We start from the raw sequence: 62,776 nt of genomic DNA on the forward strand, positions 1-62,776 counted from the left end.
GCTGTCCGCTCTCTCTGTCCTCAAGGCAAAAAGGCGATTTTATTATTCAGTAAGGGAAAATGAAAACATACTAAATACGTCATCAGAATGGTGTGTTTGTCTAGCCTGCATTGCAGGTGTTGTGGCTCCAGAAACACTCCAGTACAGAAAGAAAACAGAGAGTAAAAGTCAAAAACAGGCCTACTGGTGACCTCTGTACATATTATCTGCTACTGAAGGCAGGAATCAAGCATATTTCTGTAATTCAATATACATGCATATATAGAATCCATTAAATGCATAATAACAAGAACATAGAAAATATAATAGAACCCCTGTAATACATAATGAAAAGATCAAAGAACAAAAGCTTGTCCGCGGTGCGTCTGAAGGAGGACCACAGAAGGTGTAAATACTGCTACGTAGTCCTGAGAAGCTGTGTTCAATCATCAGAAGTTCACAACCATCACAAAGCTGTCTCCTCTGCCGCTAACACAAAGCTACACTGCTGCTAGCATGAGTCTGTTAGCAGCCGGACAGACGGAGAAAGCAGTGACGTCATCGCCCCGCCTCCCCTCTGGAAATGCTTTTTCAAATTGAATATTGCTACAATGTTCGCAGGGTGGATGTTAAGATGAAAATGCAATCCCCTCTCTGCATTTTCGTTTTAATTATGACACAGAATAAGAGTTTTTTAAGTAGGAAATGAAAAAGCATTTTGAAATATTGATTTTTCATTTTGAGTCATTTGATGCAGCTACATTTTGAAAATTAAAAATCATTTCTGTTAATCAATTTTAATTGTCAAATTAGACATTTCTAAATGAATTTTCCTACACATTTACCAGAGAACTTTTTGAAAATGAAATGTCAAATAACATTTTCATTATCATTTTAATTAAGTGACAGAATAAGAGATGTTGAAAAAGAAAATGAAAAAGCATTTTGGTGGATTGATTTTTAATTTTAATATGGGTCCAAAAATGCAACCTCATTTTGAAAATGAAAAAAACATTTCTGGTTTTGACTTTTATTATTTGCTCCAAACAGCAGCAGAATGTCATCACTGACCCTCTGCTTCTAAATGGTCTGATATTGCTGGGCAGCCGGCGTGTTGACGTCCAGCAGGCGTCCTGGCTGATGCATGAGGTCTACGATGAAGTGAGAGCGCCGTGAAGACCTCTGCAAACTTGAATTAAATCTGAACTGAAACAGAAATTCTCAGGACAATTGCAGCAGTTGATGTGTGAGTAGTTCTTTATTTAGCCAGCAGAGGGCGCTCTGCCACAGTGACACTGAAAACGTAAATTATTTCTACTTTAATTTGTAGATTTAAATATTTGTATTTTCTGCACTTTCTATCATATTAATGGAGCTGTAGGAGCAGTAATATTTCATTTTGAAGAGTATTTATCTGTTTAGATTACCTGAGTTCAGCAAAAGGTTGGAGCAGAGTGGCTCAACGTTGGCGGGGTTAACGGGCTCAACGTGGGCGGGGGTAACATTCCACAGCGTTTCAGCATTCCACTATGTTAAGCAATTCTGCAGGCTGCAGCCAGGGGTAGTTGGAAGGTTTAGGAAGCACTTTGTGTTTTCAACTAAACAGCAGATGCGAAGTCAGCACGACAGACAGACAACCTTATGAGAGCAATTAAGAAGATTGATTGTGTTTAGTTCTCCGGTTGGCTCATTAGCAGGCCAAAGTTGTATGTATTTGTATTCTTTTGTGCATTATTTGTGTGAAGGTACGTGCTATAGTTATTCATTACTTATGTTTGCTAGTTCTACGATGTTGATGCAGAATAAAGTCTGAAGAAAAGAAAACCACATTAACAGCAGTGCAGGAACTCTAGTGCCTCTCGTCTGTGTGGAATAATGACCAAGCCGGCACAACAATAATGCAGATGTTTCTGTTTGTAATAACCTCACATAAAAAAATCATCCTAAAAAACATGTTTAAGTGAAAGTAATTTTATAAAAAAAACAGTCGGTTCTCCTGATTATATTGGATTGTTGTGTTTTTCATGAATCATTTAAGAGAAAAAGTGACCAAGCTGAGAATCTTCTTAAATCAAACACGTCAATAACAGTAGAAGGTGAAGGTAAATCTGAATTTCCTGCATCAGGATGAGACTTTGTTGACGGTGCTGTAAAAAGCAAAATCCTCTGAATGTTCAGCTTCTGTTGTTCTGTAAGAAAAAGTAGATAAAGTTTAATTAATTTGCCAGTTTCTAAAGAAAATAAACCTGGTTGTCATGAAAGTTGCTCACTTTTTAGCTTCAGCAGATTTCTTGCTGATTATTCAACAGAGTTGTCCTCTGGTCTCTGTCTGGGTTTGGGATTTCTCCTGATGTTGGAGTACAGACATTCCTCCTGGTTCTTAGAGAAATGGATGCTGCTGTAATGAAGCTCAAGCTGCTCTTCTGCTGCTTCTGTTTCTGCAGATGGACTGTTGATGTCTGGACTCGTGTTGAGCTGCAGGACGAGAAGATCCACAAACTCACACCTTCCCCACCTGGACTTCAACTCTCATCTTCATGAGGCTGTTTGCTGTGAAATCATCTCTTTTACATCAGAATCTCTTCAAACCTCTTGACTGGGAAATAAACATGGTTCAATTACCCTTTTTTTAAAGGATACGTTATTTTAGATATTTCCTGAAGGACTTGCTACTTCATATGATGTTAATGTTTGTTCATCTCTAGCTTCTGCTGCATGCAGACAAATAGAGATGAGTTGCACATCTGTATTTGTGGGCTCTCTGGTGGATGCTGTCTGACTGAAGGACGCCTCACAAAGACAAAGCTAACCTTCCTTACCTGACTTCTGTTGGCAGCTCTTTTCTCCTGCTGCTCTGTGACACGCCTGTTTTTTCTGGTTTGGACAGTCAAAAAAGGACAAAGTCATTAAAAGACGCATGAATGTAAACTTCAGTCCAAACATTTACTAAATAGTTCTTTACCTGATCCAAAGAAAGGCAGGGATAAAGACAAACAACAAAACAGCAAATGTGGTCTTTGCAGTTGCTGCTGATTTCCATGAACCTGGAAAGACAAATGAAAACTCTGAAAACCTGAAGTCACATGAACGGGGTTGTTGACCCCATACAGGTGCAGGATTTGGGGGTTAAAAAATGAGAAATCTGTGACACACCTGAATCTCGCCTACCAGACCCTTACTTACCCCCACAGGGTGTATAAGTGCTCACTATGACCTGTTGCCTGCAGCATGTCTGTAGTAAAAATCTGCATTAACATTTTCTCTATGGGTTGACCAAGCGGTCTATGACCTTGATATATTTGGGCCACCTGTGTGCTCTGTACAGGTCTGAACGTTCTTCCACAGACAGCCTGTATTCACCTGTAAGGACACTTGGAACTAAGGCCTTAGATGGATTAAGGACGTTGTCATTTGCAGAGATTATGTCAGAAGAGACACATTTTTGAAAAGAACCATCAGTTTGTCCAGAAGAATGAACCAACCTGTTTCTGCTTCAATCAGATATAAACTGGAGTTCAGACGTCCTCTTCTGTTCTCTGCTTCACAGTAATTTAAGCCGCTGTGTTCAGCTCTGAAATCACTGATGGTCCAGATTGGTCCAGATGCTTTTGGTGAGTTTTCATCCTTCTTGTACCAGGAGAAGTTAGCTGCTGGGTTAGCATCACAGCTGCAGGTCAGAGTCACTGAACTGCCCTCCATAATCTCAGTCAGACTCATGGATACAGAAACGGACTTTGGAGCATCTGGAAGACAAAAAATGAAGCTCATGAAGGTTCACAGACAATAAACCAGAGGGAAACATCTGTACTGGTGGAGCTTTTGGAGAATCTGAGAACATGAACTGCTAGCCGTTAGCATGAGGCTATTCTACCTGCCGAGGGAGTTCTTGCATTTCATCGTGATTGCTACGTACATCCCCCCCTCTGCTAATAGTGATGATGCATGTGATGTCCTGCACTCTGTGGTGAATAGACTTCTAACCCAGAGTCCTACTGCCCTTCTTCTGATCTCTGGAGACTTCAACCATGCCCCTCCATCATCCACACTACCAACACTCTCCCAATACGTCTCATGTCCCACCAGAGACAACAGAACATTGGACTTACTGTATGCCAACTCCAAGGAGGCATACACTTCAATTGCACTGCCCCCCCCCCCTAGGAAGATCTGACCACAGCCTGGTTCATCTCCTGGCTGTGTACAAACCCTGTGTATGCAGGCAACCAGCTGTCTACCGCACAGTGAGGACATGGACTGATGAGACCGAGGAGGCTCTACAGTGTGGGAGGAACTGTGTGGTCCACATGGGGAGGACATTGACTGTCTAACAGAATGTATAACGGACTATATCAAATTCTGTGTGGAGAACACCGTACCCACCAGGAAAGTATGTTGCTTCTCCAACAGTAAACCATGGATTACTCCTGAGATAAAGGCTCTCCTGAAGGAGGAGAAGAGGGCCTTTAAATCAGGCAACAAATAGGAGCTGAGGGCTGCACAGAAGGAGCTGAGACGCAACATCAGACAGGGAAAGATGAGCTACAAGAGGAAGTTGGAGGAGAAGCTGCAGCAGAACAACGTTGCAACGGATGCTGGACTACCTCTCAAACCGACGGCAGTATGTGAGGTCTCGCCACTGTGAGTCTGACATGATCGTCTGTAACACAGGAGCACCGCAGGGAACAGTTCTGGCTCCGTTCCTGTTCACTGTCTACACCGCAGACTTCATGTCCAGCTCAGCATCTTGTCACCTGCAGAAGTTCCCGGACGATTCTGCCGTTGACTAATCACGGATGATGATGACAGAGAGTATAGAGAGCTGATTCAGAACTTTGTGGACTGGTGCCAGCAGAACTACCTCCAGATTAATGCAGGGAAAACCAAGGAGCTGGTGGTAGACTTTCACAGGCATACTCACTCTATATTAGCACCTGAACATCCAAGGAAGGGACATTGAGAGAGTGGATTCATACAAGTACTTGGGTGTTCACCTCAACAATAAACTGGACTGGTCACACAATACAGAAGCACTGTACAAAAAAGGACAGAGCAGGCTTTATCTGTTGAGGAGACTGAGGTCTTTTGGAGTGCAGGGATCACTCCTAAAGACCTTTTATGACTCTGTGGTGGCATCAGCCATCTTTTATGGAGCGGTCTGCTGGTGCAGCGGCATCTCGGCAGCGGACAGGAAGCAGCTGGAGAAGCTGGTGAAGAAGGCCAGCTCTGTTCTGTGGCTGCCTTTGGACTCAATGCAGGAGGTGGGAGAGAGGAGGATGGTAGCTAAGCTATCATCCATGATGGAGAACGACGGCCACCCCATGTATGAGTCTGTGTCCTCACTGTGCAGCTCCTTCAGGGTCAGACTGAGACATCCTAAGTGTCTGAAGGAGCGACACCGCAGGTCGTTTCTACCTGCTGCCGTTAGACTGTACAACCTTAGCTGCTCCCAGTGACCCACGTTAAGCAACATCATCGGCTCTGTCATATTTCTTTTACCCTGTGCAATAACTGACATAAGGTCATCCTGTGCAATTCTTTTGGAAATGTATGTGTATATTGACTTCATAGTTTTTCTTTTTTCTTTATATTTCGCTCTCTGTTCCTGTACTACTGCTGCAACAAGGAAATTTCCCCATTGTGGGACTAATAAAGGAATATCTTATCCATCCATGTACAAACACACATGCATGTAAAGAGATATACAACTAAAAAGTAACATGTCACTCAAAGATGAGAGTCAAGCAGCTTTAAACACTTTGGGTCTGTCTCTATGTTAACTGCTGCTTGGTGGTCCTCAGTTCTTCAGGCTCCTTCTCCTCCTGCAGCATCTGGTTTACTTGAACCAGTCAAGAAAAACTGCATTCTGATTCTGATTTCTGGAGTGATCAACTTCCCGTCTGCTTCCACAGTTCCTCTGAGCCAGAGCAGAGCAACCCTGGTCCGGTAGTTCCACCAACCTCCTGTTTTAGTAGGTTGATGGAACTATACTTGCAGCTATTTATTTTACTGAACTCTTTTATCATTTGTGTTCAATCTAGACTTGGATTCTCCTGATCCAACTTAAACTCACCACCATTTGCTTTTAAGCGGGTTTACATGAAAACTGATTGATGCCTGAATGCTTCAGATTTTAGATTATTTAAAATAAACATAATAATCAGAATTTATTTTTAATGAGATATTGCAAGTTTTCTGATGAAACTAATCAAAGTTAAATTCAGGATTAATCATTTAACACTGGAGCTTTAGCTCAAGTTTGACATTATTTCAATTATTGTAACTACAACTATTTACACAATTAACATAATTCCAGTTTATTTTGAAGCAGAGAAAATGAACTTTTCAATTCTATGCACCACATGACTAACTTAATGTGTCGAATATTGATATAGTGTCAATTTGAAAATTCAATTTTCTCCATGTCAGATTAATCTGATTCACGTTGATCATGTAAACAGTCTAGAGTTACGTCAAAGAGTGTTTGTTATTTAAGATGTCCACTGCAACATATTTAATGTTAAAGGGTTAACACGGCTATACTTCTTCACAGATTTCCCACCATAAGTACACTTGTTAATCAGTTTTTTTCTATACGTCAGAGAAAGTATCGTGGATAAAGTAGACTAGGTTTGACATGGTCACAGAAATTCTCACAGGTCCTTTTAAGGAAGTCAAAGTCTAGACTTGAATGTTCAGCTGTTTTCAAATTAAATCTTAAAACTTAATTATAAAAATGATGTATTATTTTTATGAATTGTAATTTTGCCATTTTATATAACAACAAGTCGTCATACTATAACACACAAAACATCATTTTCTTTAGATCTGACACCAACCTCCTTGAGATAAAGAAAGTGGGAAAAATTCCATTTTTTCCAAAGTCTTGAATCTCAAATCCTTAAAGTTAAATCCTGAGTCAAGTTTCAAATTCATGAAACTTAAACGTGATTCAAGTCTAAGTCTCAGGTTGAAATTCTCAGGTTTTCTCTCCATGATCACAGAAAACAAACCACAGACTTGAGCTCACTTCACTTTTTTTCTATGACCGGAGTAGCTCACAACCTTTTCTGGGCCACAGACCGGTTTAATGTCAGATGGTATTTTCAATCACTGTCCTTAGAAAAGTGTGCAGGGTGCGACTTATACTCAGGTGCGACTTATAGTTTATTTGATTTTTGTTTAAAGCAAAAATAGGCTGATATATTTGTTGTTTGTTTGGTCGTAATTTTCTCCCAAAAGTGTAACTTATATTTTTTTTTTCTCTATTATGCATCTTTTTGCTGCTGCAACTAAAACTCCAGAGCAACTTATTATCCAAAAATAAAATATATTTTTGTCAGAGAAAAAGCTAAGAAAGGTTTCAGATAACTGTCATCATTTTTGCAGAATTCTTTCAGTCCAATAATATTAATTTAATTTAAAAACTTTAAAGTAACTGTGAATCATGATTTGTTTCTGTGTTTTTAAAGCATAAAGTCTACACTCAATACGTTTGTTTCATAAACAAACTGCTTTTGACAGAGGCGATGACAGAAGACACTGTTGACATTGACTTACAGACTTCAGGTGAGCGGTGACCCTGGTAAGAACAGGAGTAGGAGGCTTCAGGAGAAACAGGTTTTCTGTAATAAGAAGAAGTTTCTCCCTGAACTTCCTGTCCATTCATGAACCACGTGAAGGAAAGGTGATGCAGAGGAAAGCAGCTGCTGTGACAAACCAGTTCCTGTCCAGACCAGATCACCTGCACACCAGGATCTGACAACACAAAGAACATCATGGATAAAATATACTTTGACAACTGTAACTAAAATGTAGAGTAATGACAGGTTTGTGTTCATCTGTACCAACAACAGTGAGAGTTGTTCCAGGGAAATCTCTGCCCCACCATGTTGTTTTACACCGATACTCATCTGCATCACTGTCTGTCAGGTCACTGATGGTCAGACTTGATTGATATTGATCATTTTTTACTTGAAACCGATTTTTAGATGAATCATGTCCTCCAGTGTTCTGGTAGTAGCGCTGCTGACCACGAACACTGAACCAGTAATCTGATGAATGTGAGCTTTCAATTTGGAAAGAACAAGAAATGATCACTGTTGATCCTCTGAAGGCACAGATGCTTCTTTCAGTGTAAGACACTTTGTTGCATGAACTCCCATAAACACCTGGAAAACAAATGGCATTCATTTAATACAACAACCTTTTATTGAAGTAATTTACTGTTTATGAGTTAAATCAGGGGTGTCAAACTCATTTAGGTTCAGAAGCTGAATACTAGCTGATTTTTTCTAAAGGGGTCGGATCAGTAAACATATTTACAATAAATTATTTTCCTTTGTTTCAGTGTAAAAAAAGTAATATTTTGTTAAAAATACATTTACAGTTGATCCGACTGTTCTTTTAGAAAATCTTATACAATCCACCTGAAGAAACATTTTTTGTCATGACCACTTTTCTCAATTTAAAATGCAAGGGTGGGACTTTTCCAAAAAAGGAGCTAAAGCTGCAGCTAAATCAGGGTACCGTCATTCTTATCAAAGTGTCTTCAATAGAAGCAAATAAACACAAAGAAACCAAATATTTTATGATCTTTCATATTCCTAACTACTCAGTGTTTTATCAGGGCCTGTTTGGATGAACACAGAGCTGAGATCCTGGAGATGGAAAATGTTTTTAGATCAGATAAAATTGGGAATTCCCCGCACTGTGTTGAAAAACACTGATATAGTGTACATAGAACTTAGAAATACTAATGCATGTTAAAATAAATAGAACTCATTATCATCTTTAAATGCATGTTTACAATAATTTCCTACAACTGTGAAGAAGTTAACAAGTTTAGTGTACTTTCTTTTCTTTTTTTGACATTTTACTGATGGTTGAACAGTAAAAGTAGTAAAAGTAGTTAAAGAATTGATGAGATCACCCAGGTGGTCGAGCACTGCACAGATCACCTGGTGTGCAGTGCATGTTGGGTAGCTTTTGCTTTAAAGCCACATGTCAATCATCATACAAATATCGCGTAACAGAGAGGAAGCAAAGAGCCTACCTAGGCAAGCGCAGCTGGAAATTTCAACTACCCTGCAACCGACCCAGTTGCAGTGGCGGTTTTACACTAACTTACCCCCTGGGCAAGTAACCCCACCAGCACCAGCATCAGCACCCCCCCCCCCCACACACACACACACATACAAGAAAAGAAATTACTGAACACACTATAGCTAACTTTTGAACCTTTAAAACTGAACATTTTTAACTTACATTTGAATAAAGACAGACAGTAATATGAACCCAGAATAACTCAAGTTAAACCTTAAATAACAAATAATATTTTTTTTCTCCATAAAAATACATTCTGTCAAAATTATACAAATATGAAGATACTGCAGAACAAAACAAACAAAGCCTGGAAATATTCATAATTAGAAATAACACTTTGCTCTTTTAGCGCTGGACTCCTGGCATCATTTTTAGCAATCAGTTCATTTCTTGGTCTGTGACGTCCTGTGTGTGTCTTTGTGAAACTTATCAGGAATTTGATTTAAAAATATGTGAATTGTTATTGTGAATATCATTTTTAGGTCTAATAAAACATTAAAAAACTAAATCATAGAACTCATCAGTGGGATTACTTCAAAAATATTTGGCATTTTTCTAATATTGTGCAACACCAACAGTTACACCAAAAAATCTCAATCCATTCATAAACAAATGATTTATTGTTTATTTATGATCTCATAAAGTGCAGCTGTTTTAGTGAATTATCTGCTGTATGTCAAATACTGACCTCAACTAAACGACAGAAAAGACACATAATAAAATATCTATAATAGTTAGTAAATAATGACATTATTAACATGAGCTGCTGAGTGATCCAACAGCACCTGATGATCCAGGTATTGCGTAATCGAGGTCACTCTCCTCACTAACTGCCCCCCCCCCCTTTTCCTTCAGACACGGTGGCGCTCCTTCTAAAAGACAGGAGGCACAGCGGCGGTCTAGAGTTGATTGTTAGACTGAAAAGACTCCCAATTACCTGTTAGTGTGATCCACCCAGGCATAGGTGAGCGCCCCCCCCTTTTGAATCTTTTGACTTATGTTCCAAAGACTACCGTAAAGAGGGGCGGGGGGCAAGTGTTGTGCAGCAGAGGGAGCTTTGTAACATTCAAAATGAAACCTTCAGATGTAGTGGTGGTCACGTGAACGTTGGGTCTGCTGTGTCGAGCTGGCAGAGCAGGGAATTGTGGGAAATAATTCCCTTTGCCTGGTCTGCTCAAAATTGGCTTCATCACAGGCTATTTTATTGCCTTAGTGTCTTTTCATGTGGCTGTTTTATGTTATTTCACTCTTAGTTACTTCATCCTGTTGTGTTGAAGAGTTTGAAGCCTAGTCAGACTCTTCTATTGCTTCTTCTTAAGCAAACTATCGGCATGCTGTCGCCCTCTGAAAAATGCTGCTCTGGACGATTGCACGTAACAAAAATCACCACTGCAAAAGAAAAAAGTAAAAAAACTACATTTTGGGAAAGAGTTTCCTGACATTTCTATTTGTTCAAATGATGCTGATCAGAAATGACTGGCGCTCAATGAAGGAACTCTGTGTATTTTACAACTCTTTCTTTAAATAGTGAATCGCTTATTAAAGATAAACAGGATTTATATTTATACAAATGGTCGTAGTAACACCACCCAGATAACTACCATTAAAAATTATTTTACTTGAAATATTTCTATGTTTTATTGATAATCATTTTGGTTTAAATGCTAAATATCAGACAGACAGATTTATACAACAAAAGGAACTGATAAGTACAGGCAGAAGAAATCATATGTGGTCATGTGTTTTATTATTGCCTTTAAAAGTAAAGTTATTTTTAATTTTAATTATTTCTATGGGACAGAGCACATTAAATGAGCCCAGCGGCTATTTTTCATCTGCTGTCCTCGGACAGATGTCAAAATAATCTCCCTCCAAAGCTAAAAATATACAATAAAAATTAAATGAGAGGCAATCAATTAAAATACTGATCGATAAAAAATACACAGTAAAGAATTTAAATCAATATAAAATACCTAATATCATAGATCATATAAATCAGGAAGTACCAAATGTTGCAGCTCCTCTTAGGAAATGTAACATTGTTGCCCAAAGGAACAAACCTCTAATTATTATCATGTTAAAAAGTCTAAATTATATCAATGTTTTATCTGGTTTCTAAATCTTTTATCATTATTTACTAAAAATAGACAAATTGGAAGGGAAAGATTCTTTTTTAAGAGTGTCACTGTCTGCAGTGAAAAACCAAGCTGAGTACTTTTGTTGTGATCCAGCCGTTATTATTTCACCATTTTTGTACCACACATAGGAAAAACGGGGAGGAACACATCTGCTGTGACACGTAAGCTCAAACAATGCACATGGATCACTAAGGCAGTCCCTCTTTCTTTGACTCAGCACTTGGAGATCTGGAAAAATACAGAAAATCAGAAACAGTTAATATTAAACCCTAAATTCTGGACAACATGACACACAAACCAAAACTCTGTTCCAAACAGAATTAAGACATGAAAAAAATTAAAATAAAAGATCTTAGACTAAATGGATAACACATGAGTAGAACCCAGATTCCACATTTAACTCTGTTCTCTGACTCCTGTTAACGTTTCTTCATCATCATGAACTCCAGCTTCATCCAGCTTCACTTTGACCACCTCTCCAGGTAGAAGCGGGAGAGGTGAGTTCAAGCATTAGTTCAGCTGAACGAGGTCATGTCTGACAGGTTTCACCAATCACCATGGAAACTGTTCCAACCTGCTGTTCCAGCATTGACTGAGCTGGACTGCCCCTAGTGGCTGTTATTGGTATGGCGTCTCTTCAGATCTAAAGATGGGTCAGGCTGATTCAGAATTTGGTTTGGACTGTTCTCTCTGTAATATTGTTGGACTGAAGGTTATGTCTTCAAAAACTTCATAACACCATGAATCTGGGTCATCACCAGGTTCTTCTGGACCAAGTTCAAGCAAAGCTTCCTTTCTCCATGAAAGAACTTTAGTTTTCATCCAAAGACCAGGAAGATTGTTTAACCACAGAAGTTTCTGGAAGTTTTCTTGGAACAGTTTTCTTAGGGTTAAATGGAGAAGGGTAGATCCTGCTGTGTCTGACCAAGATTTCTCAACTCTTTCTGAATATTTAATGAAGGATTTGATGAGGATGATGATCATTTCCAAATCCACCTTGTAGTTAGAATAAATGAAGAATAAATGTCTAATTATGATTAGTTTGTCAGTGAGTAAAAAAAATGGCCCAAAGAAAATAAAATGTATTTAGAATACAATTACATTTTTGAAACTGAAGGATCTATGTCATTTTTTTTATTACAAACTTTTAAACTAATCAGAAAAACTTATTAGAGAAAGTCACCTTAAAGTTATGAGATCACATATAATTACATTTCTCATGTTCTGTGGTGCATTTCTGGATGAATACAACCAGAAGTTGTTTGGAGGCGCTGACACAGAAAAAAATAAATGTTTACATTGATCAGTGAATCGTAGGCAAGACTGTCCATGCAGGAAACTGGGTTTGGTGGCAGAAAATTATGCATTTAATAAATAAACCTAGACAGGACAAAATCTGTGGAGAAACAAAAAGCAGATGACCTGACAATGTAGAACCAAAACCAGACACTTCTACTCACTGCAGAGAATTTAAAGACAGCTGTGGATGATTAACATGAACCTGGAGTGACTGATAGAGGACAGAATATGATCAAAAACACAACTGAAAAACTGAACTAAACTGCAGAATCCTCCCAGCAACAGATAACATTAAATATTATAAATAATTTCAGCATTCTGAGGATGAAAGTTGTTGGAAATGTGTGTTTAAAATATTATCATCTGGATTCAACTTGATTTATGTTGATTATGTCTGCAGCACATTTAGCCAAAATAAATAACCTTCAGTGTTTTAATGCTTCAATGTCTTCCAAGTCTGTGATAAAGTGAACAAACTCATGTTGACAATAATTAGTTTACATAAAATAAATGACAATTGCATCACTTTAGCCTACACATGTATCATAACGGAGTAGTTATCTTTTAGTTGTTTCCTTAATTTCCGTATTATTTATAGGACAAAAAAAGTGTGTTTGCTGCACTTTCCCAACTTTGAGCCCCCCCCTCTGAAATCTTGTGGACATTCCTGGTCTTGTGAGCCATGAGTGTACCTGCAATAGTCGTGGACAAACCTCAACATAATCTTTTTTTTTCAAAGTTAAGCCATGAAAGACAGGTAACAAAAATCTGCTGCAGCAGGAGGCTGCATGAAATCAATCTGTCTGCAAGTCCATTTGTAGAAACAAGAAATTATATCTAAAGAAAAAAGTAAAAATAATGTTTATGGCAAACTTTTCATGGAGACTGAAAAAACTGTTTACCTGTTACAGTCAGAGAGACTCCTGGTTTACCGGTGAAACTCCCATCAGGTTGGTTTGTCTCAAACCTGAACTTGTACTCAGCAAAGTCATTCAGTCTCAGACCACTGATCCTCAGTGAGCAGCTCTGTTCAGAACAGCGATATGTGACTCTGCCTGCATAGTCAGGATCTTCTCTCAGGTCCAGTGGGTTTTTGTCCTTCAGTTTAGCATACCAGAATTCTCTCTGAACAACAGTTTTCTTGTAACTTATCCAGGGTGGGTATGTGTAGGTGCAGGATATTTCCACTGTGGATCCTTCAAAGGCACAGATGTGTTTGGAGGCGTATTCCACTCCCCATGTTTGACTGTGAATCCCTGAAAAACATTAGAAACCAGAATCACTTTGAAGCAGAAAAAACATTTAAAACATTTTAATTTAACTGCAGTGGATGCAGCAAATGTTCTGACTGATTTATTGCTGATATACATTCCAGTCAAATGTATGGAAACACTGCAGGGACTGTCTTTTTATTTGTCCTTGTAATTAATGTTTAATGGTGTGATATGTATCAGTAATGTTTTTATCTTGTTTTTTTATTATTATTATAATTAATTTAATTAATTTTTATTAACCATTGTTAATTTTTCGTATACTGCTTCTTAACGTCTGTATTCTGTGTTTTCCTTTATTATTTATGGGACTATGATCATGAAATAAATTATAGCGAGCAATGAGCACTGAGCAATCTGGGGGGGGGGTCACAGTAAGAAGGCCCCTAGTTCAGAACACCCATGGGGGACCTTTCTGTGTGGAGTTTGCATGTTCTCCCCGTGCATGCGTGGGTTTTCTCCAGGTACCTCAGCTTCCTCCCACCGTCCAAAAACATGCTTTGTAGGTTAATTGGTTATTCTGAAGCAGGACTGGCCAACCTAAACCTACTCTAAGTTATCTGTAGGTGTGACTGTGAGTGTGCATGGGTGTGTGATTGTGGTCCTGCAACAGACTGGAGACCTGTCCAGGGTGGCCCTGCCTTCACCCACAAGTGGCAGAGATAGGCTCCAGCAGCCTCGTGACCCCGAAAGGGACAAAACGGATTAGAAGATAAAAATAAAAAAAGAATATCTAAACCAACAGAATCATTGTCATCTGTTATTCTTTTAGTGTTTAAGTATAAAGTATTATTTTTTCAATACACCAAAACTTGTAAAACAAACACCAAAATCTTAGCAGAAGTTTCCAGAAATGCTACAGCGTTGAGCGTTGTCATGGTTACAGCTCTGACCTTCTGTCACGCTTTGAGATGAATAAAGAGAGAGGGGAGAGATGGTAAAAATGGAACAACTGTGGGTCAGAAAAAGTGAAGTAACTGCAGTTATTCAGTTGTTCATCATCAGTTTGTTACAGAGAATCCAGACAGAAAACTACAAACTAATGTGATGAACTGCTGAAGACCAACAAGATCCCAGTCTGATCAGAGCTTTTAGAGAAACACTTCTGCTCTGAAAAACTCCTCTTTTCTCTCTGACTTTAAAGGTTTTTATGTTTCCTTAATACATTTATTAACTTTGAGTCTTTTACATATAATATACTACATATAATTGTTTATTTCAGCTTACTGTAATAACAGAATGAAACGAAACAAGTATTTTTTTCTTCCATCTAATTTTAATCAACTCTCAATTTATTTGCTTACAAAATCACTTTTTTTTTTTTTAAAAATCAACTTTTTAATTTATTTTATTCAGAAGTTACTGAAATCTTTCACTAATAGACAGAAATAAAGATCCTTCTGTTTCTGTAGATTGTTGCAGATTTTTGTTTTGCAGAGTGAACTCACAAACTTCAGGACTACGGTGCATCCCATAATATCTCAGAGTACAAGAGATCCTGTCTGTGGAAGAAGTCCAGTTTCTGAACGTAAATGTCTGACTGGTTTTAGACGGAATTGTTGATCTGGTTTCTTCTCTGCTTATGAAAACTGTTTATTGAAGCATTTTAGTCTCAAGCTCATCACTCAGAGTCAGAATGTGAGTTCTGAGGAGAAAATCACCAACTTTAGGATGAATGAACATTTGGTTATAATGGAAAGAATTGATAGTTTTGTATTTTCTGTTCAACTTTAAATGAATTCTAAATCGGTTCAGTTTCTGCATAAAGCTTCAGCTCACAACCACATTTGACTCAAGGTTGTACACAAAAGACAGTTACAGTTTTAACAATCCAATTATTCCAACATAATACAAAGTGTATTTTGGTAAAATCCTTAAGTAACAGATTAAAATGAAGCATTTAGTGAGTGTAGTGAGAAAATAGAAGATGACAGTGTAGAGAAAAACACCCAAACCTGCAGCACCCATCCATCCATCCATCCATCATCCATCCATCCATCCATCATCCATCCATCCATCCATCCATCCATCCCTCCCTCCCTCCATCCATCCATCCATCCCTCCATCCATCCATCCGTCCATCCATCCATCCATCCATCCATCCATCCATCCATCCATCCATCCATCCATCCATATCTGCTTCCAGGTTTCTTTAGGTCTCAGCAGCATTAAGGTTGTTAGATTTTTACCTGCAAACCAGCAAAGAACAACAACAAATCCTCTCAGTGCTGCAGTCAGACTCATGGCGTCTCCTCTCTCTGGGTTCCTTTCTTCACAGAGTTCATGAGCTGCAGAAAGAGTTTCAGAGAAAGAGTGCTGCTTTCCATCCTGTAAATGGAGAGGAGGAGTTTGCAGAAGTTACTCTTCCTCTTTCCACCATTAGCATGAACGGAAACAGAGGTGTAAATAAAGAAAACGAGGTGAAAGAACAAAATGATCTTGAATTCTCTTAAGAAGAAAAAGGAACCAACAGACTGTTGGATGTTGAAACTCATTTTAGACTAAAGATCAAGTTTGCACAGAATTTCCTTTTATTCATCAACTCTGCAGAGGAAGAGGAGTCAGAATGATCTGAAGAGAATCTTCATTTACTGCAGAAAACAGTAAACACCCAAGCATAACATTTGAGAACAAGACAGTGATGCATTCTGGGAAATATTTGAAACTGACAACTCACAATTAATGTGTGACGTACAGATATATGAGACTGTCAGCAAAATAAAAACAAAATAAAAAGAATTACAATACAAACTTCAAAAAGTAATGAAAGTTTTCTGCACCATAAAATGTTAAATTATTATAAACTTTATTTACTTTGCTTTACGAATATTTTAACAAATGTAACTGCTCAATTTAATCTGGCTTTAACATGACTTTTGTGATTGTTTAATTCTTTAACTCATTATTTATTGATCAATTCATCTAATTTCCGGACTAAATATTTCTATTACTTATGTTTTAATATAATACCCTTTTTATTGTTACTATATTCATGATATTTAAAGTTATGTTTTAATCATTTCATTTATTTTATTGTTATATCTTATTTTATTTTATTATCAGTATTGTTATCCTATTATTTTCTTTTATTTTATTTGAGGGCGGCAGTGGCTCAGGCGGTTGCGCGGGTTGTCCAATGATCGAACGGTCGGCGGTTCGATCCCCGCTCCCCCCAGCCAACTGACGTGGTGTCCTTGGGCAAGACACTTCACCCTCCTTGCCTCCAGTGTGGCTCCATTGGTGTGTGAATGCGTATGAATGTCCCGGTGATGGTCAGAGGGGCCGTAGGCGCGAACTGGCAGCCACGCCTCAGTCAGTCTGCCCCAGGGCAGCTGTGGCTACAAACGTAGCTCACCGTCACCAAGCATGAATGAGGAGTGAATGAATAATGGACACACTGTAAGCGCTTTGAGCGTCTGGAAAAGCACAGATAAATCTAATCCATTATTAAAAAAAATCTAATCCATTATTATTATTCATATTCTGATGTTGTTTCTCCAGTGTTTCCTCTTGGATCCATCGTTCTGGGGCACTACCAGCTCCGCCTGCAGGGGGTGCTGTTGCATTAGGCTGCCTGGGGTCCCTCTCTGTGGTCTAACAGCCTAGAGGGGCCCTGAGCTGCTCTGTGGCAATGACCGTCTGCTGTAAAGTGTAGCGTCGTGTGCCGCTCAGGTTCTGACGTCACTGAAGTCTGAGGTGAACAGACTCACAGTAGTCCAGCCTGACATGAAGGTAAAGTTCTGGCTTTGAGGTGAGAGCTAAAGCTCACATCTCAGTCAATTATGACTCCAAGATTTCTAACTTGATCTTTGGTTGATTTTAATGGACTCAAAGAAGACATTTAGTTCCTCATAAGACAGAAACATTATTTATGTTCAGCTTCAGCTATATGTGGATGAAGTCACTTCTGTAAAACAGGAACTGCATCTGTCATTCTGAAAGTTATTCAGTAAACCACATATTCTGTATATAGTTATAAAGAAAGCATGAAAAAATAGACCTTCAGGTTAATACAAGTTTTTTTAAACAAGTATTTTCAGAGTAAAGCAGGAGTTTGCAGCATTTCTAAATTTCTATGTTGCATTTAGTTCATTCTTGATCAAAAGTTCTGGATTTTGCATTTGAATGCTCTGAGTGAGGAAGCTTATCAGTCAGCTGGTCTGTTTCTCTGTCAGGTCACTTTAAATGAAGCTGTACATCTGCAGGTCTACATTCTGGACCGCTTCCATTCATGACTTAAGGAGGAGATCAAAGATGTGAATGTCATCTGGAAGCAGAAAGTGTGATCATCAGCAGCTGGGATGGGCTGCTGTGGAGTCTCACCTCTGAGAGAGAAAACCTCTGCATGCTTTATGAGAAACTCTCTTCTCAGACGCAGTTTTTCTGTTTCTCTCTTCAGAAAAACTTAAACTGAATCTGAGCTGAACCAGAAATTCTCAGGACAATAATGACACATTTTTCTGTTTTTAATGACCTAATACTGGTAATGATTCACTGTGGCGTCCCTGAAGGGATATGTCAATAGGAGAACAACAGAAGGAAGGGATGCTACAGGAAAAATATTTATGAATTAAAGAAACGACTTATAGTCATTAAAAAAAGTTAGCCTAAACTAAAGAATGTGGTAAACTGTTAAGATGGAGGTACGTTTGGTCTGCCGCTTTTAAAGGAACACATTGGGGACAGACCGCTGACCTCATTTCCTTCCTTAAAACAGGAACTGAAGGTTGGAAACTTAAGACTATTTGTAATAAAGAAAGACGTTCATGAAATAAGTCCATAATCTTTGGTGGTTTGGCTGATGACACCTTCTGTGTGTCGGTTTGCTCATGGGTGAAGGGAGTGTGTAACATAAGGTGACACCCTCACACACCTAAATGATTTCTAATGATTAACACAACTGGAGAAACCAAAGAACGACAGGCAGCTTCACAAAGTTTGTGTAATGAGAGCTGAACAGACGCAGCATCTGGACTCCAGTTTGGCCTCTGAGGCTCCAACATGGATGAGTTTGTGGTTGAAGTCCTGTTTCTGTGTTTAAATGCATAGAATGCAGTCGTGTGTTGAGAGATGCAGCACGCCACATACCTGAGAGGCTGTGAGTGACAGGTGTGTCTGTGGGAACCAATGAACAGAGAGGAAGCAGACTGTTGATGGAACATCAGGTTACAGTTGAAGTCCCATTGGCCGTCACAGACCTAGGGGTGAAATCTGTTCCTCAGATTCTGACCCCCAAGAGCAGTGAGCTGCAGATCCACTAGGGTTAGACCCCCCCAATCAAACCCCTTAATGCTGAGTGTCGAGCAGGGAGGGACTAGGTCCTATTTTTAGAATCTTTAGTATCTCTCTGCCAGGGATTTGAACTCACAACCTTCCAGATTCAGGGCAGACACTGAGCTAATGTCCATTAACCACAGAGCAGCTTCAGAGGAGATTTTAAAGCTGAGAAAGGATGGAGAGCAGCAGATGACTGCATGTATCTCCAGTGTTTCTCATCATCTCCACATCTGCTGCAAACAAACATCCAGCAGTTCTTTCCTGCTTTTCAGCAGCTTTGTCTTCATGGAAAACTTTAAGAGGAACAATGTTGAGATAAAAACAAAGACATTCTCAGATAAAGTGTGTTACTATTTAGCAGTGAGAAACTTCCTCAAGAAAAAAATGTCTTTGGTAAATATGGAATAATTCTCTGCTGATCAAGTCTGCATCCCAGAGTCAAAGTATTGGTGCTCCAGCGCCACCTGCTGATCGCATAGAAAGAAATAAAGACATGACTGAAAATAAATCACTGGAACATTTACTGCTGTTCTGGCTCGAGCAAATATGACATGGAGGTTTTTTTTTCCCTATGATATAAAATAAATATAAAAAGACAGAAATTCCAAAAATATAGCCCCCCCCTTTCCTTCCATCCCCCTTTCTGTCCGTTGTTTGATTACTGCTTTTGTATTTATGACCCACTTTATTAAAACAAGTTTTAAAGTCCGCTTTTAGCAATTTTAGGTTGTGACTTATATCATAGCAAACAACAGAACCAAATGTCAGAGTGAAACGATCAGGTAGTGACTGTCCTGGGGGGTCCTGATCCATGGGTGGGTGGGGCCCGCCATGACACACATCAATGTCAGTCCTATTGGCTGCTAAATCTACGTTTTTGGCTTCACATGCACGTCTAGCATGAGGTCAGGGGTTTTACTTTCCATGTTTAACCCACCTGAGACAATACACTCCTCGAGTTGTGTGAGACTGAGCATAAATACACAAAAGTTATTACACAATATCTGTGGAACTTAGATGTGATACATTATATATCAACCCTTTGTTTTCCTCTTATGCTATCTTCCACCGTTTTTCGGCACTTAACTCCTACAATTTTTCACCTATTTTAACCATTCAACCATTAAAATGTTCAGCTCTTTCATCTCATTCCAGCTATAACATTTTGTCCTTCAAATCCTTGAACTTTTCCAGATATTCCCGGATTTTCCAATATTTTTGCTCCATTGGCCACACCTTTGCTTCTTTAAACAATTGTAACTTTAACATTCTTTTGGGTAGAGACACCGTTCAAACATTGAAATGTTCACAAGGTTTTGGACTTCAACATAAGGCTCAAAATTATTATGGGATGGCAACACCACCTACAGTTTGAAGGCCATTTTGTGCCAAAATGTGAGGCAATTTTAAACTTCTTCAAACTTTCACCTATTTTAACCCTTCTACTATTTCAATGTTCAACTCTTTCAGCTATGAATTTCGGTCCTTCAGATCCTTGAACCTTTCAAGATATTCCAAGATTTTCCAGGATTTATGCTCCATTTAAATACAAGGATAATCCTTGAAAACCTTTGTTTCTTTTAACCATTGTAACTTCATCATGCTTTCAGCTAGAAACACCGTTCAAACATTTAAATGTTCACAAGGCTTTGGACTTCAACATAGGTTTTGAACTTATTATGGGATGGCAACACTACCTACGGTTTGAAGGACATTTTGTGCCAAAATGTGAGGCAATTTTTAAACTTCTTCAAACTTTCACCTATTTTAACCCTTCTACTATTTCAATGTTCAACTCTTTCAGCTTATTCCTTTCAGCTATGAATTTTGTCCTTCATATCCTTGAAATTTTCAAGATATTCCAGGATTTTCCAAGATTTTTGCTTAATTGAAAAACATTGAGAATCCTTGAAAACCTTTGTTTCTTTCAACCATTATAACTTCAACATGCCTTTAGCTAGAGACACCATTCAAATGTTAAAATAATCACAAGGCTTTGGACTATAAAATAGGTTTAGAAATCATTATGGGATGTCGACACAACCTACTGTTTGGTGGCCATTTTTTGACCAAATCTGAAGCAAATATTGCAATAAACTTCATCCATGTCTGGAACTGAACATATTGACATTCACTGGATCTGGACATATAAGGAGTGTGGGCGTGGTCAGCAAACAAACTTCGTTGCTAAGGACGTCCAAATGTTTACTTTTTCCGATTTGTCTGAAACTGACGTCGTTTTGTTCGTCATCCCATGCCGACCCAAACATAAAATGGTTGCTATGGAGATCAAATTAATAGAAAAGCCGCCATTTTGAAAAAAGTGGATTTTCTATCAACTTAGAACATGCAGCTTTTACCAATATGATACTCTCAAACAATGTGTTTTTTTGAGTCAGTTGATGATGCTGATTCCAACGCTAGCACTTTTAGCCATTTTAGATATTCCAGGATTTTCCAGGACAGTTCATCCATTTTTTCAACAATTTCAGCTTTCGTGCTCAACTCCTTCTACAACGTTTGACCTATTTTAGACATTTTACTTTTACAATGTTCAGCTTTTTCCTCTTATTTCTGCTTTCATTCAGCAATACAGCATTCAACCCTGCATTTTCTTCTGGAAATGCAGCTTCTTCTAGTTTATATTGTGATATAATTTTACATATAACAATAAACCATTGATCAATAAATGACAGGTAAAGTTAAACTTTATTTCCAAGAGACTGTAGAATATAACTTATGTTACATTCAGCAGCTTTGCTCAGTCTGCCCTTTTCTCCTGTAGCTAAATATAAAAGGGAGCATTTTCCTAAAGAAAATTCTTAAGACACGATTGCACATATCCTAAAGGAGATTAATTGCATTTACTTACGTACATTCAAACACACAGACCGGTGGAAATTGGCCCTTGGCCGCTTCTAATGCACGCAGAAACAATCCACATTGCTCCATATTTGCCCGCACGTATTTTAAGCGCATCCAAGGATAAAAGTCGGCCACACATACTTTCTCCGGGTCTGTGAGGGCAGATTAAATTTATTAACTCCCTAATACATGCATATGGAAACTTGTAAAAGGCATAAGAAGACAGCAATCACGGTATAAATTCCCTAATTCAATTCAATATATTTTTTTATATATCAGAATCAGAAATACTTTATTGATCCCACACGTGGAAAATTTGTTTGTCACCATAGCAACTGACAGCAGAGGGAAAAAAAGACTTAGAATTAAATAGAAAAAAGCAAGAACAAGAAAATGTAGCATAAATGCAAACATCAAGGTAATATAATTTAAAAAGCTATTTACAGAACAGTGCAGGTAAAAAGATGTGCAAAAGAAATGTGCAAAATAGAAAACAACTAAATAAATAGATAATAAAAATGTGCAAAGGTTATCTTTTGCATTGTGTGTTATTGTACAGGGTTATTGCATTGGGTATGAATGACTTTTGGTACCGGGCAGTTTTGGAGCGGAGCTGTCTGAGCCTCCTAGAGAAGGAGCTCTGCTGTTTGTCCAGAACGGGGTGTAGAGGATGCTCTGGGTTGTCCATGATTGAAAGGAGGCTGTTCAGTGACCTCCTCTCCATCACTGTTTCTAATGTGTCCTGTTTGCACCAATGACAGAACCCGCCTTCCTGATCAGGTTGTTCAGTCTGTTGGTGTCACTGACCACAATGCTGCTTCCCCAGCAGACCACGGAGGAGAACAAGGTGCTGGCTACCACAGACTGGTAGAAGATCTCCAGCATCTTGCTGCACACATTGAAGGAGCTCAGCTTCCTTAGGAAGTAGAGTCTGCTGCAGGCCTTCACACAGCAGAACTGTGGCTCCTCCAGCTCAGTCTGCTGTCGATAGTCACACCCAGGTATTTATAATCCTCCACCACTTCCACATCCCTGCCCAGGATGCAGAGGGGTTGTAAGACTGTCCTTTTCCTCCGGAAGTCGATCACCATCTCCCTGGTCTTGTCCACATTGAGCAGCAGGTGATTCTCTCCAGCCCACTCCACAAATCCGTCCACCAGCCTCCTGTACTCCTCCTCCCGTCCACCGTTTATACACCCCACAACCACAGAGTCATCAGAGAATTTCTGTAGGTGACATGACTCTGAGTTGTGCTGAAAATCTGAGGACTATAAGGTGAACAGAAATGGAGAGAGCACAGTGCCCTGTGGGGCTCCCACACCACTCAGCAAATATATACTCATATAGTGCAAATTCGAACTACAGACGTCTCAATTGACTTTGTACCGGTATTTGTAAGATAAACATACCATCAAAATCATGATCATGAATACATAGAATGCATTAGGATGATACTAAACTTTAACAAAACAGACTAACCTAACCTAAACTTTCATTCCTGCCCTTAGACCCCTCCCCCCCCTTCACAGTAAGTGACTATCTGTGGCTGTCCGCTCTCTCTGTCCTCAAGGCAAAAAGGCGATTTTATTATTCAGTAAGGGAAAATGAAAACATACTAAATACGTCATCAGAATGGTGTGTTTGTCTAGCCTGCATTGCAGGTGTTGTGGCTCCAGAAACACTCCAGTACAGAAAGAAAACAGAGACTAAAAGTCAAAAACAGGCCTACTGGTGACCTCTGTACATATTATCTGCTACTGAAGGCAGGAATCAAGCATATTTCTGTAATTCAATATACATGCATATATAGAATCCATTAAATGCATAATAACAAGAACATAGAAAATATAATAGAACCCCTGTAATACATAATGAAAAGATCAAAGAACAAAAGCTTGTCCGCGGTGCGTCTGAAGGAGGACCACAGAAGGTGTAAATACTGCTACGTAGTCCTGAGAAGCTGTGTTCAATCATCAGAAGTTCACAACCATCACAAAGCTGTCTCCTCTGCCGCTAACACAAAGCTACACTGCTGCTAGCATGAGTCTGTTAGCAGCCGGACAGACGGAGAAAGCAGTGACGTCATCGCCCCGCCTCCCCTCTGGAAATGCTTTTTCAAATTGAATATTGCTACAATGTTCGCAGGGTGGATGTTAAGATGAAAATGCAATCCCCTCTCTGCATTTTCGTTTTAATTATGACACAGAATAAGAGTTTTTTAAGTAGGAAATGAAAAAGCATTTTGAAATATTGATTTTTCATTTTGAGTCATTTGATGCAGCTACATTTTGAAAATTAAAAATCATTTCTGTTAATCCATTTTAATTGTCAAATTAGACATTTCTAAATGAATTTTCCTACACATTTACCAGAGAACTTTTTGAAAATGAAATGTCAAATAACATTTTCATTATCATTTTAATTAAGTGACAGAATAAGAGATGTTGAAAAAGAAAATGAAAAAGCATTTTGGTGGATTGATTTTTAATTTTAATATGGGTCCAAAAATGCAACCTCATTTTGAAAATGAAAAAAACATTTCTGGTTTTGACTTTTATTATTTGCTCCAAACAGCAGCAGAATGTCATCACTGACCCTCTGCTTCTAAATGGTCTGATATTGCTGGGCAGCCGGTGTGTTGACGTCCAGCAGGCGTCCTGGCTGATGCATGAGGTCTACGATGAAGTGAGAGCGCCGTGAAGACCTCTGCAAACTTGAATTAAATCTGAACTGAAACAGAAATTCTCAGGACAATTGCAGCAGTTGATATGTGAGTAGTTCTTTATTTAGCCAGCAGAGGGCGCTCTTCCACAGTGACACTGAAAACGTAAATTATTTCTACTTTAATTTGTAGATTTAAATATTTGTATTTTCTGCACTTTCTATCATATTAATGGAGCTGTAGGAGCAGTAATATTTCATTTTGAAGAGTATTTATCTGTTTAGATTACCTGAGTTCAGCAAAAGGTTGGAGCAGTGTGGCTCAACGTGGGCGGGGTTAACGGGCTCAACGTGGGCGGGGTTAACATTCCACAGCGTTTCAGCATTCCACTATGTTAAGCAATTCTGCAGGCTGCAGCCAGGGGTAGTTGGAAGGTTTAGGAAGCACTTTGTGTTTTCAACTAAACAGCAGATGCGAAGTCAGCACGACAGACAGACAACCTTATGAGAGCAATTAAGAAGATTGATTGTGTTTAGTTCTCCGGTTGGCTCATTAGCAGGCCAAAGTTGTATGTATTTGTATTCTTTTGTGCATTATTTGTGTGAAGGTACGTGCTATAGTTATTCATTACTTATGTTTGCTAGTTCTACGATGTTGATGCAGAATAAAGTCTGAAGAAAAGAAAACCACATTAACAGCAGTGCAGGAACTCTAGTGCCTCTCGTCTGTGTGGAATAATGACCAAGCCGGCACAACAATAATGCAGATGTTTCTGTTTGTAATAACCTCACAGAAAAAAATCATCCTAAAAAACATATTTAAGTGAAAGTAATTTTATAAAAAAAACAGTCGGTTCTCCTGATTATATTGGATTGTTGTGTTTTTCATGAATCATTTAAGAGAAAAAGTGACCAAGCTGAGAATCTTCTTAAAGCAAACGCGTCAATAACAGCAGAAGGTGAAGGTAAATCTGAATTTCTTGCATCAGGATGAGACTTTGTTGACGGTGCTGTAAAAAGCAAAATCCTCTGAATGTTCAGCTTCTGTTGTTCTGTAAGAAAAAGTAGATAAAGTTTAATTAATTTGCCAGTTTCTAAAGAAAATAAACCTGGTTGTCATGAAAGTTGCTCACTTTTTAGCTTCAGCAGATTTCTTGCTGATTATTCAACAGAGTTGTCCTCTGGTCTCTGTCTGGGTTTGGGATTTCTCCTGATGTTGGAGTACAGACATTCCTCCTGGTTCTCAGAGAGGTGGGTGCTGCTGTAATGAAGCTCAAGCTGCTCTTCTGCTGCTTCTGTTTCTGCAGATGGACTGTTGATGTCTGGACTCGTGTTGAGCTGCAGGACGAGAAGATCCACAAACTCACACCTTCCCCACCTGGACTTCAACTCTCATCTTTATTAGGCTGTTTGCTGTGAAATCATCTCTTTTACATCAGAATCTCTTCAAAACTCTTTGACTGGGAAATAAACATGGTTCAATGACTCTTTTTTTAAAGGATACATTATTTTAGATATTTCCTTAAGGACCTGCTACTTCATATGATGTTAATGTTTGTTCATCTCTAGCTTCTGCTGCATGCAGACAGATAGAGATGAGTTGCACATCTGTATTTGTGGGCTCTCTGGTGGATGCTGTCTGACTGAAGGACGCCTCACAAAGACAAAGCTAACCTTTCTTACCTGAGTTCTGTTGGCAGGTCTCTTCTCCTGCTGCTCTGTGACACGCCTGTTTTTTCTGGTTTGGACAGTCAAAAAAGGACAAAGTCATTAAAAGACGCATGAATGTAAACTTCAGTCCAAACAGGTACTAAATAGTTCTTTACCTGATCCAAAGAAAGGCAGGGATAAAGACAAACAACAAAACAGCAAATGTGGTCTTTGCAGTTGCTGCTGATTTCCATGAACCTGGAAAGACAAAATTAAACTCTGAAAACCTAAAGTCACATGAACGGGATTGTTGACCCCATACAGGTGCAGGATTTGGGGGTTTGAAAAAAATGAAAGATCTCTGTGACACACCTGCATCTCACCTACCAGCCCCTTACTTACCCCCACAGGCCTTAGATGGATTAAGGGATGTTGTGATTTGCAGAGATTATGTCAGCAGACACAGACTAATTTACTTTCTTTAAATTTTTATAGAACCATCAGTTTGTCCAGAAGAATGAACCAACCTGTTTCTGTTTCAATCAGCTGTAAACTGGAGTTAAGACTTCCTCTTCTGTTCTCTGCTTCACAGTAATAAAAGCCACTGTGTTCAGCTCTGAAATCACTGATGGTCCAGTTTGTTCCAGATGCTTTTGGTGAGTCTTCATCCTTCTTGTACCAGGAGAAGTTAGCTGCTGGGTTAGCGTCACTGCTGCAGGTCAGAGTCACTGAACTGCCCTTCAAGATTTTACCAAAGACACTCACTGAGGGAATCCTGGGAGGATCTGAGATTTGTGAAGAAACAAAAACATGAACTTCTAGATACTTTCAGTCAAAGAAAACCTAAATCTCTAAACCAGAGTCTAAACATACACTGAACATCCAGCAGCAGAGGAGTCGAGCTGCTTTGTCCATGTTTGTTCTCAGACTTGCAGCTGTAATTTCCTGAGTGTTCAGACCTGATGGAGGAGAAATGAACTTTGTCTTCTGAAAGCAGAGGTCTGTTGTCTTTGAACCAGGTGTATTTAGCTGCTGGGTTAGCATCACTGCTGCAGGTCAGAGTCACTGAACTGCCCTCCAGGACCTCAGCAGAGGGACTCACAGACACAGAGGAGGTTTCTGGAGGATCTGGACATAAAAATTCAAGTTATTTAGTGAAGGTCAAACATCAGAAAGATCAGAAGATTTATTCTGGTTCCTTTGTTGGACTCACATTCCACATTTATGAAGACGTAGTCAGATGCTGCTTCTCCAAGTTCATTCTCAGCTACACAGTGGAATTTTCCGGAGTCAGAACGCTGGACGGACCTGAGGATCAGACGTGGATCCTCAAGGAGCAGAGGTTGGTTGTTTTTGTACCATCTGAATTTATCTGCTGGGTTAGCATCACAGCTGCAGGTCAGAGTCACTGAACTGCCCTCCATAATCTCAGTCAGACTCATGGATACAGAAACGGACTTAGGAGCATCTGGAAGACAAAAAATGAAGCTCATGAAGGTTCACAGACAATAAACCAGAGGGAAACATCTGTACTGGTGGAGCTTTTGGAGCATCTGAGAACATCCATCCTTGTACAAACACACATGCACGTAAAGAGATATACAACTAAAAGGTAACATGTCACTCAAAGATGAGAGTCAAGCAGCTTTAAACACTTTGTTATAGACTCTGTCTCTATGTTAACTGCTGCTTGGTGGTCCTCAGTTCTTCAGGCTCCTTCTCCTCCTGCAGCATCTGGTTTACTTGAATCATTCAAGAAAAACTGCATTCTGATTCTGATTTCTGGAGTGATCAACTTCCCGTCTGCTTCCACAGTTCCTCTGAGCCAGAGCAGAGCAACCCTGGTCCTGTGATTTAACCAACCTCCTGTTTTAGTCGGTTGATGGAACTATTCTTGCAGCTATTTATTTCACTGAACTCTTTGTTCATTTGTTGTCAATCTAGACTTGGATTCTCCTGATCCAACTTAAACTCACCACCATTTGCTTTTAAGCGGGTTTACATGAAAACTGATTGATGTCTGAATGCTTCAGATTTTAGATTATTTAAAAATAAACATAATAATCAGAATTTATTTTTAATGAGATATTGCAAGTTTTCTGATGAAACTAATCAAAGTTAAATTCAGGATTAATCATTTAACACTGGAGCTTTAGCTCAAGTTTGACATTATTTCAATTATTGTAACTCTAAAACTTTTTACACAATTAACATAATTCCAGTTTTGAAGCAGAGAAAATGAGCTTTTCCTTTCTATGCACCACATGACTAACTTAAGGTGTTGTATACTGATATAGTGTCAATTTGAAAATTCAATTTTCTCCATGTCAGATTAATCTGATTCACGTTGATCATGTAAACAGTCTAGAGTTACGTCAAAGAGTGTTTGTTATTTAAGATGTCCACTGCGACATCTTTGATGTTAAAGGGTTAACATGGCTATACTTCTTCACAGATTTCCCACCATAAGTACACTTGTTAATCAGTTTTTATCTATACGTCAGAGAAAGTATCGTGGATAAAGTAGACTAGGTGTGACATGGTCACAGAAATTCTCACAGGTCCTTTTAAGGAAGTCAAAGTCTAGACTTGAATGTTCAGCTGTTTTCAAATTAAGTCTTAAAACTTAATTATAAAAATGATGTATTATTTTTACGAATTGTAATTTTGCCATTTTATATAACAACTAGTAGGCATTCATCATTCATTCATCATGAATAAAAAAAATGAAGGATGAATGAACAAGTCGTCATACTATAACACACAAAACATTTTTTTTTGTTCTGACACCAACCTCCTTGAGATAAAGAAAGTGGGAAAAATTCCATTTTTTCCAAAGTCTCGAATCTCAAATCCTTAAAGTTAAATCCTGAGTCAAGTTTCAAATTCATGAAACTTAAACGTGATTCAAGTCTAAGTCTCAGGTTGAAATTCTCGTCTCTCCATGATCACTGAACAAACCACAGACTTGAGCTCACTTCACTCTTTCTGTATGACCAGAGTAGCTCACAACCTTTTCTGGGCCACAGACCGGTTTAATGTCAGATGGTATTTTCAATCAATGTCCTTAGAAAAGTGTGCAGGGTGCGACTTATACTCAGGTGCGACTTATAGTATATTTGATGTTTTGTTTAAAGCAAAAATAGGCTGATATATTTGTTGTCAGTTTGGTCATAATATTCTCCCAAAAGTGTAACTTATATGTATTTTCTTCTCTATTATGCATCTTTTTGCTGCTGCAACTAAAACTCCAGAGCAACTTATTATCCAAAAATACAATATATTTTTATCGGAGAAAAAGCTAAGAAAGGTTTCAGATAACTGTCATCATTTTTGCAGAATTCAGTCAATCCAATAGTATTAATTTAATTTAAAAACTTAAAAGGGACTTTGCATCATGATTTGTTTCTGTGTTTTTTAAGCATAAAGTCTACATTCAATAAGTTTGTTTCATAAACAAACTGTTTTTGACAGAGGCGATGACAGAAGACACTGTTGACATGAACTTACAGACTTCAGGTAAGCGGTGACCCTGGTAAGAACAGGAGTAGGAGGCTTCAGGAGAAACGGGTTTTCTGTAATAATCAGAAGTTTCTCCCTGCGGTTCTACACTAACTTACTCCCTGTGCAAGTAACCCCACCAGCGCCCTCCTATACATTTTAACAACATCCTTTGAGTTCCTTTTCTTTTATTTGGCCATATTACACAAAAGATCCATGAATCTTCTAGACTCGTATTACAGGGGGGTCAAACTCAGTTGCACAGGGGGCCTAAAAGCAAAACACGCTTTAGGTTTTGGACCGAACAAGAAAAAAATTTACTGAACACACTATAGCCAACTTTTAAACCTTTAAAACTGAACATTTTTAACTTACATTTGAATAAAGACACACAGTAATATGAACCCAGAATAACTCAAGTTAAACCTTAAATAACAAATAATATTTTTTTTCTCCATAAAAATACATTCTGTCAAAATTATACAAATATGAAGATGCTGCAGAACAAAACAAACAAAGCCTGGAAATATTCATAATTAGAAATAACACTTTGCTCTTTTAGCGCTGGACTCCTGGCATCATTTTTAGCAATCAGTTCATTTCTTGGTCTGTGACGTCATGTGTGTGTCTTTGTGAAACGTATCAGGAATTTGATTTAAAAATATGTGAATTGTTATTGTGAATATCATTTTTAGGTCCAATAAAACATTAAAAAACTAAATCATAGAACTAATCAGTGGGATTACTTCAAAAATATTTGGCATTTTTCTAATATTGTGCAACACCAACAGTAACACCAAAAAATCTCAATCCATTCATAAACAAATGATTTATTCTTTATTTATGATCTCATAAAGTGCAGCTGTTTTAGTGAATTATCTGCTGTATGTCAAATACTGACCTCAACTAAACGACAGAAAAGACACATAATAAAATATCTATAATAGTTAGTAAATAATGACATTATTAACATGAGCTGCTGAGTGATCCAACAGCACCTGATGATCCAGGTATTGCGTAATCGAGGTCACTCTCCTCACTAACTGCCCCCCCCCCCCCTTTTCCTTCAGACACGGTGGCGCTCCTTCTAAAAGACAGGAGGCACAGCGGCGGTCTAGAGTTGATTGTTAGACTGAAAAGACTCCCAATTACCTGTTAGTGTGATCCACCCAGGCATAGGTGAGCGCCCCCCCCTTTTGAATCTTTTGACTTATGTTCCAAAGACTACCGTAAAGAGGGGCGGGGGGCAAGTGTTGTGCAGCAGAGGGAGCTTTGTAACATTCAAAATGAAACCTTCAGATGTAGTGGTGGTCACGTGAACGTTGGGTCTGCTGTGTCGAGCTGGCAGAGCAGGGAATTGTGGGAAATAATCCCCTTTGCCTGGTCTGCTCAAAATTGGCTTCATCACAGGCTATTTTATTGCCTTAGTGTCTTTTCATGTGGCTGTTTTATGTTATTTCACTCTTAGTTACTTCATCCTGTTGTGTTTACTTTTTTTTTGCACCATAAGTGTGGAGAGGGGAGAGGATAAAGACATGGATGCGATGTTTAGTGTCAGATGTCTTAAAATAAAAGCCTATTCAGACTCCTCTATTGCTTTTCTACCTTCTTTAGCAAACTATCAGCATGCTGTCGCCCTCTGACAAATGCTGCTCTGGATGACTGCTCATCCATGGGGCGACCGTGGTGCGGCTGTAGGGCGGTCGACCCATGATGGTAAGATTGCAGGTTCAATTCCCGCCTTGCACGCCCATGCGTCAAAGTGTCCTTGGTCAAGACATTGAACCCCACCTTGCCTCTCGTGGGAGGTTGGCGCCAGTGTTCGGCAGCGGAGCCGCCACAAGTGTGTGAATGTGTGAGTGCATGGGTCTATGACTGTAAAGCGCTTTGGGATTTAGAAAAAGGGTAGAAAGCGCTAGATAAGTATACACAATTTTACCATAACAAAAATCGCCACTGCCTAGTTGACTGTAAAAAAGTATGTTTTCGGAAAGGGTTCCCTGACATTTTTATTTATTTATTTGTTTTAATGAAGGAACTCTGTGTATTTTGTAACTCTTTCTGCAAATTGAGAATCACTGATTAAAGATAAACAGGATTTATATTTATACAAATGGTCGTAGTAACACCACCCAGATAACTACCATTAAAAATTATTTTACTTGAAACACTTTTATGTTTTCTATTGATAATCATTTTGGTTTAAATGCTAAACATCAGACAGACAGTTTTATACAACAAAAGGAACTGATAAGTACAGGCAGAACAAATCATATGTTGTCATGTGTTTTATTATTGCCTTTAAAAGTAAACGTTTTTTTAATTTTAATTATTTCTATGGGACAGAGCACATTAAATGAGCCCAGCGGCTATTTTTCATCTTCTGTCCTCGGACAGATGTCAAAATAATCTCCCTCCAAAGCTAAAAATATACAATAAAAATATAAAATGAGAGGCAATCAATTAAAATACTGATCGATAAAAAATACACAGTAAAAAATTTAAATCAATATAAAATAAATAATATCATAGATCATATAAATCAGGAAGTACCAAATGTTGCAGCTCCTCTTAGGAAATGTAACATTGTTGCCCAAAGGAACAAACCTCTAATTATTATCTAGTTAAAAAGTCTAAATTATATCAATGTTTTATCTGGTTTCTAAATCTTTTATCATTATTTACTAAAAAAAGACCATTTGGAAGGGAAAGATTCTTTTTTTAAATTAATATTTTCTCCAATTTTTGCATACATAGGGACTTGTCTCTTTGATTGGCAGGTGGGTGGAGCCAGCAGAGCTCCAAAGATTTTTCCCACCTGATGGTCATTTTCTGCGCGTTGTTGAATTGGACAGATTTAACTCAGATCAAAACACTCACACAGTTTTTGGCTTCATTTTGTGTTGCAGAATCCAGTGGATGAGTTAAAAGTTCATCTGTCCAACATAAATAGTTTGTAATAAAAAGTAATGCCCATAGTTTGAGTTTATCTTTATGTTAACCCTCTCCCTTTGAATTAGGGGGTGTAAAAATATAATATATTTAATGCATTCTCCTGCTTCAGGCCCAAGCTGAGACAAATGTTTGACACCCTGATTTAACAGAATGTAGTTAGAATGAGACTGTAAGTGAACTTACACACAGCAGGAGAGTGGAAAGACTCGTGTCCTCTTACAGCACAGGAAACACTGTCTGCAGTGTAAAACCAATCTGAGTACTTTTGTTGTGATCCAGCCGTTGTTATTTCACCATTTTTGTACCACACGTAGGAAGAATGAGGAAGAACACATCTGCTGTGACATGTAAGCTCAAACAATGCACATGGATCTCTAAGGCACTCCCTCTTTCTTTGACTCAGCACTTGGAGATCTGGAAAAATACAGAAAATCAGAAACAGTTAACATTAAACCCTAAATTCTGGATAACATGACACACAAACCAAAAATCTGTTCCAAACAGAATTAAGAAATGAAAAAAATAAAATAAAAGATCTTAGACTAAATGGATAACACATGAGTAGAACCCAGATTCCACATTTAACTCTGTTCTCTGACTCCTGTTAACGTTTCATCATCATCATGAACTCCAGCTTCATCCAGCTTTATTTTTTGTGGGAGAGGTGAGTTCAAGCTTTAGTTCAGCTGAACGAGGTCATGTGTGACAGATTTCACCAATCACCATGGAAACTGTTCCAACCTGCTGTTCCAGCATTGACTGAGCTGGACTGCCCCTAGTGGCTGTTATTGGTATGGCGTCTCTTCAGATCTAAAGATGGGTCAGGCTGATTCAGAATTTGGTTTGGACTCTTCTCTCTGTAATATTGTTGGACTGAAGGTTATGTCTTCAAAAACTTCCTAACACCATGAATCTGGGTCATCACCAGGTTCTTCTGGACCAAGTTCAAGCAAAGCTTCTTTTCTCCATGAGAGAACTTTAGTTTTCATCCAAAGACCAGGAAGATTGTTTAACCACAGAAGTTTCTGGAAGTTTTCTTGGAACAGTTTTCTTAGGGTTAAATGGAGAAGGGTAGATCCTGCTGTGTCTGACCAAGATTTCTCAACTCTTTCTGAATATTTAATGAAGGATTTGATGAGGATGATGATCATTTCCAAATCCACCTTGTAGTTAGAATAAATGATGAATAAATGTCTAATTATGATTAGTTTGTCAGTGAGTAAAAAAAATGGCCCAAAGAAAATAAAATTTATTTAGAATACAATTACATTTTTGAAACTGAAGGATCTATGTCATTTTTTTTATTACAAACTTTTAAACTAACCAGGAAAACTTATTAGAGTAAGTCACCTTAAAGTTATGAGATCACATATAATTACATTTTTCATGTGCTGTGGTGCATTTAATCTAGCCACAGGGGTTGCAAGCCAGTTGCCTCTGTGCCGGTCCCAAGCCCGGATAAATAGAGAGGGTTGCGTCAGGAAGGGCATCCGGCGTAAAAATTGCCAAAATAACCATGCGAATCATCCACAACACTTTAGACATACCGGATCGGTCAAGGCCCGGGTTAACAACGACCGCCACCGATGCTGTTAACCTACAGGGTGTCTGTGGAAATTTGACTACTGTTGGTCGAAGAAAGAAGGGAGGCAGAAGGGTCCGTGGCCAGAGAGAGAAGGGAAAAGGCAGGAACATAGGTTTGAGAATAGGGACTCTTAACGTTGGCACAATGACAGGGAAAGGCAGAGAGCTGGCAGACATGATGGAGAGAAGGAAGGTAGATGTACTGTGTGTGCAGGAGACAAGGTGGAAGGGCAGCAAGGCACGTAGTATTGGAGGAGGATACAAACTGTTCTATCATGGTGTTGATAGGAAGAGAAACGGGGTAGGAGTGATTCTGAAGGGGGAGTTTGTAAACAGTGTTCTAGAGGTGAAAAGAGTCTCAGACAGGATGATGAGCCTAAAGTTAGAAATTGAAGGGGTGATGGTGAATGTAGTCAGTGGGTATGCGCCACAGGTTGGCTGTGAGTTAGAAGTGAAGGAGAGATTCTGGAGTGAGTTGGATGAGGTCATAGAGAGTTTTCCCAGAGGAGAGAGAGTTGTTATTGGACCAGACTTTAATGGGCATGTTGGTGAGGGCAACAGAGGTAATGTGGAGGTGATGGGCAGGTTTGGTGTGAAGGAAAGGAATCTGGAGGGACAGATGGTGGTGGACTTTGCAAAGAGGATGGAAATGGCTGTAGTCAACACTTACTTCCAGAAGAGAGAGGAACATAGAGTGACATACAGAAGTGGAGGTAGGAGTACTCAGGTGGACTACATCCTATGTAGACGAGGTCATTTGAGAGAGGTTAGTGACTGCAAAGTGGTGGTAGGAGAGAGTGTAGCCAGACAGCACCGCATGGTGGTGTGTAAGATGACTCTGGAGGTCAGGAAGAAGAAGAGAGGGAAAACAGAAAAGAAGACCAAGTGGTGGAAGCTACAGCATGAAGAAACTTGTGAGGAATTTAGGCAGAAGTTGAGACAGGTCCTGGGTGGTCAGGATGAGCTTCCAGATGACTGGGAAACTACAGCAGAGATTATCAGGGAAACAGGTAGGAAGGTGCTAGGTGTGTCATCTGGAAAGAGGAAAGACGGTAAAGAGACTTGGTGGTGGAATGAGGAAGTACAGGACTGCGTCCAGAGGAAGAGGTTGGCTAAAAGGAAGTGGGATGTAGAAAGGACTGAGGAAGGTAGACAGGAGTACAAGGAAGCACAGCGTAAAGTGAAAAGAGAGGTGGCAAAGGCCAAACAGAAAGCTTACGATGAGCTATATGACAGGTTAGACACAAAGGAAGGAGAAAAGGACTTGTACAGATTAGCCAGACAGAGAGACAGAGATGGGAAGGACGTGCAACAGATAAGGGTGATTAAGGACAGAGATGGAAAGGTGCTAATAACCCAGGAGAGTGTACAGAAAAGATGGAAGGAGTATTTTGAGGAGCTGATGAACGAGGAAAATGACAGGGAAAGAAGGGAGGAAGATGTGGTTGTTGTGGAGCAGGAAGTAGCAGAGATTGGAAAGGATGAGGTTAGGAAGGCTCTGAAAAGGATGAAGAGCGGAAAGGCCGTTGGTCCTGATGACGTACCTGTGGAGGTATGGAAGTGCCTAGGAGAGACAGCAGTGGAATTTCTAACGAGGTTGTTCAATAGGATTTTAGAGAGTGAGAAGATGCCTGAGGAATGGAGGAGAAGCGTTCTGGTCCCGATCTTTAAGAACAAGGGTGACACGCAGAACTGCAGCAACTATAGAGGAATAAAGTTGATGAGCCACACAATGAAGCTGTGGGAAAGAGTAGTGGAAGCCAGGCTTAGGAAGAAGGTGGAGATTTGTGAGCAGCAGTATGGTTTCATGCCCCGTAAGAGCACCACTGATGCCATTTTTGCTTTGAGAATGTTGATGGAAAAGTACAGAGAAGGTCAGAAGGAGCTGCATTGTGTGTTCGTAGATTTAGAGAAGGCATATGACAGGGTGCCGAGGGAGGAGCTATGGTACTGTATGAGGTCGTCTGGAGTGGCAGAGAAGTATGTCAGAGTAGTTCAGGACATGTATGAGAGAAGTATGACGGTGGTGAGATGTGCTGTAGGTCAGACAGAGGAGTTCAAGGTGGAGGTGGGACTACACCAAGGATCAGCTTTGAGTCCTTTTTTGTTTGCTATGCTGATGGACAGGCTGACAGACGAGGTAAGACAGGAATCTCCCTGGACAATGATGTTTGCGGATGACATTGTAATTTGCAGTGAGAGTAGAGAGCAGGTGGAGGAACAGCTAGAGAGGTGGAGGTTTGCTCTGGAAAGAAGAGGCATGAAGGTGAGTCGTAGTAAGACAGAATACATGTGTCTGAACGAGAGGGATCAAGGTAGAAGCGTTAGGTTACAGGGGGCTGAGGTGAAGAAGGTGCAGGAGTTTAAGTACTTGGGGTCAACAGTTCAGTGTGATGGGGAGTGTGGAAAAGAGGTGAAGAGGCGAGTGCAGGCAGGTTGGAGCGGGTGGAGGAAAGTGTCAGGAGTGTTGTGTGACAGAAGAGTGTCAGCAAGACTCAAAGGAAAGGTGTACAAGACAGTGGTGAGACCAGCTCTGCTCTATGGGTTAGAGACGGTAGCAGTGAGACAGAGACAAGAGGCTGAGATGGAGGTAGCGGAGATGAAGATGTTGAGGTTCTCCTTAGGAGTGACCAGGTTAGACAGGATAAGGAACGAGTACATCAGAGGGACGGCTCATGTTGCCTGTGTTAGCGACAAAGTCAGAGAAGCCAGACTGAGATGGTTTGGACATGTTCAGAGGAGGGATAGTGGATATATTGGTAGAAGGATGTTGGAGATGGAGCTGCCTGGCAGGAGGGCAAGAGGACGGCCAAAGAGGAGATACATGGATGTCTTAACAGAGGACATGAAGTTGGCTAACGTTAGGGTAGAAGATGTTCATGAGAGAGTGAGGTGGAAAAGGATGATTCGCTGTGGCGACCCCTGATGGGAAAAGCCGAAAGAGAAAGAAGATGTGCTGTGGTGCATTTCTGGATGAATACAACCAGAAATTGTTTGGAGGCGCTGACACAGAAAAAAATAAATGTTTTCATTGATCAGTGAATCGTAGGCAAGACTGTCCATGCAGGAAACTGGGCTTGGTGGCAGAAAATTATGCATTTAATAAATAAACCTAAACAGGACAAAATCTGTGGAGACACAAAAAGCAGATGACCTGATAATGTAGAACCAAAACCAGACACTTCTACTCACTGCAGAGAATTTAAAGACAGCTGATGATTAACATGAACCTGGAGTGACTGATAGAGGACAGAATATGATCAAAAACACAACTGAAAAACTGAACTAAACTGCAGAATCCTCCCAGCAACAGATAACATTAAATATTATAAATAATTTCAGCATTCTGGGGATGAAAGTTGTTAGAAATGTGTGTTTAAAATATTATCATCTAGATTCAACTTGATTTATTTTGATTATGTCTGCAGCACATTGAGTCAAACTAAATAACCTTCAGTGTTTTAATGCTTCAACGTCTTCCAAGTCTGTGATAAAGTGAACAAACTCATGTTGACAATAATAAGTTTACATAAAAGAAATGACGATTGTGTCACTTTAGCCTACACATGTATCATAACGGAGTAGTTATCTTTTAGTTGTTTCCTTAATTTCTGTATTATTTATAGGACAAAAAAGGTGTGTTTGCTGCACTTTCCCAACTTTTAGTCCCCCCCCCCCCCCCCCTCTGAAATCTTGTGCACATTCCTGGTCTTGTGAGCCATGAGTGTACCTGCAATAGTCGTGGACAAACCTCAACTTAATCTTTGTTTTGCAAAGTTAAGCCATGAAAGACAGGTAACAAAAATCTGCTGCAGCAGGAGGCTGCATGAAATCAATCTGTCTGCAAGTCCATTTGTAGAAACAAGAAATTATATCTAAAGAAAAAAGTAAAAATAATGTTTATGGCAAACTTTTCATGGAGACTGAAAAAACTGTTTACCTGTTACAGTCAGAGAGACTCCTGGTTTACCGGTGAAACTCCCATCAGGTTGGTTTGTCTCAAACTTGAACCTGTACTCAGCAAAGTCATTCAGTCTCAGACCACTGATCCTCAGTGAGCAGCTCTGTTCAGAACAGCGATATGTGACTCTGCCTGCATAGTCAGGATCTTCTCTCAGGTCCAGTGGGTTTTTGTCCTTCAGTTTAGCATACCAGAATTCTCTCTGAACAACAGTTTTCTTGTAACTTATCCAGGGTGGGTATGTGTAGGTGCAGGATATTTCCACTGTGGATCCTTCAAAGGCACAGATGTGTTTGGAGGCGTATTCCACTCCCCATGTTTGACTGTGAATCCCTGAAAAACATTAGAAACCAGAATCACTTTGAAGCAGAAAAAACATTTAAAACATTTTAATTTAACTGCAGTGGATGCAGCAAATGTTCTGACTGATTTATTGCTGATATACGATTCCAGTCAAATGTATGGAAACACTGGAGGGACTGTCTTTTTATTTGTCCTTGAAACTAATGTTTTATGGTGTGATATGTATCAGTAATGTTTTTATCTTGTTTTTTTATTATTATACTTTTAATTAATTAATTTTATTAACTATTTTAATTTTTCGTATACTGCTTCTTAACGTCTGTATTCTGTGTTCTCCTTTATTATTTATGGGACTATGATCATGAAATAAATTATAGTGAGCAATGAGCACTGAGCAATCTGGGGGGGGGGTCACAGCAAGAAGGCCCCTAGTTCAGAACACCCATGGGGGACCTTTCTGTGTGGAGTTTGCATGTTCTCCCCGTGCATGCGTGGGTTTTCTCCAGGTACCTCAGCTTCCTCCCACCGTCCAAAAACATGCTTTGTAGGTTAATTGGTTATTCTGAAGCAGGACTGGCCAACCTAAACCTACTCTAAGTTATCTGTAGGTGTGACTGCGAGTGTGCATGGGTGTGTGATTGTGGTCCTGCAACAGACTGGAGACCTGTCCAGGGTGGCCCCTACCTTCACCCACAAGTGGCAGAGATAGGCTCCAGCAGCCTTTCGGGGACACGGGGCTTAAAAATAAAATCCAAACCAACAGAATCATTGTCATCTGTTATTCTTTTAGTGTTTAAGTATAAACTATTATCTTTTTTTTTTTTTTTTTTTTTTTTTTTTTTTTTAAACTTGTCCTGTCCAACAGCTAGGCAAACAGATGAGAGCTGAGGGCCTCTTGTGTTGGACATATTTTATTTTAACAAGAGGGGTTATTCATCTTCAGACAAACCAAAGGTATGTCTGAATAAACCCCTTTTGTAATTGAGGCCAAACTTTATTAATTTCAATCATGTTTGAAAATCTTTGGTGTTGGACCGGACGGAAAAGGAAAGAGGGGAAGAAGAGAGAGGGACGTTAGAGAGAGGGGGGGGTAGGAGGGTGATAATCGGAGGGGAAAGGGGGTAAGACCATGAAGCAGCATAGAGCAGACAGACTTACTGGTTGTTTATCGTTACGGTTCAAATGTAGTACAAAAAGGGCGGGGCCTGTTCACACACACTCAAATATTATCAACACACCTGCTAGCCGCAAAAATGTCCACATGTCAACATGCACACAAAACAGATAGTGTTCACGAACGCATACCTATGCCTTTAAACCAACTAGTGTGAAATCTTTCATTCATTCAATCATGCAAACTATTAGTGCAAAGGTGAGCCAACACCTGTGCTCAGGTGAGTGTTTATGTTCTTCTAAAATGGATGGTGGAATGTGAAAAGAAGGAGGAGGAGCGCCCAGCCACCCCCACACCCACACCCCCGCCGCAGCAGCAGCGGCAGCCGGAATTCCCCCAACGCCACACGGGAACAGGCAGGGAACAACCGCCCCCCGGGCGACCAAGACCGCCACCCAGGCCAGGGCCAGCAGGACCGCCGCGAGGCCCCCAGAGCCAGAGAGAAGGGAGGCGCAGAGGGAAAGAGAGCGCCGCCCCAGCCCAGCCAGGAAGGCAGCCCCCCGCCGCGCCGGAAGAGCCCAACGCAGGGCCCCACCGGAGAGGGACGCCCACAGCCCCAGACGAGCACCCCACCACCACCCAGGAGTTCCGGGCATCCCCCCGCCCCGACCCCAGGTACGAGCCAGGACCCCCCAAGGGAGACCCGCTCCGCACTCCAGGCAGCCACCCACCCGGCCCACGGTTGGTCCAGGTAGGAGCAAGGCAGGGGCCCGCCGCCCCCGCCCAGGAGGGGGGAACCCCGGGGAAAAAAGGGCGGCCCACAAAGGGTGTTATAAATATGGCCCGACCAGGCTCGGCCATGTTGGAAGTTTGGCGGGGCCCAGCGCCCAGGGGCAAGGACCAGGACCCACCCCCCAGGGACACGAACACCCCCGGCTCTGGTGTAATATGAACCCCCCCACCGCGCGGAGAGAGCACCGCCGGGCCCAGGGAGCCGGCACCCAAGGGACACGGCCGCCATCGCCAAGGGGCCCACACCCCCCACCAGGGAAGGGGTAGGGGACAGATGGACCCAGGTCCCACCTTCCTTGTAAAATGTGTGTGCGTGTATGGGTGCTTGAGAGGGTGTTTGTGTGCATGTGTGTGTGTTTATGTTTGAATGTATATATTGAAGGGGGAGGGGTGTGTGTACTAAGGGGGGTGCAGTTAAAATTGGCGAGTAGGGCACTAAGGGGACATCTCCTGATTACTCACAGTGATGTCCCCTCACCCTCCACACCAAGGGGCCCTAAATGTCTAAGGTGCGGTTAAAATTGGCGGGTAGGGTGCCAGGAGGACATCTGCTGCTTGCTTGCAGTGATGTCCAAGCACCCCCCCTACCAAGGACCCTATATGTCTAAGGTGCAAATAAAACCGAAAGAGGGGGGGGCCCACTCCATACGGCAACCATAGGAGGGGGGCCACTCCCAAGTAGCCCCCCCCCCCAAGGCGCATCGCAGGCTAGACCCCCCACCCCCTCACCCTAATATGAGGTTATATAAGGAAGGGGGTAAGTTGGGGACAGCTGGTAAACTGTCCCCCGGTGGTCAAACAGCCGTCCCCCAGCCCACCCCCAGCAAAGGGGCCAGGGCCACCCAGCCCAGGGGCCCACCCCCGGAGGCGCCGACACCCCAGGCCCGGCACCACCCGCCCCACACAGAGAGAGAGGAGCCAGAAAGCTTCGCCCCCCCCCGGAGCAAGGCCAGGCCCCCTCCCCCAGACGCCGGCCCTAGAAGAGCTCTGGTCAGGCCTCGACGGGATCGAGGAGGCCAACCGGCCGAGGCAACCACTGATTGCCTCAGCGGAGACCCCGACCCGTTAGCCCCCCCGACCCGTACTAATAATGGGCCCCCCCTCCCCCCCAGAACGCCCCCCCACAGGACAGGGCCGACAAGACCCCCACCCCACCCCACCCCAGACCCCGCAGCCGAAGCGGGTGACACCCAGAGCGACCGGGGGCCCCGAGAGGGTTGTCCCGTCCCGTCCCAGAGCCAGGGAAGGGCCGATCCCAGCCCCAGGTGCAGATGGGCAGCCCATCCGGCGCCGCTGGGCCCCCCCACCCGAGCAGGGCCCCCGCCAACCCCCCCCAGCACAGGCAAAGGGACCACCCCCCCAAGCCAAGCCAGACCACCACCCCACCCCCCACCACGCACCCCCACACCCAAGCCCAGAGGACCACGCAGCGCCCCAGCCCGCCCCACCCAGGCACCGGACCCGACCCCCCGACCAACGGAGCCCCCCACCGCCCCCGCCAGGCACCGGAAGCCCCGACCCCCACCCCAAACCACGGCAGAAGGGCAAGGAGCAGCGACGACCAAGCCCCCCACCCCCTACGTCATGGAGTCAACCACAGGAGACCAGAGAGACTGAATTCTTTCAAAGTTACTTGAGCTTTGGGCTGACATTTTTTCCAAGCTGATATGATCAAACAGCAGATTTCTGTGTTGACTTATGTTTATATTTTTCTTGTTTTTTCAATTTATTAAAATAGTTTTTTTGGCAATACAAAGAGTTATGAAAATGATAGATGCTAATCCTTCTTCTATATCGATGGCACTCATGTCACCAAGCACACAAAGTGACGCTGAGGCAGTGATTGAAACCTTAAGCCAGACTGATAAATCGGCAGATACCTGCTGCCAGAGAGCCTGGACAGGAGTGCAGAACCACAGTGCGTGCATGTAGCTGTCGGGTAGATTATTATCACAGTGCTCGCAAATGTCTGAGTTACTGAGACCCATCTTGAACATCCTTTGTCCAGTGTAGTAAATCCTGTGAAGAGTTTTGAGATGGATTAGCTGCAGATTTGGACTTTTTGTCAGTTTAAAGGTGTTTAGACAGAGTTCTGACCAGAAGCTTTCATCTGTGCTGATGCTCAAATCTGCATCCCATTTTTTTGTTGGAAGGGCAATATTGTTATCTAAATTACATAAAAGTTTGTATATTTTGGAGAGAGTTTCTATTCATTGAAAAATTAATCAGAGTGGTAACTACATCTGGTAGCTTTAAATCGTCGTCTTTAATTTTATACTTTTTAGTAATACTTGATTTAAGTTGCTGATATTCCAAGAAGTTATTTATTCCATGTTTGTCTTGAAGTTCCTGGGGAGTTATGAATCTTCTATCAATAATTACGTGCTCTAGTTGTTTTATGCCCCCTGCTTGCCAAGCTGGGAAGTGAATCATTTTTTTGTTAATAAGGATGTCCGGGTTGTTCCAGATGGGTGTCATTTTGCACGGTTGAATTGATGATTTTGATATTTTGAGAAATTCCCACCAGGCTGTTAAGGTGGCATTTATATTAATGCTTTTGAAACAATCCTGTTTTTTAACTGTTTGGCTAATAAATGGTAGCTGTGAAAGGTTGATCTTTCCACATAACGCCTGTTCCAAGTCTAACCATGAGTTGGTTTCTGGATTATTTTTTAACCATTTTAAGATATATTGTAATCTATTTGCAAGAAAGTATTTGTGGAAATTAGGTAGTTCTAATCCTCCACAGCTTTTTGCAGATTTTAAAGTTTTTAGACTAATTCTTGCAGGTTTGTTGTTCCATAGAAAGCTTGATATGGATGAGTCTAATGTTTTGAACCATTTTAATGGCGGTTGTGTGGGAATCATTGAGAAGAGATAATTAACTTTGGGTAAGATTTTCATTTTAACCGTGGCTACCTTGCCCATAAGGGACAGAGGCAGGTTGGTCCAGCGTGTTAGATCGTCCTGTATGCTTTTCAGTAATGGGGTGTGGTTTAGCTGCACCAGTTCTGATAGTTTGGGGGAAAAGTAGATACCCAGATATTTGATATTTCCTGTTTTAACTGGAATTGTGAGTCTTTGTTCCATATTCCTGTTGAGTGGTAATAAAACAGACTTATTCCAGTTAATGGAATAGTCTGATATGGAGGAGAATTCATTTATGATCATTGCTGTTTCATTTACAGATTGTAAATTCCTTAAAAACAGTAATATGTCATCCGCATAAAGACTAATTTTATGATGGCTGTGTTTGGTTTTTATTCCTATAATGCTCTCATTCTGTCTTATTGCTGCAGCTAAAGGCTCAATGAATATAGCAAAAAGAGAAGGAGAGAGTGGGCAGCCCTGTCTGGTTCCTCTTCCAAGAAAAAAACTGTTTGAAGTCTGTTTATTAGTTCTAACTGATGCATTGGGGTTGTGATATAATATTTTGATCCAATTGATGAATGCTTCTCCAAAACCAAACTTATGGAGGGCAGCAATAAGGAACTTCCAATTAACTCTGTCAAAGGCTTTTTCAGCATCCAGCGATAGTACCGTCATTTCCTGGTTTTCAATGGTGGCAAAGTCTATTATGTTAACGAGTCTGCGGACATTATCATCCGAGTGTCTGCCTTTGATGAATCCAGTCTGGTCGAAGTGAATTATGTGAGGAGTGATTTTTTCTATTCTCTGTGCTAGTGCTTTGCAGATAATTTTTACATCTGCATTGATTAGAGAAATAGGGCGATAGCTTGAAGGACTATTGGGATCTTTGTCTGGTTTTAGAAGAAGAATTATGTTGGCTGAGTTCATGTTAGGTGGCATTGATTGGCTCTCATTAATAGATGTGACAGTTTTATAAAATGTTGGTGCCAGTTGTTCCCAGAATTCTTTATAAAACTCAGCAGGAAAGCCGTCAGGCCCTGGTGCTTTACCATTGGGCATAAGTAACAGAGCTTCATGAAGTTCAGACAGCGAGAGCGGAGAATCTAAGTTTGTGATTTGATCCTCATTTAGCCTGGGTAGGTTTACATTATTAAGAAATGAGTCAATACTTTGCTCTGACGGATTGATCTGCGGTGTGTACAGGTTTTTATAAAAGTTTTCAAATGCGTTATTAATTTTGACCGGGTCATGGGTGACATTTCCTGTTTGGTCCATAATAGAGGTGATTGATGATTTTTCTCTGATTAGCCAGAAATTTGCCAGATTTATTAGAGTTTTCAAATCTTTCAAGTCGTAGCCTTTGTATTTGAAATTGTGTTTGTTTATTGATGATGTCATTTAACTGCAGCTTTAAATTTTTCAGATCTCCCAGAATGCGTTCCTGTGCAGAAGCAGCATAAGCAGTCTCCAGGGTTTTGATTTTATTTTCTAATTCTAATACTAAAAACTATTATCTTTTAAATACACCAAAACTTGAAAAACAAACACCAAAATCTTAGCAGAAGTTACCAGAAATGCTACAGCGTTGAGCGTTGTCATGGTTACAGCTCTGACCTTCTGTCACGCTTTAAGATGAATAAAGAGAGAGGGGAGAGATGGTAAAAGTTGAACAACTGTCGGTCAGAAAAAGTGAAGTAACTGCAGTTATTCAGTTGTTCATCATCAGTTTGTTACAGAGAATCCAGACAGAAAACTACAAACTAAAGGCCTGTTCACACGGGACGAATTTCGCCGGCGAATTTCGCCGACGTTTAACGCCTCGTGACTAAACAAAGGCCACCAATGAGAGTGTGCACACCGACGCGAAAAAACGCCATGCGTCAAAGCGTCGCGTCGAAATCTACTCGACCAATGAGAATGGCGCTTTTGCACACGTGTCTGGAGCTTCTGAAGTTACAGTAAAACACAACTTGGGGGCGCTCAAACACAAAACTGCCTTGCTGAGCACACATACCAGCGAAGAAGATAGACGCCAAGTAGCGTCTACACTGCCGCGAAGAAATAATGATGGACATTCTAAAATATCCCCGAACCAAGCACCAGTTGGAGCTACTGGTGCTTGAAATATTCATGTTTTCTTTGTATGATTCTGACAATCGCGTAAATACTTGCTCTCTTCTTCTGAGTGAAAAGCGACTTTAAGAAGCGTAAAGTTGCGCAGCGCCACCTTGTGTACAGGAGCATTTCTGTTTACATTAAGCGCCATCTAATGTCAGGGAATGAAATTGCATGTTCACTCCACTCATCGTCAGCGAAAATCGCCTGGGTGTGAACACAAAAAACGTGGCGAAAAACGCTGGCGAATAACGCCTGGCGAATATTCGTCCCGGTGTGTACGGGCCTTAATGTGATGAACTGCTGAAGACCAACAAGATCCCAGTCCGATCAGAGCTTTTAGAGAAACACTTCTGCTCTGAAAACTCCTCTGTTCTCTGTCTTTGAAGGTTTTTATGTTTCCTGAATACATTTATTAACTTTGAGTCTTTTACATATAAAAAAGGAATTTAAAATGATGATTGTTTATTTCAGCTTACTGTGACAACAGAGTGAAACGAAACAAGTATTTTTTTCTTCCATCTAATTTTAATCAACTCTCAATTTATTTGTTTACAAAATCACTTTTTAAAAAAAAATAAACTTTTTACTGTATTTTATTCAAAAGTTACTGAAATCTTTCACTAATAGACAGAAATAAAGATCCTTCTGTTTCTGTAGATTATTTTAGTTTTTGTTTTGCAGAATGAACTCACAAACTTCAGGACAACGATGCATCCCATAATATCTCAGAGTACAAGAGATCCTGTCTGTGGAAGAAGTCCAGCGTCTAAACGTAAACGTCTGTTGTTGATCTGGTTTCTTCTCTGTTTATGAAAACTGTTTATTGAAGCATTTTAGTCTCAAGCTCATCACTCAGAGTCAGAATGTGAGTTCTGAGGAGAAAATCACCAACTTTAGGATGAATGAACTTTTGGTTATAATAGAAAGAATTGATCGTTTTGCATTTTCTGTTCAACTTTAAATGAATTCTAAATCGGTTCAGTTTCTGCATAAAGCTTCAGCTCACAACCACATTTGACTCAAGGTTGTACACAAAAGACAGTTACAGTTTTAATAATCCAACTATTCAAACATAATTCAAAGTGTTTTTTGAAAAAAAAAACCCATAATTAACAGATTAAAATGAAGCATTTAGTGAGTGTAGTGAGAAAATAAAATGTGACACTGGAGAGAAAAACTCCCAAAACAGAAGATCAGGAAGAAACCTTCAGCATCCATCCATCCATCCATCCATCCATCCATCCATCCATCCATCCATCCATCCATCCATCCATCCATCCATTCATCCATCCATCATCCATCCATCCATCATCCATCATCCATCCATCCATCATCCATCCATCCATCATCCATCCATCCATCCATCCATCATCCATGCGTCCATGCGTCCATCCGTCCATCCGTCCATCCATCCATCCGTCCATCCATCCATCCGTCCATCCATCCATCCATCCATCCGTCCATCCATCCATCCATCCATCCATTCATCCATCCATCCATATCTGCTTCCAGGTTTCTTTAGGTCTCAGCAGCATTAAGGTTGTTAGATTTTTACCTGCAAACCAGCAAAGAACAACAACAAATCCTCTCAGTGCTGCAGTCAGACTCATGGCGTCTCCTCTCTCTGGGTTCCTTTCTTCACAGAGTTCATGAGCTGCAGAAAGAGTTTCAGAGAAAGAGTGCTGCTTTCCATCCTGTAAATGGAGAGGAGGAGTTTGCAGAAGTTACTCTTCCTCTTTCCATCATTAGCATGAACGGAAACAGAGGTGTAAATAAAGAAAACGAGGTGAAAGAACAAAATGATCTTGCATTTTCTTAAGAAGAAAAAGGAACCAACAGACTGTTGGATGTTAAATTTATTGCAGAAACAGTAAACACCCAAGCATAACATTTGAAAACAAGACAGTGATGCATCCTGGGAAATATTTGAAACTGACAACTCACAATAAATGTGTGACGTACACATATATGAGACTGTCAGCAAAATAAAAACAAAAAGAAATAACAATACAAACTTCAAAAAGTAATGAAAGTTTTCTGCACCATAAAATGTTAAATTATTATAAACTTTATTTACTTTGCTTTACGACTATTTAACAAACGTAACTGCTCAATTTAATCTGGCTTTAACATAACTTTTGTGATTGTTTCATTTTTTAACTCATTATTTATTGATCAATTCATCTAATTTCTGGACTTAATGTTTCTCTACTTATGTTTTTAATATAATACCCTTTTTATTTTTACTATATTCATGATATTATGTTTAAATCATTTAATTAATTTTATTGTTATATCTTATTTTATTTTATTATCAGTATTGTTATCTTATTATTATTCATATTCTGATGTTGTTTCTTACAGTGTTTCCTCTTGGGTGTTGTATTCTCCAAAAACATCTCCTGAACAGAAAACATCACAGACGTCATCAAAAAGGCCCAGCAGAGACTCCACTTTCTGCGGGTCCTCAGGAAGCACAATCTGGACCCCAGCCTGCTGACAACCTTCTACCGCACGTCCATTTAAAGCCTTCTGACGTACTGCATTACGGTGTGGTATGGCAGCTGCACCATGGCAGACAGGAAGAGGCTGCAGAGGGTAGTCAAAGCAGCTCAGAGGATCATCGGCTCCCCTCTTCCCTCCCTGTCGGACATCTATTCTTCCCCCTGTCTTAGCAGAGCTGGGAAGATCATAAAAGACAGTTCCCACCCTGGCCAGGGATGGGTATCGTTAAGGTTTTAACGGTACTACTACTCTTATCGATACTGCTTATCGATCCGGTATTTTAAGGGTACTCTTATCGATACTTTTTGAGGACGAAAAATAAATAAATAACAAATTAAGAACATAAAGTGTTTTATTTCCTCATTATGCAACAACACTGTTTTTTTTAACAAAACATTTTACCTTATATACATGAGAATGTTCCAGACGGGATATTCATTTTAATTATTTAATCTAATTATTGTTATTCTTTATGAGCGTGATGTTTCCTTTGATCTTTTGTCCATTTTCCACAACCTTGAATAGACTTTTCTGTCTGTCAAACAAAGATGAATAAGATGATGGAAACAAATTCACTTTGATGCAGACTCCTTTCTATTTGTTTGTTTAAATCCAGTAAACCCAATAAATTATATTAATTTTAGGGATGATAAATATCATTAGTCATTAATTATTATCAAGTATTAGGAAGCAGCTGATAGTTTGTCACGGGTCTGGAATCATAAGCTGTGAATCTAAGCCCCGCCTCTCTACCTGTTTGTTTTGTGTAGAACACGCCGCTCCAGCGCGTTCTACACAAACAGCGCAACTTGCGGTCATCGTAGCAGCAAGGTGACAGGATGGTGGGGGCTCCTTGATGCAAACTTCATTAATTTTACGCAGAAACGGGTGTTCTTAGTCTAGGGCGCTCACGTGTCCCCTACGAGACCGTGTGAGCGCTGCCTTGTCTTGTGTGTGTGCGCGCGCGGCGCGTGCTGTCTGAACAACAGCCCCGCCCCCGCTTGCACACAAATAGACACAGAGCTCTCCGCTTAAACGAGAATACCGAAATTAATATCATAATTAATTAACGGAAAGTTGACTGACTTGGTGAGTTAAATATGGCAGATAACGCTTGTGGGACACACAAAAAAAGAAAAAGTATCTTCTCCAGCAGTACCGATAGCAGAACCGTTCAGGTCAGATCTTAACGATACTGCGGTCTTGAAGAATGTGGCCCCGGGGCTGGTTCAATACAGGGGCACGGTACCCATCCCTAACCCTGGCTCTGGACTGTTTGACCTGTTGCCCTCAGGAAGGCACTAACGGTGCATCAGATCAAGGACAAACCGCCTTAGGAACAGTTTTTTCCCAAAGCCATAACCATCCTGAACTCCCACATGCACGGTCACTGACAGCTCCACCCTCATGTCTCTCTCTCTCACTATGCGCTTCCCATCATGTCAACACCATCTCAATATGTGCAATATCATCTCATCATGTGCAATACATTAAGTGCAATATATCTCTGCCATCATGGACACAGCAGGTTTTTTTGTGTTTGTTATAACTACCCCTCTGCAGAAATTTCTATTGTAGATTTTGTTCTTTTGTAGATTGTACTTCGTAAATTGTGCTCTTCATTTTGTGAAATTATTTTATTTTATTATTATTTTTTTTATTATTATTTTTTTTTTCAAGTTTACTTCTCTCTTGCACGTTGCGGCTTTAATTTCACTGAATGTGTGTGTGATGCGAATTGTACATGTGTACAGTGACAATAAAGGCATTTTATTCTATTCTATTCTATTCTATTCTCTAGGGATCCATCGTTCTGGGGCACTACCAGCTCCGCCTGCAGGGGGTGCTGTTGCTGCTCTCATTAGGCTGCCTGGGGTCCCTCTCTGTGGTCTAACAGCCTAGAGGGGCCCTGAGCTGCTCTGTGGCAATGACCGTCTGCTGTAAAGTGTAGCGTCGTGTGCCGCTCAGGTTCTGACGTCACTGAAGTCTGAGGTGAACAGACTCACAGTAGTCCAGCCTGACATGAAGGTAAAGTTCTGGCTTTGAGGTGAGAGCTAAAGCTCACATCTCAGTCAATTATGACTCCAAGATTTCTAACTTGATCTTTGGTTTGATTCCAGTGGAGCTCAACTCTTCAGTAAATTATCTTCTGGCCTCCAACTGAATTTTCTGTCTTTTTCTTGTTAAACTGAAGGAAGTCTGACAGCATCCAGGAGTTTGGTTGCTTGCAGCAGCACTAAAGCCTTGGTCACATGACCCGTATGGTTGCTGCTGGTTTTACGGTTATTCGGCCATTTTGATGGACTCAAAGGAGATATTTAGTTCCTCATAAGACAGAAACATTATTTATGTACAGCTCCACCTATATGTGGTTGAAGTCACTTCTGTAAAACAGGAACTGCATCTGTCATTCTGAAAGTTATTCAGTAAACCACACATTCTGTATATAGTTAGAACAAAAACATGAAAAAACAGACCTTCAGGTTAATACAAGTCTTTTAATGAGAACAAGTATTTTCAGAGTAAAGCAGGAGTTTGCAGCATTTTGGTCATTCGTGATCAAAAGTTCTTGATTTTGCATTTGAATGCTCTGAGTGAGGAAGCTTATCAGTCAGCTGGTCTGTTTCTCTCTGTCAGGTCACTTTAACCCTTGTGCTATCTTAGATGACCCCCCCCTTACATTGACGTGTTCTCCCTACCATGACAAAGGTGGATAAAGGTGGAAAGATTTCATGTAATCCATGGACACCAGGGAAGATCACAAATCATTGAAGAAAAAAGGTTCACAGCACTGTCTAGTGGGTCTAGATGACCCAACTCCCAATGTTAAAGTGCCTAGGATACAACAAGGGTTACAGCTGTTTTTTAGGAATATGAAACCATAATGAGTCAGGATTAGTCTTTTATATCTATAATAAGTATTCGCCATCTTTTATCATATTTTATTATAAAAGTTCAACCATTGATTCAAAATCAATTGTCTTCATACCTCCCAAATTATATTTCTTAATTAGTTGAGTTTTTCTGATGTAATGGGTCTTATGTCTCCAAATAAATGTATAAATAACTGAGTTAATTGTTGTAACATTCTTTGGGTTCATGTAGAGAGGTTGGCACAGATATAATTCATGAAATTCCATCTGATTTGGACAAGTTTCTTCCAAACATTTTTAACGGTCTAATTTCTGCATTGGATCAAGTTTTTCCATCATGTTTATTTCTTCTGGCTCCACGCCACGTTTTGCTCCACTTAGTCTACATCGTGGCCCATATTAAACATATCTGGCCTAATTTGTCACCGTTTTTCTCGGGGTGGGGGACTGAACTTTTTTCATCCTCCAAATGGGACAAACGAGACAAAAAGTTTGAGAAGCACTGCTCTTCTGAATAAGGGCAGTTACCTAAAGCTTTGTAGTTGTTATTTTTGTGGGTTTGTGTTTTCGTGTTTTTATTGAACTGTTTTTATCTTCTAATTATCAAAGTGCAGCAGTCGACTCTTTTCTATGGCAGCAGATTGATTTGTCTGATAGTTTAGAGACAAAAATGTCTGCAGGTTCTAGAAATGGAACCAAAGAAATCAGAAATACGTCAAGACATTTAAATATTAGCAGTTATTGGTTTAAAATTGGGACTATTTCTGAATCAAATTCCATAAAAGATGCTTTAAAAATCTTTCTGTAGCGAAAGCTGCAGGTGTTAAACATTAACATACGTGTTTTCACAAACATGTCATGAACAAACTGAGGCTCAGGAGGAAACGTCTCACTGACCAATGACAGCTGCAGCTTCTAGAGTCTGACAGGAAAGATTTGTAGAATCTGGACACCAGAGCCAAAAACTATATGTTCAATTTTTTGAGTGAAGTTGGGGTGAATACGTTCTTTGATGAATTTTAAAATAATTCCGAACAAAGTCTAATTTCAATACAATTCCAATAAAGATTGTTAATTGTCTCTGAGTGTTCTTTGCAAAAGAAACAGAATCAATTGTTTTAATGTCTCTTAGCATGAATTATGTGGTGGGGTTAATTTTGAGCAGCATTTTAAAAAAAACTTCTTTCATCTTATTATTTATCATACATTTTTGGGTCACACTCCAGCCTTGTCTCTAAACTGGTAATGAATAGATGGATGTTTATTTTTCAGAAGCCACACTATGACACTAATCATATCCACTCTGAAAGATGCTGTTTGGGGTCAGTTTGCTTCTTCTCAGTGACGCAGCGCCTCCTGCTGGTCGATGCCTTACATCGCTCTGTCGTCTCTCGGTGGTACCAGTGCTTTTATATATTTTTGTTTTTTTCAGGGGGAATATGGTGACAAAGTAAATAAGAAATGACTCTATATGAAGATGCAATAAACATTGTATATTTACACTAAGAAATATGGTAATCATAGTTATTGTTCTATTTTTATGTTGTATAAAGTTTGTAAAATAGGAAAGAAGAGATGATTAAGACTTATTGATGGTCCAGTTTAGTTTGGACGCTCCGCTCCGCATGTTTGGGTGAAAAAGCAGCAGGGATGGACGAGAGGCTGTTTTCAGAAATCTGATGGACGGTGGGCGAAGAACGACGACACTAACGGGCCGAGCATCCGTTCACCTCCACGCCGCCTCACCGCTCACTTTGGTGTCCTCCAGCAGGAACCCTGTGGACGTTTCATGTTGATCAGTTTTATCACTCGAAATAATTTCAAATTTCAAATCTTCTCGTGAAAAGCTTCATTAATGCCTAATTTTGTGCTGTTACAAATCAATTTCAATTAGTATGTGACCATGTGAGTTTTGACCCTTTCCAGAAAATTCAGTTTTATATTGTCGTTTGGGACTGTATTATTTTGGGGATAAATATTTACAAACTTAAAATCTGTGTCGAAAAAAGGTTACAAATCGTTTAATGAGACAGTTGACTTGGAGGGGGACCGTAGAGCCAGGCGGCGGGTGCTCCACTTCTCAAAACCCCCTCTCAGCTCACACATAATGGTATGATCCTTCATCCTCGCATCTGATTGGCCGTAACGTCGGTGCTGCTGACCAACCAGAACAGAGAGTTTGTCGAGCGGAGCTCACATCAGAGGGAAGCAGCGAAACAAACGGATTCTCTTCGAAAACGTTTTCAACTCTGCTCAGAACTTATAATGATCTGAATATGATTACTTTTCATGTAATGAGTTGAAATAAAAACGCTTTCTTCATTTCTTTTCTTGACCTCTCTTAGGTTTGTGTTTTCCGTTTTTGGAATTATCTGGCATTTATAATATAAATATTCTTGAGAGAAACTTTTCAGTCGTGGTTGTAAAGCATCAGCTTCACATATTCTGCACATGTCACACTGAAAAAATAGTTATTTAAAACATTTATATTATAATAAATAAAAACGGGCATTTTAAATGCATATTTACACTTTTTGTTCTCCAACATGATTGAACATGGATTGTTTCAATATTACAGTAAACAATCATTTTGATGCAGGACTATTTTATTCTAAACATTTTTCAACATCTTGACGTTTCCATGAATCTGGCATCTTGTTTCTCTTTACTGTCCGAGTGAAGATTTTTGCCGCGAAGTTTGAAACTCCCGCTTTGGTTCAGCCAATAGCAGCACGCGGAGTTGGAGCGAAATTGTGGAGAGGAGGGGCTGAGGGAACACGTGACCCAGCTACTAACGGAAGAAGAGCTCGTGAGAAACCGACAGGCTTCATCATGAGGAGTACCGAGAAACGTGGAACATACGAGGTAAACGAAAAAATTATCACCTATTTTAAAATATTTTTATGCAAAATATGAATTAATGGTTACAACCTACAGTTGTAGTGATGGGATGATGATGTTGAAGTGTTGCTCCTCTCTGATGACCTGCAGTAATTATTAAAAAATTAAACAAAAGATTTTTCTGGCTGAAGAAAAATTTTCTTTTTATGTGCTGTACAATGTTGTAGTAGCATTTTTCTCACCATGGAAGACGTATATAAAGAAAAAGACAAACATAAAACTGCGTTTTTGAGTATTTTTTTATTCAAAAAGTGGTGAATTATCAGCAGCAGACAGACATGCAAACCACAATCAGCGGACCACAGTCTCCCTGCTCTGCTCCATTCTGATGCATCCACTTGTAGACAAAGAGATCCATGAAGTCAAAGTAAACTTTATAGTCAATCTGTATAATGATTTCACACACATACAAATTGAAATTCAGATTATCTCGAGCTTCAGTCTCAACAGGGAACCTTACGTTCAGATTACAATTTCAAAAAAAAAGAAGAAATGAGTAGAGAAAATAGAGTGACTGTTGTATTTTTCCTCATTATTTTACAGCACCAGTGTACTGGTGGACGGTGCAGTTAGTGCTGGTGAGGGAGGGGAGGGGGGCACCGAGCATCCTCTCAGCTGCCCTCACGATGCGTTGGAGGGACTTCCGGCAGGACGCATTAGACTGAAAAAAAAATGTTGTTTTTAATCAGTTAAAAAGACATCCGTGAAACACGGAGGGAGGTTCAATACCATGTTAAGATGGATGAATGTAGAAACAAAGAGCGCTGCGGACTCTAACTGTAGTTGCAGAAAATGGCCAGAAGATGGCGCGCTTTCTCAAGCTTTGAGTTATTTCTTTGATTTTTGGAGAAGAAAAGTAGTAACTTAAACTTCTGACTATTGTTTCCTGTAAAGAAAGATTCCTAAACGTGAATATGTGCTGATCACTGCAGAATACTGAATGAACTGAGCTTTTCAGATGTAAAGTGGTGGTGTTCTGGGAATTGTAGTTTATATTTATTTTAAAAATATTTTATCTGTTAGGCAGTAGGTCAATACTTACTTGAGTAGGAATAATAATTTAAATGTTATTATATCATTATTATAGTTTTACCTTTTACTCAAATAAACGGTAAAACTGTATATATTTGCCTATTTAAAAAAAAGAGGATGAAAAAATGTGTCTTGTACCGTATTTAGATCAACAAATCTGATATCATTTCTAAGTGTGTTTAGCTGATAATACTCTACACTTTTATACAAACACAATTTCTCTCCCCATAACGTTTTTTTGGAACCACTATATATTTTACAAGAACAAATCTTTATTTTCCCCACATTGGTTTGACAATAAAATTCTACTGTACCGGTGGGTCAGCTTTGGTCGGCACTCAGTATCATTTCTAGAAGCCTTAATCAAAAAACTGTATGTTTATATAAAAGTTGTAGAATATTGAATGTTTTTATGTAGATTACATGGAACATGGATGCTTCGCTGGCTGGCATATTGAACTTTATTTTGTAAAACTGTGTTTTGTATTGTACTTCCGTTTTGTACAATAAAGTTTTTTTTTTAAAGGAGACACTAGCTGATCATTCAAACACTCACTATTACAATTTTAAATCATTTATATAAACTTTAGAGCATTTTCTAAATCTCTTCCGCCAATCGGGACTTTGGCAGAGTAGAAACCTTTAAACGAACACACGCAGCTGACCGGAAACTGACGTCACTCCGATTATTTATATATATATTTTTTATGTTTTAAGTATTTTAGTTGAGCAAAAAGGTTATTTAAAATGACTGTGTTAACATAGTCCTTTTTTATGTTTTTTATTTTTTATAAAAACCTTAACAAACACAATACAAAAAGACACCACAACACTTGCATAACAATGACGTCACTGATATATCCCGCGAAAGTTCAACTCCTCCATTCCCGATCCGCGGGCGCCGTCGTCGGTCCTTTTAGACACTAGTTTGATATTTTTTGAAGTATGGCTTTGCTTTTTGGGGGTTTACTGATAACGTCCGGCATTTTTGTCGGTAAGTTTTCAAATGTCGGTTCGAATCCGCTTCGTCAGGAACTTTGTTGACGTTCAGTTTAAAGTTTAACACGAAAGAATTAATGAAAAATGTCTTTGATGACGCTTTCGTCGCGTATCGAAGGCAGATGCCGACGTGACTTTATTGTGTTTGTTCTTCAGTTTTATTTGTGTTATATTGTGTTGTTTAGTGCTCAGGGAACCCCCTCGCCGTTCACAGTTGCCCCCCCCCCCCCCCCCCCCCCAACGTTTACTCGACGAAAAAGCATCAAAACTAACAAATTCTTCAGATTAAAGGCGGTTTACCTAAAGCTTCGTTTGTCCGAACAGCAATAATGATTCATCTCCATTCGACACATGAATGTATAAAGAGAAACGTCATCACTTTGTTTAACTATCAAAGTTTTCTTGAATCCAGAATCTGTGTCTTCCTGAGAATCCTGAAGGACCCCTGATCTGGTCTGGACTCCAGAACCTCCATGGGTCCAGTTGGACTAATCTGTAATGATCTGTCTCCACAGCAGGAAGTCATGACTCTGTGGCTGCAACCATCCAAGCACAGGAGGGGGAAACGGCTCATCTGCCGTTCAACTTTAGCGGCATCAACCTGCAGAATCAAACGTTGGACCTACGGAGAGTCGATGGGAATTTCACCGACTCCAACAAATATGTGTTCTCCATCCGAGACGGGAAAGAGAACTTTGAGCCTCAGTCTGAGTCGTACAAGAACCGAGTTTTCGTGAACCAAACCAGTCTGATCTCAGGAATCGTGATCCTGGAGATCTCTTCAGTGAACCGGTCAGACAGCGGCGTTTACCGGTTAACCGTCCCCAAACTGAAGAAGACTCAGACTCTGACGCTGGACGGTGAGTCATCTCAGAACCGTCCTCCTTCAGGAAAAGTTACTGATCAGAAATGAATATTTAGACCCACAGCTTCTGACTGAATGATTGTTTTCTGATTGAAAACAGTGAAAGAGTCTGAGATGAAGAACAAAGAAGGAAAATATGTTAATACCACGACTGCAGAGGAACAGAAGGATGAAGGTGAGACGGATCGTAACTAAACAGAAACGTTGTTCTAGTATGTGACTGAAATGATTTTTCTCTTCAATTTTATTTGTAAAGCCCAAATTCACAACAACAGTCGTCTCGATGGGCTTCCAGCTTGTAAACGCCATCATTGGTTTGCGGTCACCCCTGTGGCTTTGTTCTTCATCACCATCATCATCATCATCGTTCCGGTTAAAATCTGGCGTGAGTCACGACTGTAGTGGAGACTAAACCTGCATAGAAGAACATAAAGTAAGTAGAAAATATTCATGAATGTTTCTGTTTTTACAGCCTGGAGCCCAAATGATGAAGTGAAAAGTCCATCCTGTGAGATGAAGATCAAAGAAAAGGACTCAACAGACGTAGAGGACGAACTGCTGAGAGTTTGAACCCACACGGTTTTAGGAGACGACTGGAAAATGATTTTCAGAAGGTCTTCATTATTTCATTTCAGTCATTAATTAATTAGATGTTCTTAAGGCGTTCCTCCAAAAGAAAAGCTTCAAGTCAAACAATTAAGATTCTCCGAACCTCCTGGAGCTTCAGGATCCATCTGGTTAAACTAGAATCCAACAGAAACATTTCTGTGTTCCCATTTATTTAACATGTCAGCTGAGGAGGAGACGTCTGTCCCTCCAACCACTGCAGCCCCAACACTGAGGTTCAATTCCTTTCAATTTTATTTGTATAGCCCAAAATCACAACAACAGTCTTCTCGATGGTTCTGATTGGTTCCTCGAGCTGAACGTCGGTTTGAATCTGCTGTCTGTCTCTGAGTCCAAACGGCTTCAAACCAGGACTCCTGCTGGCTGCAGGACCACCTCTGATGCAGGCTGAAGTAGAGCGGTCGACCTCTGATCAGAAGGTTGTAGGTTTGGTTCCCGTCTTGCCCGTTCATGTGTCAAAGTGCCTTTGAGCAAAACACGGAAGCCTGTATTGCTCCTGCTGGTTACAGGTTTGTGTCAGAGTTCATCAGCAGAACTGCCATCAGACGTCTGTCATCTATGCTGAAAGAAATTCTGATCAACTGCTGATTCTGTTGAAGCTGCTTCAGTATCAAACACTCAAACGTGGATTTGGTTCAAATTCATGAATTTCTATTCTATGGAGTCTGAGACCGTTGCCATGGAAACCAATTCTGTTACTGTAATACTTCAGGACCTTTTTCAGTTTAAAATCACTTTCTGCCTTAAGATTTTAAAGCGCCCCCCGATCATCTTCTGATCTTATTCCAAAATGTCCCCAGTGGTGTTTTTCATAGTAAGTTTTTTCATTTTGAGCCAAAATAAGAATAAAACAAAGAGCCATTCTCTGGGACATAGTTTCTGCAGAGCAGCAGACTTTCATGGATCTATTAGTCTAGAGGTGAATGCATCAGAATGGAGCAGAAAACTTGTGACTGTCCTACATATTTTCTACGACACTAACAGCATTTTGAAATAAAAAATCAGAAATGCGGTTTTGAGCCTAGTTCTCTTTATCCGTGTCCTCCATCATCAGAAAATGCTTCACTGTTAAAAACACTATTTTGATTGAAGTTTACAGTAATTCAGACCAAGATGAAGGAGTCCAAACATCCATATTTATTATTTAAAACAATATTCATTGTTGGTGAAGCAGAAGAAATGGAACACTGTGATATTTTAAAATATGTTCTCTGTTAACTTTTGTCTTTAATTTATTTCACTTCAACCTGTCAAAAATAAATAAATGAAAGAATGAAGAAAACAGAAAAATGTTCATTTTTTTCTTCTAATTATCAAAGTGCAGCAGTCGACTCTTTTCTTCAGCAGCAGATTGATTTGTCTGATAGTTTAGAGAAGAAATGTCGTCAAACTGACAAAAATGTCTGCAGGTTCTAGAAATGGAACCAAGGAAATCAGAAATACGACAAGAGACGTTTTGGCTCAAGACAAAAACTATTTTTGAATCAAATTCCATAAAAAGATGCTTTAAAAAAATCTTTCTGTAATGAAAGATGCAGGTGTTAAACATTAACATGCATGTTTTCACAAACACGTATGTTAACACGTCAAGAACAAACTGAGGTTCAGGAGGAAACTTCTCACAATTTAAGACATTTCTGTCATTTATTGGTGATTAAATATTTTCTCATCACCAATTTCTTTTCCCAGTAAGTTTTGTTTCACTTATTAAGTTTGGTAGTTTAACTTGACCATTGGAAGACAACACTATTATTATTAAATGAATTAAACCTGTTTGAATTTCTCTGCAAGTTTTCTGGATTCCATCGGTTGAACATTCAACATCATATTTTGAAGTTGCTTAACTGAAGAATTTCTCCATTAAAATCAAGAATATTGTTTATAAAACTGATCTTGAGGTCCAACTAATTCTGATGAAACATTGTCTTCCGGTTTGTGGTAATTACTCTGTTGTTCCACAGGGGGGCGCAGTGAGGGGAACCATCAATTGTCTTCATACCTCCCAAGTTATATTATTTAATTAGTTTAGATTTTCTAATATGTTTTCCATATAAATGTATAAATAATTGAGTTAACTGTTTTGACATTCTTCGTGTTCATGTAGAGATATTGGCATAGATATTTTAATGAAATTCCATCTGATTTGGACAATCAGACAACAGTTTTTTTCCCAGAGCAGTCAACCTCCTAAATAAATGTGAATCCCACAAAAACTGTAACTCGTGCAATATCTGAAACCAATGTGCAATATTAAAAATTCCCAGTGCAATATAATGCAATTTAGAATAGTTAAGTAGCTTTGTACATATGTATATTTTCAGTTAAACTCAATTTTATTGCTTTTTTAGAAGATTATCTATTTTATTGTTTAAGCAGCTGGAGAGCACCGGAAATTTCGTTGTCACAAGTTTCTTGTGTTACAATGAATGGTGTGGACTTCCGGAGAACTCCCACCCAGCACGCTCCACTGATCGTCAATGGTTTTTTTTTTTTTTTAACAAACTTTATTGTACATTTTTCAATTTACAGACATTCACAGTCACTTACTTGCTCAATAAACAATTGTTAATATCAAACACACATATAAGACTGAAAAAAACGAAAAATAGTAATATTTTTAACAATGTGTGTGCCTTTTTTTTTTTTTTTTTTTTAATAGATGCTCATATACAAACCAAATTAGGGTGAACAAACGTTATAAATGCACATATAGGAAGAAAAAGGAACAAAAATGAAATAATAGGCAAAGGCAAGGCCAAAACAATTCAAAATAATAATACTTTTGATATATTTTGATAAATGACTGTAGTTTTCTTGTTTTTGTTAGGAATGCATTTAAGACACTTATAATAATCAGAAAAATAATTCAAAAAAATACTAAATAAAGGGCATGTATTTTTCCATTTACACAAATGAATGAAATGTTTGCATAAAATAATAACAACATTAATGACATCAGATATTCCCGGGTCCAGATTTTCCATATAGAAAAGAACATCATATAAGGAAAAAAAGGGAATATTTAAAATTTTGAGTGACAACCAATTGTGTATATCAGACCAAAATATTTTAACCTGGTTGCAACTGTAAAAAAGATGTTCTAATGTTTCAGTTTCAGATGAACAGAATATGCATGGTTCCGATTCAAATTTGAATCTTTTATGTAAAAAATCTCCAACAGGGTAAATTTTAGATATTATTTTAAAATGCGTTTCTTTCATTTTAGGAGGAAGTGGGTACTTTGTGTATAAAGTAAAAGAGTTGTTCATCAGGGTGGTTTCTAAATCGCATCTATTGTTTATACTAAAGTTGCAGAAAATTAATTGTTTAAAGGTTAGAGTTATTAATTTATTGTTGCATTTTTTATCTTTTAGGGGAATATTATTAATTTTCAGCTCCGAAAGTTGTGGTTTGATTTCATTGTATTGTAGTATGTTTTGAATGAGATTAAGTAGAGGTATGGGAATTGCTTTACAGACTTTGTTACAACAGTTACTAGAATCCTTAATCTTGTATTTGGTTACAAACTCATAGTATGATAACAGCCTTCCATCAGTATGCATCAAGTCATGGACAAAATACACACCATTATCATACCATTCAGACATTAACAAGGATTTGTTGTTCACAGTTATAAATCTGTTGTTCCATAAAACAGTGTTGTGGGGGGAAAAGTTGTGGGAGTTGTTGGCATTTTCCCAAATTCTAAGGCTTGTTTGTAAAAGTTTGATAGTTTTATTGGTACTTTTGAAATATTATAATCACACTTCAGCAAAAACTCCAGTCCCCCGACCTTACCGAAGAGTTTGTTTGGGATATGATACCACATAGAATGAGGCTGGGAAATACAGCCTTTTAACCATTTCATTCTAAAAGCCACAATCTGTGATTCAACATCTAAAGCTTTTAAGCCGCCATTTTTATAATCTCTGACCAATTGTGATTTTCGTATATAGTGAGTCTTATTTTTCCAAATAAATTTAAAGAGAATAGAATTAGACAACTTGATGTTCTTTGGGGATGTATATAATGAGTGACAGGGATACACAAGTCTTGAAAAACCTTCCGCTTTGGATAATAGAATGCGGCCAAATATTGATAGGCCACGTCCCAACCATTGATTTAAAGTTTTCTGTATTGTTTTTAGTCTGGGAGTGATATTTACACTTTCTCTATCATTACTATTTTTTGTTATTATTAGACCAAGATATTTCACTTCACTTTTTACAGGTATGTTTTCAATAATACTTTGATTGCAGGTATGTATAGGTAAGATTTCACATTTTTTGAGATTTAGGGTAAGGCCAGATGCTCTTGAAAAAAAAAGTATTTTATTGATAACAACAGGTACCATATTTTTATTCTTTAAAAATAAAGCTGTGTCATCAGCAAATTGACTAATTTTAAATTCCCTGTCTAAAATGTTAATACCCTCAAAATCTGGAGAATATTTAAGAAAGATGGCTAGTAATTCCGCTGAAATTATGAACAACAGCGGGCTAATTGGACATCCTTGGCGAACACCTCTATTAACAGGAAAACTGTTTGAGAAACCTCGGTTGAGTGCAATGTTGCTACTTATGTCTTTGTAGAACATTTTAATTATGTTACAAAATTTTGATTCAAAGCCAAAGGTTTTCAAGGCATTAAACAAAAAGGCGTGTTCTAATGAGTCGAAGGCCTTAAAAAAATCCAAAAAAAGGATAATACTTTCCTGAGGAATAATTTGATTGTAATCTAATATATCTAAGATTAAGCAAGTGTGGTGGTGAATATGTCTCCCCTTAAAAAATGCTGATTGTGATTCGTCTATGATCTGAGATATTCCTGATTTCAGTCTGTTAGCATAGATATGTGCTAGTATTTTATAGTCACAACAAAGAAGTGTGATTGGTCTCCAATTATCAATTAATAACACATCTTTGCCTGGTTTGGGTAAAATGGAAATAATGCCTCTTTTCATTGTAGGTGACAACATCTGTTCGTCGATACATTCATTGAATGCCTCAAACAACATTTCTCTGATGTCAGTCCAAAAGTGTTTGTAGAACTCAGCTGTAATTCCATCAGGTCCAGGTGATTTACCACTGGCCATCTGGGAAACAGCTTTATCAAGCTCATCTATAGTAAGTTCAGATTCCATGAGATCTCTAAATGTCTTGTCTATTTTAGGGACTTTATCATAGATTAACCTTTCAAATAAAAGTGTGTTTTGATTTGAATATTGAGTAGTGTAAAGATTTTTATAGAAGTTGGTGATATAGTCCTTAATATTGTTTTGATCGTCTACTAGAGAGTTTTCTATCTGTAACTTAGTGATTGTTTTTTTCCTTTGTCTACTTTTTTCCAAGTTAAAAAAGTAAGTTGAATTTTTTTCTCCATCTTCCATCCACTTTGCCTTTGAACGAATAAATGCTCCTTTGGCTTTTTCGGTATAGAGTTCATCTAAATTAGATTGCAATTTGTTAATTTCAATGACATTTTCCTCACTCAGTTGAGTTAAATTACACAAAGTGTTTCATTTTGAAATTAT

At 39.5% G+C, this 62,776-nt stretch overlaps 2 protein-coding genes across 3 annotated transcripts; one reads left to right on the plus strand and one right to left on the minus strand.

Annotated features, from left to right (window-relative positions):
• Positions 1-1,630: 1,630 nt before the first annotated feature.
• Positions 1,631-47,204, minus strand: LOC111947741 (B-cell receptor CD22-like). Of its 2 annotated transcripts, none has more exons than XM_023957462.1 (10): positions 46,997-47,192; positions 38,223-38,576; positions 32,882-33,112; positions 7,824-8,147; positions 7,537-7,734; positions 3,462-3,722; positions 2,942-3,023; positions 2,799-2,853; positions 2,250-2,454; positions 1,631-2,168 (listed from the first exon to the last, which is right to left on the minus strand). In XM_023957462.1, the coding sequence occupies exons 1-9, from the start codon at positions 47,049-47,051 to the stop codon at positions 2,278-2,280; spliced, it is 1,737 nt and encodes a 578-aa protein (XP_023813230.1). In that variant the 5' UTR covers positions 47,052-47,192; the 3' UTR covers positions 1,631-2,168; positions 2,250-2,277. The 2 variants fall into 2 exon arrangements, with proteins under 2 accessions (XP_023813230.1, XP_023813254.1); XM_023957486.1 differs by lacking the exons at positions 1,631-2,168; positions 2,250-2,454; positions 2,799-2,853; ... (2 more) ...; positions 7,537-7,734; positions 7,824-8,147 and adding exons at positions 25,107-25,644; positions 25,726-25,930; positions 26,276-26,330; ... (2 more) ...; positions 27,116-27,370; positions 27,456-27,710 and having other exon boundaries at positions 46,997-47,204.
• Positions 47,205-55,503: 8,299 nt separating this feature from the next.
• LOC101164867 lies at positions 55,504-59,006 on the plus strand. The gene is made up of 5 exons (XM_011485604.3): positions 55,504-55,746; positions 56,267-56,611; positions 56,717-56,791; positions 56,873-57,001; positions 57,089-59,006. Exons 1-5 carry the CDS (start codon positions 55,698-55,700, stop codon positions 57,184-57,186), a joined length of 696 nt encoding a protein of 231 aa, XP_011483906.1. The 5' UTR covers positions 55,504-55,697; the 3' UTR covers positions 57,187-59,006.
• The last annotated feature ends 3,770 nt before the right edge of the window (positions 59,007-62,776 follow it).

Source organism: Oryzias latipes, chromosome 1, assembly GCF_002234675.1.
Source record: "Oryzias latipes chromosome 1, ASM223467v1".
Lineage (NCBI taxonomy): Eukaryota > Metazoa > Chordata > Actinopteri > Beloniformes > Adrianichthyidae > Oryzias > Oryzias latipes.

Coding starts and splice junctions, on each gene's coding strand:
- LOC111947741 (XM_023957462.1), bottom strand. CDS start 47,051: ATGAGTCTGACTGCAGCACTGAGAGGATTTGTTGTTGTTCTTTGCTGG. Junction 3,723..7,536: donor TCACCGCTCACCTGAAGTCT/GTAAGTCAATGT, acceptor TTTGTCTTCCAG/ATGCTCCAAAGTCCGTTTCT. Junction 2,854..2,941: donor CCTGCCTTTCTTTGGATCAG/GTAAAGAACTAT, acceptor TGTCCAAACCAG/AAAAAACAGGCGTGTCACAG.
- LOC101164867 (XM_011485604.3), top strand. CDS start 55,698: ATGGCTTTGCTTTTTGGGGGTTTACTGATAACGTCCGGCATTTTTGTC. Junction 55,747..56,266: donor AACGTCCGGCATTTTTGTCG/GTAAGTTTTCAA, acceptor CTGTCTCCACAG/CAGGAAGTCATGACTCTGTG. Junction 57,002..57,088: donor CGTTCCGGTTAAAATCTGGC/GTGAGTCACGAC, acceptor CTGTTTTTACAG/CCTGGAGCCCAAATGATGAA.